This window comes from Rhinoraja longicauda, chromosome 1 (genome assembly GCF_053455715.1).
Source record: "Rhinoraja longicauda isolate Sanriku21f chromosome 1, sRhiLon1.1, whole genome shotgun sequence".
Taxonomy (NCBI): Eukaryota; Metazoa; Chordata; class Chondrichthyes; order Rajiformes; family Arhynchobatidae; genus Rhinoraja; species Rhinoraja longicauda.
Genome location: NC_135953.1, coordinates 138,632,051 through 138,704,139, shown reverse-complemented (window position 1 = coordinate 138,704,139; position 72,089 = coordinate 138,632,051). Strand labels below are relative to the sequence as shown.

General features: G+C 45.8%; 1 protein-coding gene across 1 annotated transcript; it reads left to right on the top strand.

The window, feature by feature from the left end:
- Window positions 1–17,549: 17,549 nt before the first annotated feature.
- Window positions 17,550–62,153, top strand: LOC144593676 (von Willebrand factor A domain-containing protein 2-like). Its single transcript, XM_078399658.1, has 11 exons — window positions 17,550–17,610; window positions 32,994–33,068; window positions 35,122–35,255; window positions 35,881–35,990; window positions 39,725–39,916; window positions 40,010–40,143; window positions 43,413–43,557; window positions 44,667–44,722; window positions 52,986–53,552; window positions 55,778–56,313; window positions 62,061–62,153. The coding sequence occupies exons 1-11, from the start codon at window positions 17,550–17,552 to the stop codon at window positions 62,151–62,153; spliced, it is 2,103 nt and encodes a 700-aa protein (XP_078255784.1).
- Window positions 62,154–72,089: the final 9,936 nt, after the last annotated feature.

Genomic DNA, 72,089 nt, shown 5'->3' with positions numbered 1-72,089 from the left:
GATATTTGGACATTACGACGGTGCAAACGCTCGCTTCCGGCCACGTGATCGGGTGTATTAACAGCATTTTCGACTTACGATATTTTCGGTTTACGATGGGTTTATCGGAACGTAACCCCCATCCATCGTAAGTCGAGGAGCACCTGAATGTGGAATATACCTGTCCCCAGTGTTGTGAAAGATGGGCCTGGCCCCATTGCCACGTAATGCGCCTGTCGGCTGGACGTTGCCGTACGACTGATCGTTCATGGAAAAGTCCATGGAAAAAGGCGGCACGGTGGCGCAGCGGTAGAGTTGTTGCCTTACAGCGAATGCAGCGCCGGAGACTCAGGTTCGATCCTGACCAACGGGCGCCGTCTGTACGTAGTTTGTACGTTCTCCCCGTGACCTGCGTGGGTTTTCTCCGAGATCTTCGGTTTCCTCCCACACTCCAAAGACGTACAGGTATGTAGGTTAATTGACTGGGTAAATGTAAAAATTGTCCCTAGTGTGTGTAGGATAGTGTAAATGTGCGGGGATCGCTGGGCGGCACGGACTCGGTGGGCCGAAGGGGCTGTTTCCTCGCTGTATCTCTAAATCTAAAATCCTTGCAGAGAAACACCTTTGACCACAATTCTAACAGACAGAGGTCAACATAGAACATCCTGCAGACACTGCTGGACAAGGACTCGGTGGATCCTGTGGGATAGTTCTCCGAGCACACTGTCTGAATCCTCTGGCAGAATGTCTCATCACCAGAACTCACCAAATGAGCACCAAGACTTTACTTGGGTGATGGTTTACTGGGGGCCCTCCCTCTCTGGTCAGATCTATGCTGCGTGGTGAGAATATCACTTCCAGTACATGCTGCCATCAGGACGACTGTGGCAGATAATAGACGGCCACTCAGATTTAGGAGGATGTTGCCACGACTTGAAGGGCTGAGCTATAGGGAGAGGTTTAAATTGTTATTTAAATTTTTTTTTTAGAGATACAATAGACAATAGGTGCAGGAGGAGGCCATTCGGCCCTTCGAGCCAGCACCGCCATTCAATGTGATCATGGCTGATCATTCTCAATCAGTACCCCGTTCCTGCCTTCTCCCCATACCCCCTGACTCCGCTATCCTTCAGAGCTCTATCTAGCTCTCTCTTGAATGCATTCAGAGAATTGGCCTCCACTGCCTTCTCAGGCAGAGAATTCCACAGATTCACAACTCTCTGACTGAAAAGGTTTTTTCCTCATCTCCATTCTAAATGGCCTACCCCTTATTCTTAAACTGTGGCCCCTTGTTCTGGACTCCCCCAACATTGGGATACAGCACGGAAACAGGCCCTTCGGCCCACCGAGTCCGCGCCGCCCAGCCCAGCGATCCCTGCACATTAACACTATCCTACACACATTAGGGACAATTTACACATACACCATGCCAATTAACCTACAAACCTGCACGCCTTTGGAGTGTGGGAGGAAACCGAAGGTCTCGGAAGAAGACCCACGCAGGTCACAGGGAGAACGTACAAACTCCATACAGACGGCGCCCGTAGTCGGGATCGAACCCGGGTCTCCGGCGCTGCAAGCGCTGTAAGGCGGCAACTCTACCGCTGCGCCACCGTGACCGCCCAAGCCAGGACAATAGTCCTTGGAGTTCAGGAGGCTGAGAGGTGAATTCATAGAGGTCTATAGAATCATGAGGGGAGTTGTTTGTTGTTCATCCTTCGGGTTTGAAGATGACCATGACTTCACTTTCAGTTGGAGGATTGGTGACTGTGGGTCCGGACGTGACTGGTGAGTCCAATCCGGGCCCGGAAGGCACGTCCATACGTAGGACACAAGTGGATGGGTGCTGCAGTGGAAGTGGAGGTAGCCCGGGCCTTGCGCGCGGTGCGTTTCCTCTGGGCCTCTGCAGTGCGTCTGTTCTCTGCTGCACGGGCTCCTGTGGTGAGCTTGCTACGCCAGGTTGGACGGTCCACAGCAAGAGACTCCCAAGTGCTGAGGTTGATGTCCAAGTCTTTGAGGGACACTTTGAGGCAGTCCTTAAACCGTTTCTTCTGTCCTCCTACTGAGCGCTTGCCCTGACACAGTTCTCAGACAGGGTATGAATGCACAGAGCCTTTTACCCAGGATAGGAGAATCAAAAACATATTTTTGAGGAGAGAGGGGCGAGATTTAATATAAACCTGAAGGGCAATCTATTCCACTCAAGAGGGTGGTTAGTATATGGAATGATTTGCCAGAGGAGGTAGTTGAGGCAGGTACTATAACAGCATTTAAAAAACCCCAAAGATAGGCACAAAATGCTGGAGTAACTGGACAGCTGGACAGGCAGCATCTCTGGAGAGAAGGTAGGAAAGCACTCGCTAATATACTGCACGTGTGGCCTCATTCTATTTTGAATATGAAACTGCCCGGTGAGATTTCTGTGACGTTGACTTTCATTCAGTTGAACGTTCAGTAGAATGATCAGCCACGATCACATTGAATGGCGGTGTTGGCTCGAAGGGCCGAATGGCCTCCTCCTGCATCTATTGTCTATTGTCTATTGTCACCCATCTGCAAAACTGTCAGTAAGGAAACGTATTGGCTGAATCTCATCAGTTCAACATTTCTGACATTGGACACAAAATGCTGGAGTAACTCAGCGGGGCAGGCAGCATCTCTGGAGAGAAGGGGTGGGCGACGTTTCGGGTCGAGACCCTTTCCTTCAGACAAAGATTCAGGGGAGAGGGAGAGAGAGGGAGTCGCAGGGGTATGGAAGGATAAAGTGTGACAACCAGACATCAAAGGGGACGAAGGTCAAGGGAAATGTTGAACAGATCATCGTTAGCAAGGGGAAGGTGACATCAAAGCAAACAAAGATAACATTGAATCAGGAAGACAGTCAGACTGGTCGGAGAACTAGGGTGGGGGAGGGATGGAGAAAGAGGGAAAGCAAGGGTTACTTGAAGTTAGAGAAGTCAGTGTTCATACCGCTGGGGTGTAAGCTGCCCAAGCGAAATATGAGATGCTGTTCCTGTAATTTACGCAGGGCCTCACCCTGACAATGGAGGAGGCCCAGGACAGAAAGATCAGTGTGGGAATGGGAGGGGGAATTAAAGTGTTTAGCCAAAGGGAGATCAGGTAGGTTTGGGTGGACTGAGCGGAGGTGTTCATCGAAACGATTGCCGAGCCTGCGCTTGGTCTCGCCGATATACAGCGGTCGAACATTTCTTCCTTCCTTCTTTCATTGACTGTAAAGTGGTCTGGAACTTCTTGCAGTTGCGTGAGGCACCAGATAATTACAAGTTTATTTGATCATTCACTTGTTGCATTGGATGAGAGAACTTGGTAAATGAATGTTTTCATGTTCTGAATGCTTCTACCTCTGAGATGCAGATCACAGCTCTCTCTTCACTCAGCTATCCTGTTGCTTCTCGTCCAAGAAGCTTACTCGGGAATGCTCACAGGAAGGTGGGGGGGGGAAATACACCGATCAGCCAAAACATTATGACCACCTGCCTAATATGCTGTTGGTCCTCCGTGTGCAGCCCCATACGCAGCAGGGTGCGATGCACTGTGTATTGTGACACATTCCTCCCGTGACCACCATTAGCATTTTCTATGACTTGTGCCACAGTAGACCTTCTGTCGGTTCGGACCAGACGGGATAGCCTTCGTTGCCCTCGCGCATCGATGAGCCTTGGGCGGCCAACACCCTGTCTGTCGCCGGTTTGTGGTTTGTCCCTCCTCGGACCACTGTCGGTAGGTACTCACCACTGCTGACCGGGAGCACCCCACAAGCCTTGCCGTTTCAGAGATGCTCTGACCCAGTCGTCTGGCCATAACAATTTGGCCCTTGTCAAAGTCGCTCAGGTCTTTACTCCTGCCCATTTCTCCTGCATCCAACACGTCAACTTCAAGAACTGACTGTTCACTTGCTGCCTAATATATCCCACCCCTTGACAGGTGCCATTGTAACAAGATAATCAATGTTATTCACTTCGCCTGTCAGTGGTCATAATGTTTTGGCTGATCGTCGTGTGTGGATGAAGTGCCACAGAATTTTGAGCGTGTCTGAATTTCAATTACTGCCTGCATTTTCTTTCTGCTCACTGAGCTCATGGGATTTATCTGTTTCCAGTCACTGGGCTTCACACAGGACGTGTTTCAATCATAATTAGTAGGCTTCGGGACTGCAATCATAATTAGTAGGCTTCAACAGCTGCTGGAATGTGAACCAACACATCCTGGCAAACCAAAAGCAGATGCACCTGGAGTAGTGGAAACATTGGCAAAGAATCCGGATGAACAGTTTTGAGTGCCTGTGGTCTCATGTTGTCTGCATTAACAACAGTAGGAACCTTGCATTAGAAATGGCCAGCTAGTGAGACTGTGGAGGTGGTGATAGTGGAGGTGGCTGATGTGACCAATGTGGAGGACACAAATCTGCTACAGGTGGTGTCGGAAGGAACTGCAGATGCTGGTTTAAACCGACGATAGACACAAAAAGATCACAAAGTGATCTCCCGGTGGCCGAGCACTTCAACTCCCCCTCCCACTCCCAGTCTGACCTTTCTGTCATGGGCCTCCTCCAGTGCCATAGTGAGGCCCACCGGAAATTGGAGGAACAACACCTCATATTTCGCCTGGGCAGCTTGCAGCCCAGTGGTATGAACATTGACATCTCCACCTTTAGATAGTTCCTCTGTCCCTCTTTTTTTCTCCCCCTTCCCAGTTCTCCCTCTATCTTCCTGTCTCCACCTATATCCTTCCTTTGTCCCGCCCCCCCTGACATCAGTCTGAAGAAGGGTCTCGACCCGAAACGTCGTCCATTCCTTCTCTCCCGAGATTCTGCCTGACCTGCTGAGTTACTCCAGCATTTTGTGAATAAATACCTTCGATTTGTACCAGCATCTGCAGTTATTTTCTTATATGACACAAAATGGTGGAGTAACTCAGCGGGACAGGCAGCGTCTCTGGAGGGAAGGAATGGGTGGGTGACGTTTTGGGCCGAGACCTTTCTTCAGACTGTCCTTCTCTCCGGAGTTGCTGCCTGTCCTGCTGAGCGACTCCACCATGTTGTATCTATCCTCTGCACCTACAGGTGGGGCAGGAGATGCCTGACTGGGGTGACCAAGGAGGTGGTGGGACACCCATCATGTTCCTTCCATCATTTGCAATGTGTCCTCCTGAAGAATGGACTCGCGGTTCTTAATGCCAACTCAATTTCTCCGTCTCCGTTGAGAGAAGCCGCCGGGCAGAGATTATCACAAGTCAGTCGGAATATTTCACTTTTAACGGAGCCCCTTCCAGAACCTCCGAGAATCATTCCAACCCTGCACTCGATTACAGGGTTGTCTTCACCAAATGTTTGCTTCAAGAATCTTGTGACTGGCTTCAAAGTGACAAACGACTGCCTAAGGGAGAATCGAGTGTAATTAAGGCAACTCTGGCAGCTGGCTTGCTTGTCTTGGCACTGGTATAAGGAGTGTGTAGGAAGGAATTGCAGGTGCTGGTTTAGGGCGGCACGGTGGCGCAGCGGTAGAGTTGCTGCCTTACAGCGAATGCAGCGCCGGAGACCCGGGTTCCATCCCGACTACGGGCGCCGTCTGTACGGAGTTTGTACGTTCTCCCCGTGACCTGCGTGGGTTTTCTCTGAGATCTTCGGTTTCCTCCCACACTCCAAAGACGTACAGGTTTGTAGGTTAATTGACTGGGTAGTATGTAAAAATTGTGCCTAGTGTGTGTAGGATAGTGTTAATGTGCGGGGATTGCTGGGCAGCGCGGACTCGGTGGGCCGAAGGGCCTGTTTCCGCGCTGTATCTCTAAATCTAAATCTAAATCTAAACCAAAGATAGACACAAAAAGCTGGGAGTAACTCAGCGGGACAGGCAGCATCTCCGGAGAGAAGGAATGGGTGACGTTGCGGGTCGAGACCCTTCTTATAAGGAGTATTTTTAGTAGTGTCACTCCATTGCTTTAGGATGCTTGTTGTTGTATTATCCATATTTCAGAAGGGTACATAGGTACAGGGATTTCACTAGACCATAACCTTTGAGCTGCATTTGTTCAGTTTAGGTTAGTTCATTGTCACGTGTACCGAAGTACAGTGAAAAGCTTTTGGTGCATGCTAACCAGTCAGCGGAAAGGCAATACATGAATTTTGCAATCGAGCTATTCAGAGTGTACATGCTAAGGGAATAAGGTAAAGCCAGCAAAGTCTGATCAAAGATTGTCCGAGGGTCACCAAAGAGGTAGATAGTAGTTCAGGACTGCTCTCTGGTTGTGCAGGAGGAGGCCATTCGGCCCTTCGAGCCAACACCGCCATTCAATGTGATCATGGCTGTTCATTCTTAATCAGTACCCAGTTCCTGCCTTCTCCCCATACCCCCTGACTCCGCTATCCTTAAGAGCTCTATCTAGCTCTCTCTTGAATGCATTCAGAGAATTGGCCCCCACTGCCTTCTGAGGCAGAGAATTCCACAGATTCACAACTCTCTGACTGAAAAAGTTTTTCCTCATCTCCGTTCTAAATGGCCTACCCCTTATTCTTAAACTGTGGCCCCTGGTTCTAGACTCCCCCAACATTGGGAACATGTTTCTTGCCTCTAACGTGTCCAACCCCTTAATAATCTTATATGTTTCGATAAGATCTCCTCTCATCCTTCTAAATTCAAATGTATACAAGCCTAGTCGCTCCAGTCTTTTAACATATGACAGTCCCGCCATTCCGGGAATTAACCTAGTAAACCTACGCTGCACGCCCTCAATAGCAAGAATATACTTCCTCAAATTTGGAGACCAAAACTGCACACAGTATTCCAGGTGCGGTCTCACTAGGGCCCTGTACAACTGCAGATGGACCTCTTTGCTCCTATACTCAACACCTCTTGTTATGAAGGCCAACATTCCATTGGCTTTCTTCACTGCCTGCTGTACCTGCATGCTTCCTTTCAGTGACTGATGCACTAGGACACCCAGATCTCGTTGTACGTCCCTTGTTTCTAACTTGACACCATTCAGACAATAATCTGCCTTCCTATTCTTACCACCAAAGTGGATAACCTCACACTTATCCACATTAAACTGCATCTGCCATGCATCCGCCCACTCACACAACCTGTCCAAGTCACCCTGCAACCTCATAGCATCTTCCTCACAGTTCACACTGCCACCCAGCTTTGTAAATAGATAGTTTATGATTGGCCATGGGTGCCAATTGACTCAATAGGTCAAAGGGCTTGTGTTGTATATCTCTCTATAACTTGAGATATATAAAACCAGAATTGTATTTAAAATGCTTAATGTCTATCTCCTTAAGCTTTCGGGATGACTTGACCAAGTGGACCCGTTAGGCCCAAACCTCTCCTGCATTGGTGCAGCACCCTCTCCTCCCCCCTCCCCCCTCCCCCCCTCCCCCCCCCCCCCACTACATCCCTCTCAACCCCCCTTATCCTCCCTCCCCCCCTCCCCTCCTTCCCCCTCCCTCCCCAGGAGATAGATTTAAACTTTAAAACGTGAATAACTTAAAAAATATAACACCAATTTCAATGAAACTTCTTCCATTAGCACCAATGGTGAGTAAAATGGGCCTAAAATTGTTGCGCTATCGTGTACCATTTTGGCTGTAGTTCAAGAACAAACAAACATACAAACAAGAGTTTTAGTATTATAGATATTAGGCCAGGATCTGGAATAGGAATTGAGGCAGGAACAAGTTGGCACCAAGTATTCAGGACTACAAACTCCAACATTGGATAAAAGCGGGGATGGAGTTATGCAATTTAAGTCAGTTCCTTCCCAGTCCTTCTCTCCAGAGATGCTGCCTGTCCCGCTGAGTTACTCCAGCATTTTGTTGTCTACCTTCGGAGTAAACCAGCATCTACAGTTCCTTCCTACACGTGATGTCAGTTTAGTGCAGTGTCAGGAAAGCCTTGAATGCCGATGGGTTATATTCAAACATCTGCACTCCATCCACACCAGCAGATTATCAACAAAATCACCTCCGAGCAGATCATGGATAGGACAGCTTTGGAGGGATACAGGCCAAAGGCAGGCAAGGGGGACTAGTGGTGAATCTTTGGAATTCTTTGCCACAGAAGGCTGTGGAGGCAAAGTCAGTGGATATATTGAAGGCAGAGATGGATACTGTAGATTGCTGATTAGTACGGGTGTCAGAGGTTATGGGGAGAAGACAGGAGAATGGGGTTAGGAGGGAGAGACACACCGATGAGCCAAAACATTATGACCACCTGCCTAATATGCTGTTGATCCTCCGTGTGCAGCCCCATACGCAGCAGGGTGCGATGCACTGTGTATTGTGACACATTCCTCCCGTGACCACCATTAACATTTTCTGTGCCTTGTGCCACAGTCGACCTTCTGTCGGTTCGGACCAGACGGGATAGCCTTCGTTGCCCTCGAGCATCGATGAGCCTTGGGCGCCCAACACCCTGTCTGTCGCCGGTTTGTGGTTTGTCCCTCCTCGGACCACTGTCGGTAGGTACTCACCACTGCTGACCGGGAGCACCCCACAAGCCTTGCCGTTTCAGGGATGCTCTGACCCAGTCGTCTGGCCATAACAATTTGGCCCTTGTCAAAGTCGCTCAGGTCTTTACTCCTGCCCATTTCCCCTGCATCCAACACATCAACTTCAAGAACTGACTGTTCACTTGCTGCCTAATATATCCCACCCTTGACAGGTGCGATTATAGCAAGATTTTCAATGTTATTCATTTCACCTGTCAGTGGTCATAATGTTTTGGCTGATTGCTGTAGGTCAGCCATGATTGAATGGCAGAGTAGACCTGATGGGCCTAATTCTACTCCTATCACTTATGATCTTATGATCTCAGTGTAGATGGGCCAAATTGGTCGGTGTGGGCAAGTTGGGCTGAAGGGCCTGTTTCCACGCTGGATCACTCTCTGACTCTAGAGCAGGAACCTCCTTCCTTACCTTTTGCTAACCCATTTTTCAGGTCCTGACTACCTTTTTTTTTACGGGGGGGGGGAGGGAATGTCACCATTTGCTTACTACTTTTCCCCATTGTCAATTTGTTTTAACTTTCAGTTATGTTTGAGCTGATGCGATGGTGACAATTCATGCCTCTGTAGAAACCAATGTGAATTGCCTGAGGCTGAAATGTGTCTGACCCAATCTGTGCACATGTTTCAAGTTAATGAGTTGCTGTTTGAGATCCACTGGGGTTTGCAAAATATTTTCCCCTTGGTACCTAATCCCCCGAAGCAGATGGAATTATTGGGATAATTAACTGATCTTGAAGTGTAAAGGTAGTGTAGGAAATAACTGCTAATGCTGGTACAAATCGAAGGTATTTATTTCACAAAATGCTGAAGAAGGGTCTCGACCCGAAACGTCACCCATTCCTTCTCTCCTGAGATGCTGCCTGACCTGCTGAGTTACTCCAGCATTTTGTGAAATAAATACCTTGAAGTGTAAAGGTGTCAGAGATAGATAACACTAAAGGACTTGGAAAGACTGGGCTTGTATTCACTGGAATTCAGAAGGATGAGAGGGGATCTTATAGAAACGTATAAAATTATAAAAGGACTGGACAAGCTAGATGCAGGAAAAATGTTCCCAATGTTGGGGGCAGTCGAGAACCAGGGGCCACAGTCTAAGAATAAAGGGGAGGCCATTTAAAATTGAGGTGAGAAAAAAGTTTTTTCGCCCAGAGTTGTGAATTTGTGGAATTCTCTGCCACAGAGGGCAGTGGAGGACAATTCACTGGATGAATTTAAAAGCGATTTAGATAAAGCTCTAGGGGCTAGCAGAATCAAGGGATATGGGGAGAAGGCAGGCACGGGTTACTGATTGTGGATGATCAGCCATGATCACAATGAATGGTGGTGCTGGCTCGAAGGGCCAAATGGCCTCCTCCTGCACCTATTTTCTATGTTTCTATGTTTCTATGACAGAGGTTTAGGTGAGTGGGAAGGGAATCAGAAGGGACATGATGGGGGGCTTCTTCACCCAGAGATTAGTAAATACCTGGGATGCGCTGCCTGAGAGAGTGGATGAAGCTGGGTTAAGGTTAGTGTTTAGTTTAGAGATACTAAAAGACGTACAGGTTTGTAGGTTAATTGGCTTGGTATAATTGTAAATGTTCCCTATTGTGAGCTCGTGTGCGGGGATCACTGGTCGGCGTGGCCTTGGTGGGCCAAAGAGCCTGATTCTGTGCTGCATCTCTAAATAAACTAAACTAAACTAAATATAGGCTGGAAAAAGAGGCCCTTTGTCCCACTGAGTCCATGCCAACCACCCACCACCTATTCAGAATCAGTTATAATAGATAATAGACAATAGGTGCAGGAGGAGGCCATTCGGCCCTTCGAGCCAGCACCGCCATTCAATGTGATCATGGCTGATCATTCTCAATCAGTACCCCGTTCCTGCCTTCTCCCCATACCCCCTGACTCCACTATCCTTAAGAGCTCTATCCAGCTCTCTCTTGAATGTATTCAGAGAATTGGCCTCCACTGCCTTCTGAGGCAGAGAATTCCACAGATTCACAACTCTCTGACTGAAAAAGTTTTTCCTCATCTCCGTTTCTAAATGGCCTACTCCATATTCTTAAACTGTGGCCCCTGGTTCTGGACTCCCCCAACATTGGGAATATGTTTCCTGCCTCTAACGTGTCCAACCCCTTAATAATCTTATACGTTTCGATAAGACCCCCTCTCATCCTTCTAAATTCCAGTGTATACAAGCCTAGTCGCTCCAGTCTTTCAACATATGACAGTCCCGCCATTCCGGGAATTAACCTAGTAAACCTACGCTGCACGCCCTCAATAGCAAGAATATCCTTCCTCAAATTTGGAGACCAAAACTCCAGGTGCGGTCTCACAGTACTCCAGGTGCGGTCTCACTAGGGCCCTGTACAACTGCATCTCCTCCAACCTCATTTACTGTATCCGCTGTTCCAGGTGTGGACTCCCATATATCGACGAGACCAAGCGCAGGCTCGGCGATCATTTTGCTGAACACCTTCGCTCAGTCTGCTTAAACCTACCTGACTCCCGGTTGCTAAACACTTTAACTCCTCTCCCATTCCCACACTGACCTTTCTGTCCTGGGCCTCCTCCATTGTCAGAGTGAGGCCCAGCGCAAATTGGAGGAACCGCACCTCATATTTTGCTTGGACAGCTTACACCCCAGTGGTAGAAAATATTGACTTCTCTGACTTCAAGTAAGCCTTGCTTTCCCTCTCTCTCCATCCCTCACCCTTCCCAGTTCTCAGACCAATCTGACTGTTCCCCTGATTACATGTTACCTCTCATTGCTTTGTTGTCACCTTCTCCTAGCTAACAAGGATCTCCATTCTATAGACAATAGACAATAGACAATAGGTGCAGGAGGAGGCCATTCTGCCCTTCGAGCCAGCACCGCCATTCAATGTGATCATGGCTGATCATTCTCAATCAGTACCCCGTTCCTGCCTTCTCCCCATACCCCCTGACTCCGCTATCCTTAAGAGCTCTATCTAGCTCTCTCTTGAATGCATTCAGAGAATTGGCCTCCACTGCCCTCTGAGGCAGAGAATTCCACAGATTCACAACTCTCTGACTGAAAAAGTTTTTCTTCATCTCTGTTCTAAATGGCCTACCCCTTATTCTTAAACTGTGGCCCCTGGTTCTGGACTCCCCCAACATTGGGAACATGTTTCCTGCCTCTAACGTGTCCAACCCCTTAATAATCTTATACGTTTCGATAAGATCCCCTCTACATTTTCCTTGAACTACATCTCTTTTGATTTCGTGCACTTCCTTATCTATGTATCTCCCTCAGTCCGAAGAAGGGTCTCGACCCGAAACGTCACCCATTATTCCTTCTCTCCAGAGATGCTGCCTGTCCCGCTGAGTTGCTCCAGCATTTTGTGTCTATCTTCGGTGTAAACCGGCATCTGCAGTTCCTTCCTACTCTCGACAATAGTAAATCAGCAGGGAAAAAAAACCTGCAGATGCTGGCTTAAATCGAACTTGTTAATTATTAGATTGGGGAGAAGATACTCCAGATAATTTTTTCCTGGATTGCGATATTCCTCATTTCTTCATTGATGGCGAGACAAGGAAAGTTTTGCGGTTTTATTCACATTCAGGGCAGATGAAGCCTTCAACATTCACAAAAAATATGCTCAGTGACCCATCATGTGGCAATCGAAAGCATTCCCATACCAAACAATGCCCAGAGCAGTAGTTTAGTCAGATGTCAAGCCTTGTTCATACTTGCAAAGAATTCCATGCACAGGTGCATTCTTTTATGAAGATATGTAAACCCAAAATGAAAGACTTTTTTGACGAGACACATAATTATAATTCTTTCCAATTCATTTTAATTACTTTGATATTCCTGCAGGTGTAAATAGTCTCGATAAAAGATTATTATTGTTGTTTTCAAAATGCAGTCGCAGTGAGTAATTCTGTTCTGTGATTATATATACATTTATATAAAACGGTCCACAGAGAGCCAACTTATATCTCCTCAAGTTTTATTTCTGATCATTTCAATGGGAAGTGAAATCAAAGTGAAGGTCAAACAGAAAGCTGATTTACTATTGAAAGTAGACACAAAATGCTGGAGTAACTCAGCGGGTCAGGCAGCATCTCGGGATAGAAGGAATGGGTGACGTTTCGGGGCGAGACCCTTCTTCAGTCTGAAGAAGGGTCTCGACCCGAAACGTCACCCATTCCTTCTCCTCCGAGATGCTGCCTGACCTGCTGAGTTACTCCAGCATTTTGTGTCCACCTTTGATTTAAACCAGCATCTGCAGTTTTTTTTCCTATATGAGTACATTTAGTTTCTATATAAGAAAATAACTGCAGATGCTGGTACAAATCAAAGGTTTTTATTCACAAAATGCTGGAGTAACTCAGCAGGTCAGGCAGCATCTCGGGAGAGAAGGAATGGGTGACGTTTCGGGTCGAGACCCTTCTTCAGACTGATGTCAGGGGGGCCGGACAAAGGAAGGATATAGGTGGAGACAGGAATATAGAGGGGGATCTGGTAAGGGGGAGGGGAAGAGAGGGACAGAGGAACTATCTAAAGTTGGAGAAGTCGATGTTCATACCACTGGGCTGCAAGCTGCCCAGGCAAAATATGAGGTGCTGTTCCTCCAATTTCCGGTGGGCCTCACTATGGCACTGGAGGAGGCCCATGACAGAAAGGTCAGACTGGGAATGGGAGGGGGAGTTGAAGTGCTCAGCCACCGGGAGATCAGTTTGGTCAATGCGGACTGAGCGCAGGTGTTGAGCGAAGCGATCGCCGAGTCTGCGCTTGGTTTCGCCGATAGGTATAGGCTTCAGGTATTGCTGAGGTTGAAAAGGTTATAATACACCTTATCAAAACTTCTTGATTGATTGCCACTAATTGACATAAACCACAACTATGCTATGGAAAGGAAAATCTTCTTATTTCCTGGACAGTCCTTTGGGATTCCCTTCCATTCTATTTCTGTGAGTTCATTGGTGGCTGACGAGGCTAATGTGGGATCTGAAAATATTGCATTGGAATCAAGGTGCGTAGAAAAGAACTACAGGTACTGGTTTGTGCTGAAGGGAGACACAAAGTGCTGGAGTAACTCAGCATGTCAGGCAGCAACTCTGGAGAAAAAGGACGGGTGACATTTCAGGTCGGAACCCTTCTTCAGATTGGCAAACTTGTGCAGTCCCCCTCCCACCCGAAACGTCACCGATTCCTTCTCTCCCGAGATGCTGTCTGTCCCGCTGAGTTACTCCAGCACTTCGGTTTAAACCAGCATCTGCAGTTCCTTCCTACACAGGCTAAACCTTTCTGTGCTGGGCCTCTTCCACTGCCAGAGTGAGGCCAGACACAAATTGGAGGAACAGCACCTCACATTTTGCAACCCAGGAGTATGAACGTTGATTTCTATAACCCCTGCACCCCCCCCTCTGCTCCTCTCCCACCCTAGTTCCATTGTTCACATCCCTGTATCCTTTGTTTATCACCTCAGCCTCAGGCAACGATGAGGCATTATGGGGTCCATCCTTCCTCAGTCATCTGTTCATCGGCCATGATTTGTTCTGGCTTTTTCCTACCTCTAGTCCCCCCCCCCCCACCCACCTCTCTACTTTCAGTCTGAAGATGGGTTCTGACCCAAAACTTCATCTGTCGTTTTTCGCCAGAAACGTTGCCTGACCCGCTGAGTGACTCCAGCACTGAGTTACCTAACTGGATTCAAGATTCCTAGTGTCATCCTTCTCCTTCTCCAAGTTGATTGGTTTTGAGATTCGTAGGAGTCAGTGGGGATTTTGCTTTATTTTCCGAAAGGTTTTGAAGACATTTTTGGGGCCATTTCCACTGTTTACCTGCGAAGCTCCTGCCATAACAGAGCTCAGCATACAGTGATTGTTTTGGCACTCTGGTGTTGAGCGTGCTAACCATGGGGCCTGTCCAATAGAGCCAAATGCGTGTCACTCATTGGATTTGCTATATATATAAATAGTGTGTGTATGTGTGTGTTTGTGTGTGTATTAAAACGTTCTGTATATATACACCGATCACCCAAAACATTATGACCTGACGAGCTAAAACATTATGACCACCTGCCTAAAATGCTGTTGGTCCTCCGTGTGCAGCCCCATACGCAGCAGGGTGCGATGCACTGTGTATTGTGACACATTCCTCCCGTGACCACCATTAACATTTTCTGTGACTTGTGCCACAGTAGACCTGTCGGTTCGGACCAGACGGGATAGCCTTCGTTGCCCTCGCGCATCGATGAGCCTTGGGCGCCCAACACCCTGTCTGTCGCCGGTTTGTGGTTTGTCTCTCCTCGGACCACTGTCAGTAGGTACTCACCACTGCTGACCGGGAGCACCCCACAAGCCTTGCCGTTTCAGAGATGCTCTGACCCAGTCGTCTGGCCATAACAATTTGGCCCTTGTCAAAGTCGCTCAGGTCTTTACTCCTGGCCATTTCTCCTGCATCCAACACATCAACTTCAAGAACTGACTGTTCACTTGCTGCCTAATATATCCCACCCCTTGATAGGTGCCATTGTAACAAGACAATCAATGTTATTCACTTCGCCTGTCAGTGGTCATAATGTTTCGGCTCATCGGTGTATACACATGTGTGTTTGTGTGTGTATATTAAAAAGTTCTGTGTATATGTATATGTACACTTTTGTTTTCCATTGATGAAATCATTTACAGAGTATTACGTTTAAATATTCTGTTGTGCTGCTACACAGTGTTCTGCGTGGGACATATGACAATAAAACACCCTTGACTCGCTTGACTCTTGATTTGCTTATCCTGTCATTGGTTTTGCAATCCTTTAAAGAAGTCGCCCTGCTAGCTTCTTCCTAGTGCTTTGAGGTGCCTGCCTTACAAATCCTGCTGTCAGATGCATTTCAGATGGAGGTTAAGGATCATTACCATCTAATAGTCTAACCTCGGCAAGGCCAGCAGCATAATCAAGGACCAGTCGCACCCTGGCCACTCCCTCTTCTCCCCTCTCCCATCAGGCAAAAGGTACAGAAGTGTGAAAACGCACACCTCCAGATTCAGGGACAGTTTCTTCCCAGCTGTTATCACACAACTGAATCATCCTACCACAACTAAAGAGCAGTGCTGAACTACTGTCTACCTCTTTGGTGACCCTCGGACTATCCTTGATCGGACTTTGCTGGCTTTACCTCGTACTAAGTTATTCCGTTATCATGTATTTATACACTGTGAATGGAGCGATTGTAATCATGTATTGTCTTTCTGCTGACTGGTTAGTACACAACAAAAGCATTTCACTACACAAGACAATAAACTAAATTGAACTAATAGACTTTGTGACAGACTGAGGTCTTGACCCTTAAATACCTGTTTCTTCATACGTCCTAAGACTATGTTGACACAATGAAGAGGAAGGTGAACTTCATCAGCAACGTTTGGCTTTGTTGGGATATGGGAAGTGGTCCATGTTTTACAGGTCTTGCTGTGGTTGTTTGTAAGAGGATGCTGTTGTATACTGGGAGTAGGTTGACTGAGGACCTTAGTACTGTGGATATTTCAAGGTTTCAAGGTCAGTTTATTGTCACATGTACCAGTTAAGGTACAGTGAAATTTGAGCTATCATACAGCCATACTAAGTGAAAAGCAACAAGACACACAGCCGCATAAAATAAAAGTTTACATAAACATCCAAATTTCCATCTGCTTCAGTGAATGAATGGACAATGACTTGAAGCTCAGACTCTGAACATGGGCATTGGCATGCTGCAATGACTGGTGTTGGGATGACCTTTGTTCTGGAATGGATCACTTGAGTCAAACAGTTTCCCATTAGTCCTGCAGATTGGAGTTTACTTTAGTTTATGTTTAGTGATTCAGCGCGGGAACAGGCCCTTCGGCCAACCGAGTCCGCACTGACCAGCGATCCCCGCACATTAACACTATCCTACGCACACCAGGGATAATTTACATTTACAGCAAGCCAATAAACCTACAAACCTGCAAGTCTTTGGAGTGTGGGAGGAAACCGAAGATCTCGGGGAAAACCCACGCAGGTCACGGGGAGAACGTACAAACTCCGTACAGACAGCACCCGTAGTCGGGATGGAACCTGGGTCTCCGGCGCTGCGATCGCTGTAAGGCAGCAACTCTACCGCTGCGCCACCGTGACCGCCAACTAAACTAAACTAAACTAAACTAAACTGAACTAAACTAAACTAAACATTTCAGATTGGGAACCTTTATTAGAATGATTGTAGCAGGGAGAAAGAAGACTGAGGGGGGGGGGGGGGGGGGGAAGGGGGAGAAAGGCAGATGCTGGCAAGACAAAGACTGGCAAATGATGGATGTGGGGTGGGGGGAGGGTTGATTGGAAGATGGGTGGAGTAAGTGACAGAGGATCAGGATGAAAATGAGACTACAGGGTGTACGATGAGGAAAGAAGAGGGATGAAATGTATAGGGAGGAATGTAGGTGGAAGGGGGGATGTGGGGGGGGGTGGTGGAGGTAGGAAAGGGGGGGAGGTAGAAAAGGAGGGGAGGGATTAAAGTGAAATGATGGACTGGGGATGGGAGATTAATATATTTTCATATTTTTTTTTCATATTTCAGATACAGCGCGGAAACAGGCCTTTTCGGCCCACCAAGTCCGCACCGCCCAGCGATCCCCGCACATTAACACTATCCTACACACACTAGGGACAATTTAAAAAAAAACATTTTACCCAGTCAATTAACCTACAAACCTGTACGTCTTTGGAGTGTGGGAGGAAACCGAAGATCTCGGAGAAAACCCACGCAGGTCACGGGGAGAACGTACAAACTCCTTACAGTACAGCACCCGTCGTCAGGATCGAACCTGAGTCTCCGGCGCTGCATTCGCTGTAAGGCAGGAACTCTACCGCTGCGCCACCGTGCCGAGGAAAGAGGGGAAAGGAGCAGGACAATTGGGATGGGGTGTGTGCCAGGGTGTGCACAGGGAAGAGAGAGAGGGGGGGTAGGGGGATTATTTACCATTGGATTATTTACCACCTTGTTCATATCTTCGGGTTGTAAGCTACCCAAACAGATTGTGAGATTCCTTGTGCCTCCAACATTGCCACAATGCTACCTTACCCAACGCAACAAATGGACTTCCAAATCATGGACAACAGCGTCAACAATGGTAAAGACTGGTTTGAGTACTTTAATAGTTCAACATATCTCAGAGGACCTCCTGTGCATTGCAACTGAATCATCCTACCACAACCAGAGAGCAGTGCTGAACTACTATCTACCTCCTTGATGATCCTCAGACTCTCCTTGATTGGACTTTGTTGGCTTTACCTTTGCACTAAATGCTATTCCCTTATCATGTATCTATACACTGTAAATGGATCTATTGTCATCATGCATTGTCTTTCTGCTGACTGGTTAGCGCGCAACAAAAGCTTTTCAATGTACCTCGATACAGGTGACAATAAACTAAACTCTGCTAAACTAAGCTTACATCAATCAATAAATCAATCAATCAATCAATCAATCAATCAATCAATTAATTAATTACAATCATTGAAAACATTAGCGACGCAGTTGTGCTGGTTTCTGACAGATGCACCACACATCTTCGTCCTACACAGCTGGCAAGCTCCTCTTTTGTCTCTACGTACGCGTCTTCCATCAACATCTCCAGCATGGTCTTGTTTGGTGGTCCCGGGGTTCCGTCTTCCATGGGTGGGTTCCCACAGCACAGCCTTGTTTGCTGGTATCTCTGGATGGCGGTGGCAACGACCAGCGAGCCTTGCCCTTCTCCACCTGACCTTCTCGGTCAGAGGTGGAATCTCCCCATAGAGCTGGGCGTTGGCGGTGCGCTCCCTCCGACTGACATTTTGAACTTTTCTGAGCATTCGGGTGCAGACGCCATCGAGAGTCTCGGACGGTGCTCGAGTGAGAGTCCATGCTTCACGCCCGTACAATAATATTGTCTCCACAGTTGCATGGAGGAATCTCAGTTTGAGACCCTTAGACATCCGAGACATCCATATTTCCCCCATGTTATCGAGGGCTTTCCATGCGAGCGCTTTCCGGACCTTGATGTCATTCCCCGAGCTCCCAGCTACTTGAAGTCTTCCACTTTCTTGAGAGATGCATCACCACTGGTCTTAAGAGGCTCATGGTCACCACCATTGGATGCCATGTACTCCGTCTTCTTGGCATTGAGATGGAGGCCCACTTTCTCGCACTCTGTCTCGACCTTACCGGAATCACACAATCAGTAAAATGCAGCTCTGGTTGTATCGTTTTAAGATGGCAAAGTCTTATTGTTCTTTGAACTGTTTTTTAATCTATATTTACTATGCAAACCGGGAATGTGTATGTTGGAAATGTGGACGCATTGACCATTGCTACTGTCTAGTATAAGAAAATAACTGCAGATGCTGGTACAAATCGAAGGTGTTTATTCACAAAATGCTGGAGTAACTCAGCGGGTCAGGCAGCATCTCGGGAGAGAAGGAATGGGTGACATTTCGGGTCGAGACCCTTCTTCAGTCTGAAGACCCTTCTTCAGTAACTCAGCAGGTCAGGCAGCATCTCAGGAGAGAAGGAATGGGTGACGTTTTGGGTCGAGACCCTTCTTCAGACTGAAGAAGGGTCTCGACCCGAAACGTCACCCATTCCTTCTCTCCTGAGATGCTGCCTGACCTGCTGAGTTACTCCAGCATTTTGTGAATAAATACCTACGGTCTAGTACGGTGGTTCCAGTGGAATGGGCTAGGAAGGGTCTGCAGAGGCTGGTTTACACCGAAGATAGACACACAATGCTGGAGTTACTCAGCGGGACAGGCAGCATCTCTGGAGAGAAGGGAGCGGGTGACGTTTCGGGTCGAGACCCTTCTTGGCCCTCTCCCCTGCCCCTCAGTCCGAAGAAGAGTCTCGACATTGCGGGTGTCTGGGGTAATGGGGAGAAGGCAGGAGAATGGGGTTAGGAGGAGGGAGAGACAGATCAGCCAGGGTTGGATGGCGGGGTAGACTCGATGGGCCGATTGGCCTAATTCTGCCCCTATCACTTGTGACCTTTTGAATTCAAGACCCTCAAACATCACTTATTTCTTCTGCCTGGCCCACTGAGTTACTTCCATCTCCAGCGGAATAGGGGGGGGGGGGGTGGATTTTTTGTTTTATCACTCTCCTCGAATTTTCTTTTTCTCAGTGCATGTAATCTCTGGGCGTGGTTAAAGGACACACGTGTGTACCTGGGGAAAGACTGACAGTGATAAAGGTGTGAACCGTGGGATCTGAGCAGTGGATTACGCCGGATCGTGCAAGATCTCCTTAATAAACCTGCGTGCTCGAGATCAGAATTGGTCTTTTCTTTCTCCAGCACCTGGAGAATCCGTCTCTCCCCCCCCCCCCACCCCCCGAACGAGAGAGGTAAGCTTTATCCCTTAACCCCTTAACGTTTCCAGGGACATAAATGCCCAATCAAGCGCAGGAGTGGGACTGCAGATGCTAGTTTACAAAGAAGGTAGACACAAAATGCTGGAGTGACTCAGAGGGACAAGGCAGCACCTCTGGAGGGAAGGACATTTCAAGTGGAGACCCTCGTTCAGAATCCACCCATTCCTTCCACCCAGAGATGCTGAGTTACTCCAGCATTTTGTGTCTCCGTTCAGTCTCATTGCGCTTTGCAAAGTTTCCAAATCACGTTGCTCTTCAGTTATAATGAATGAAACATCCTGAGTCAGCGACGCATGTTTAGCAATGGTCTGAATTGTGACAACAGTTCACAATTGAACGCGTGTGTTCTTATTTCATGTGTAGGAAGGAACTGCAGATGCTGGTTTAAATTGAGGATAGACACACCAAATTGCCGGAGGAGCTCAGCGGGACTTTCTTTCTCCCAGTTCTTATTTCATTCTGATTTTACCCGTCTCACAAAATACATCACAATCTGTCTGAAGAAGGGTCTCGACCCGAAATGTCACCCATTCCCTTCTCTCCTGAGATGCTGCCTGACCTGCTGAGTTACTCCAGCATTTTGTGAAATAAATCACAGTCTGTTATCTTGGCAGGCGGTTTCCTAAACCTTGCTGTAGTTTAAAAATGACAAAGAGCGTTCGTTGAAGGTCTGAAGTCCATTTAAATCTGCGGCGTCTCGATTCCCATCTGAAGACCAGACTTTCAGTCTAAAGAAGGGTCGCCATATTCCTTCTCTCCAGAGATGCTGCCTTGTCCCGCTGAGTTACTCCAGCTTTTTGGATGAGAGGAGATCTTATCGAAAAGAAGGATGAGAGGAGATCTTATTGAAACGTGTAAGATTATTAAGGGGTTGGACACGTTAGAGGCAGGAAACATGTTCCCAATGTTGGGGGAGTCCAGAACAAGGGGCCACACAGTTTAAGAATAAGGGGTAGGCCATTTAGAACAGAGATGAGGAAAAACCTTTTCAGTCAGAGAGTTGTGAATCTGTGGAATTCTCTGCCTCAGAAGGCAGTGGAGGCCAATTCTCTGAATGCATTCAAGACAGAGCTAGATAGAGCTCTTAAGGATAGTGGAGTCAGGGGGTATGGGGAGAAGGCAGGAATAGGGTACTGATTGAGAATGATCAGCCATGATCACATTGAATGGCGGTGCTGGCTCGAAGGGCCGAATGGCCTCCTCCTGCACCTATTGTCTATTGTGTCTCGTCTATCTTCTAGTTCCTTCCTTTGGTGTCCTGAGCATGCGAGGTTTGTTTTGTTTTTGCCACTCAAAAGTTTATCTTTCGAAATATTGGCATCAGAAATTATTCACAACGGGCACTCTCTCTGATAGATTGTGTGGGAAGGAACTGCAGATGCTGGTTTAAACCGAAGGTAGACACAAAGTGCTGGAGTAACTCAGCGGGCAGGCAATGAAGCAAATGTGGTTGCATCGTTTAAGAGGCATTCAGACAGGCACACGAACAGACTGGGATTGGAGTGATACAGACAACAAGTAGTCAGATGGGACCAGATTAATTTGGCATCATGGTCGGCACAGATATGGTTGGCTGTACAGTCTGTTCCTGTGCTGAAGAGAGACACAAAATGCTGGAGTAACTCAGCGGGACAGGCAGCATCTCTGGAGAGAATAGACAATAGACAACAGACAATAGGTGCAGGAGGAGGCCATTCGGCCCTTCGAGCCAGCACCGCCATTCAATGTGATCATGGCTGATCATTCTCAATCAGTACCCCGTTCATGCCTTCTCCCCATACCCCCTGATTCCGCTATCCTTAAGAGCTCTATCTAGCTCTCTCTTGAATGCATTCAGAGAATTGGCCTCCACTGCCTTCTGAGGCAGAGAATTCCACAGATTCACAACTCTCTGACTGAAAAAGTTTTTCCTCATGTCCATTCTAAATGGCCTACCCCTTATTCTTAAACTGTGGCCCCTGGTTCTGGACTCCCCCCAACGTTGGGAACATGTTTCCTGCCTCTAACGTGTCCAACCCCTTAATAATCTTATACGTTTCGAAGGAATGGGTGATGTTTCGGGGTCGAAACCCTTCTTCAGAATCCACCCATTCCTTCTCTCCGGAGATGCTGCCTGTCCCGCTGAATTACTCCAGCTTTTTGTGTCATTGGAAGTGTTTTACAGGGTTTTTTAGTTGTTCTTGTAAGAAGTCCCTGGAAACTGCCGCGGAGTTGTTTACCCTCTGGACCCGAACAACATTCAAACCAAGAGGAGGCGGAGATACGTGTATTTAAATGTAACATCTCCAAGTTTGCGGATGACACAAAGCTGGGGGGCAGTGTGAGCTGTGAGGAGGATGCTGTGAGGCTGCAGGGTGACTTGGATAGGTTGGGTGAGTGGGCAGATGCATGGCAGATGCAGTTTAATGTGGGTAAATGTGAGGTTGCAAGAACAGGAAGGCAGATGAATGGTGTCAGAAAAGGGGAGGTGCATCGAGACCTGGGTATGCTTGTACATCAGTCACTGAAAGTAAGCATGCAGGTACAGCAGGCAGTGAAGAAAGCTCATAGCATGTTGGCCTTCATTGCAAGAGGATTTGAGTATAGGAGCAAGGAGTTGTACTGCAGTTGTACAATAGACAATAGGCAGGAGGAGGCCATTCGGCCCTTTGAGCCACCACCGCCATTCAATGTGATCATGGCTGATCATTCACAATCAGTACCCCGTTCCTGCCTTCTCCCCATACCCCCTGACTCCACTATCGTTAAGAGTTCTATCTAACTCTCTCTTGAAAGCATCCAGAGAATTGGCCTCCACTGCCTTCTGAGGCAGAGAGTTCCACAGATTTACAACTCTCTGACTGAAAAGGTTTTCCTCATCTCCGTTCAAAATGGCCTACCCCTTATTCTTAAACTGTGGCCCCTTGTTCTGGACTCCCCCAACATTGGGAACATGTTTCCTGCCTCTAACGTGTCCAACCCCTTAATCTTATATGTTTCAATACGATCCCCTCTCATCCTTCTAAATTCCAGCGTATACAAGCTCAGTCGCTCCAGTCTTTCAACATACGACAATGAAGGCCAACATGCCATATTCAGGGCTCTGGTGAGACTGCACCTGGAGTATTGTGTGCAATTTTGGTCTCCTAATTTAAGGACATTATTGCTGTTGAAGGAGCACAGTGCAGGTTCAATAGAAAGTATTTATTCACAAAATGCTGGAGTAACTCAGCAGGTCAGGCAGCATCTCAGGAGAGAAGGAATGGGTGACGTTTCGGATCAAGACCCTTCTTCAGACTACACAGTGCAGGTTCACCAGGTTAATTCCCGGGATGGCGGGGTGATGAAAGAATGGGTCGACTGGGCTTGTATTCACTGAAATTTAGAAGGATGAGAGGGGATCTCATAAAAACATATAAAATTCTTAAAGTATTGGACAGGCTAGAATGCAGGAAAATTGTTCCTGATCTTGGGGGAGTCCAGAGTCAGGGGTCACGATTTAAGAATAAGGGGTAGGCCATTTAGGACTGAGATGAGGAAAATCTTTTTCACCCGGAGAGTTGTGAATCTGTGGAATTCTCTGCCACAGAAGGCAGTGGAGGCCAATTCACTGGATGTTTTCAAGAGGGAGTTAGATTTAGTTCTTAGGGCTAGCGGAATCAAGGGATATGGGGAGAAAGCAGGAATGGGGTACTGATTTTAGAAGATCAGCCATGATCGTATTGAATGGCAGTGCTGGCTTGAAGGGCCAAATGGCCTGCTTCTGCACCTATTTTCTATGTTTTCTATGTTCAATGGACCTGTTGTGGCGTTAGGCGAACTGCAGTGGGTCAAGGCCGCTGGGTAGACTGGATTTAATGCCCTCCATAACCAGCCTCTCAAAACATTTCATGATGGTGGATGTCAAGGCCAAAGGACGGTAGTCATTAAGGCATGAGCTTTTATTCCTTTGTCACGGCACGGTGGCACAGCGGTTGAGTTGCTGCCTTACATGGCTTGCGGCGCCAGAGGCCCAGGTTCGATCCCGACTACGGATGCTGTCTGTACGGAGTTTGTACCTTCTCCCCGTGACCTGCTTGGGTTTTCTCTGAGGTCTTCGGTTTCCTCCCACACTCCAAAGACGTACAGGTTTGTAGGATAATTGGCTTGGTATAAGTGTAAATTGTCCCTAGTGTGTGTAGGATAGTGTCAATGCGCGGACCCGGTGGGCTGAAGGGCCTGTTTCCGCGCTGTATCTCTAAACTAAACCAGCGTATAGAAAAGACAGACAGGTGGGCAGAGGGGGTGGGGTTGCTCTGATGGTAAGGAATGATATTCCCTTGCAAGGGGTGACATAGAATCAGGAGATGTTGAATCAGTATGGATAGAAATGAGGAATTGTAAGGGTAAAAAGATCCTAATGGGAGTTATCTATAGGCCCCCAAACAGTAGCCTCGACATAGGGTGCAAGTTGAATCAGGAGATAAAATTGGCGTGTCACAAATGTAATGCTACGGTGGTTATGGGAGATTTCAACATGCAGGTAGACTGGGAAAATCAGGTTGGAAATGGACCCCAGGAAAGAGAGTTTGTAGAGTGCCTTCGAGATGGATTCTTAGAACAGCTTGTACTGGAGCCTACCAGGGAGAAGGCAATTCTGGATTTAGTGTTGTGTAATGATCCTGATCTGATAAGGGGACTAGAGGTAAAAGAGCCATTAGGAGGCAGTGATCACAACATGATAAGTTTTACTCTGCAAATGGAAAGGCAGAAGGGAAAATCGGAAGTGTCAGTATTACAGTATAGCAAAGGGGATTACAGAGGCATGAGGCAGGAGCTGGCCAAAATTGACTGGAAGGAGGCCCTAGCAGGGAAGACGGTAGAACAGCAATGGCAGGTATTCCTGGGAATAATGCAGAGGTTGCAGGATCAATTTATCCCAAAGAGGCAGAAAGACTCTAAGGGGAGTAAAAGACACCTGTGGCTGACAAGGGAAGTCAGGGACAGCATAAAAATTAAGGAGAGGAAGTATAACATAGCAAAGAAGAGTGGGAAGACAGAGGATTGGGACTCTTTTAAAGAGCAACAAAAGTTAACTAAAAAGGCAATACGGGGAGAAAAGATGAGGTACGAGGGTAAACTAGCCAATAATATAAAGGAGGATGGCAAAAGTTTTTTTAGGTACGTGAAGAGAAAAAAAATAGTCAAGGCAAATGTGGGTCCCTTGAAGACAGAAGCAGGGGAATTTATTATGGGGAACAAAGAAATGGCAGACGAGTTAAACCGTTACTTTGGATCTGTCTTCACTGAGGAAGATACACACAATCTCCCAAATGTCCTAGGGTGACGGAGGAACTGAAGGAAATCCACATTAGGCAGGAAATGGTGTTGGGTAGACTGATGGGACTGAAGGCTGATAAATTCCCAGGGCCTGATGGTCTGCATCCCAGAGTACTTAAGGAGGTGGCTCTAGAAATAGTGGAAGCATTGGAGATAATTTTTCAATGTTCTATAGATTCAGGATCAGTTCCTGTGGATTGGAGGATAGCAAATGTTATCCCACTTTTTAAGAAAGGAGGGAGAGAGAAAACGGGTAATTATAGACCAGTTAGTCTGACATCAGTGGTGGGGAAGATGCTGGAGTCAATTATAAAAGACGAAACTGCTGAGCATTTGGATAGCAGTAACAGGATCATTCCGAGTCAGCATGGATTTACGAAGGGGAAATCATGCTTGACAAATCTACTGGAATTTTTTGAGGATGTAACTAGGAAAATTGACAGGGGAGAGTCAGTGGATGTGGTGTACCTCGACTTTCAGAAAGCCTTCGACAAGGTCCCACATAGGAGATTAGTGGGCAAAATTAGAGCACATGGTATTGGAGGTAGGGTACTGACATGGATAGAAAATTGGTTGACAGACAGAAAGCAAAGAGTGGGGATAAATGGGTCCCTTTCGGAATGGCAGGCAGTGACCAGTGGGGTACCGCAAGGTTCGGTGCTGGGACCCCAGCTATTTACGATATACATTAATGACTTAGATGAAGGGATTAAAAGTACCATTAGCAAATTTGCAGATGATACTAAGCTGGGGGGTAGTGTGAATTGTGAGGAAGATGCAATAAGGCTGCAAGGTGACTTGGACAGGTTGTGTGAGTGGGCGGATACATGGCAGATGCAGTTTAATGTAGATAAGTGTGAGATTATTCACTTTGGAAGTAAGAATGGAAAGGCAGATTATTATCTGAATGGTGTCAAGTTAGGAAGAGGGGATGTTCAACGAGATCTGGGTGTCCTAGTGCATCAGTCACTGAAAGGAAGCATGCAGGTACAGCAGGCAGTGAAGAAAGCCAATGGAATGTTGGCCTTCATAACAAGAGGAGTTGAGTATAGGAGCAAAGAGGTCCTTCTACAGTTGTACCGGGCCCTGGTGAGACTGCACCTGGAGTACTGTGTGCAGTTTTGGTCTCCAAATTTGAGGAAGGATATTCTTGCTATTGAGGGCGTGCAGCATAGGTTCACTAGGTTAATTCCCGGAATGGCGGGACTGTCGTATGTTGAAAGGCTGGAGCAATTAGGCTTGTATACACTGGAATTTAGAAGGATGAGGGGGGATCTTATTGAAACATATAAGATAATTAGGGGATTGGACACATTAGAGGCAGGAAACATGTTCCCAATGTTGGGGGAGTCCAGAACAAGGGGCCACAGTTTAAGAATAAGGGGTAGGCCATTTAGAACGGAGATGAGGAAGAACTTTTTCAGTCAGAGAGTGGTGAAGGTGTGGAATTCTCTGCCTCAGAAGGCAGTGGAGGCCTGTTCGTTGGATGCTTTCAAGAGAGAGCTGGATAGAGCTCTTAAGGATAGCGGAGTGAGGGGGTATGGGGAGAAGGCAGGAACGGGGTACTGATTGAGAGAGTGATCAGCCATGATCGCATTGAATGGCGGTGCTGGCTCGAAGGGCTGAATGGCCTACTCCTGCACCTATTGTCTATTGTCTATTGTCAAACTAAAACCAGTAGGCTCCACTCCAGGCAAGTCGATTACCAAGGTCCCTGCAATAACGCTGCATGTGGTGCAGTCTTGGACTCCTCCAATATCAAAACTGCCTGAATTGGAGGATTTTAGTAATAAGGAGAGACTGGAAAGGCTACAGTAGTTTTGATTTCCCTAGGGTGAAGGATGCTGAAGAGAGACATGCTGGAGTGTATAACATACGAGAGGCCTAGATTGGAGAAATCGTCAAAATTATTTCCCATGGTGGGAACATAGAAACATAGAAAATAGGTGCAGGAGTAGGCCATTCAGCCCTTCGAGCCTGTACGCACCGCCATTCAATATGATCATGGCTGATCATCCAACTCAGTATCCCGTACCTGCCTTCTCTCCATACCCCCTGATCCCTTTAGCCACAAGGGCCACATCTAACTCCCTCTTAAATATAGCCAATGAACTGGCCTCAACTACCTTCTGTGGCAGAGAATTCCACAGGCTCACCACTCTCTGTGTGAAGAAATGTTTTCTCATCTCGGTCCTAAAAGACTTCCCCCTTATCCTTAAGCTGTGACCCCTGGTTCTGGACTTCCCCAACATCGGGAACAAGATGGTAAAAGTTTAATGTAAAAGAGACCAGACAAAAGTTGGGCCCATTCCCCCCCCCCCCCCATTCTCTCCTCCTCCAGCCCCACTCTTACTCTCCCTCACCCCCCTTTCCCCAGGACCCCCCTTTCCCCCACTCTCTCTTCCCCCCACCACCACCCCCCCTGCCCCCCACCCCCGCTGCCCCCCTCCCCAGTCGCACACTCCCCCCCACCCCCAATCTCTCCTCCTCCCACCCTCACTCTTCCGGAGCGGTGGACTACTGGTGGGAACATCACTGTAAAGATGAACCCAGTAAAAAAGTTCAAAATGACAGTTCTACCATTTAGAATGGAATAATTGCTTTGAACATTAATTTATGTTGCTCTGCCTTCTGATTAAACTTTCCCTTTGTTTCTCCTTTTTAGGTCACCTCAGGATGAGATCCATAAATGCAGACTTTTATTTTTTCCTTTTCCTTGTGATTTTCGGTAAGAAGTTCTCTCCATACTTTCTTTATTAAAAACGTAAACCCGTGTTTTTGTTCAGATGAAAGTTGGCAGTTATAGTTTAGTTTAGTTTAGTTTAGAGATACAGCGCGGAAACAGGCCCTTCGGCCCACCGGGTCCGCGCCGGCCAGCCGATCCCCGCACATTAACCCTATCCTACACGAACCTAGGGCAATTTCCACTTATACCAAGTCAATTAGCCTACAAACCTGTACATCTTTGGAGTGTGGGAGGAAACCGAAGATCTCGAAGAAAATCACGGGGAGAACGTACAAACTCACGTACAGACAGCACCCATGGTTGGGTTTAAACCTGGGTCTCTGTGCCTCAGACAGTTACGTTTTAGGTTTTCGACATGTTTTTTAAAAAATGCCACAGTTCAAGAAAAAACGTTTCATATGCATTTCATATGATAATTTCATGCTACAGTAGTGTTATTCTGTTATCACAATCAATCCCAATCCCAATCACAATAATCAATCACAATCACAATAATACTTTATTAGCCAAGTATGTTTTGCAACATCATCATATCATATCATATATATACAGCCGGAAACAGGTCTTTTCGGCCCTCCAAGTCCGTGCCGCCCAGCGATCCCCGTACATTAACACTATCCTACACCCACTAGGGACAATTTTTAAAAAAACATTTACCCAGCCAATTAACCTACATACCTGTACGTCTTTGGAGTGTGGGAGGAAACCGAAGATCTCGGAGAAAACCCACACAGGTCACGGGGAGAACGTACAAACTCCTTACAGTGCAGCACCCGTAGTCAGGATCGAACCTGAGTCTCCGGCGCTGCATTCGCTGTAAAGCAGCAACTCTACCGCTGCGCTACCGTGCCGCCATACGAGGAACTTCATTATTCCAATATTTTGGGAATATTATGAAATACACTTTTTACAAAAATCCATTTAACCACTTTAAAATATATATTTTTTAATACAGCTATTAGTAAACTGGAAGTAAATCTAGTTTATGCCTTGTTACCGTGAAGCTTGGTTTTTAAGTAACCCGGGCAAAATGTTATTCTAACCCGGGCTTGGCACCAAATTACAAGGATCTCTCTCTCCTTTCTGTACTTCTGTACTTCGTCTTGTCATTATTCGATGGTGGTGTCGTCTGCAAGCTTGTAGAATTATATTTGGAGTCATAGAGTCATACAGCGTGGGAACAGGCCCAACTACATGCTCAACATGCCCCATCTATACTAGTCCCACCTGCCTGCATTTGGCCTGTATCTCCCTAAATGTATCCTATCCACGTACCAATCCAAATATATTTTAAACATTGTGATACTACCTGCCTCAACTATCTCCTCAGGTAACTCGTTCCATACACCCACCACCATTTGTGTAAAAATAGTTCTCTCTCAGGTTTCTATTAAATCTTTCCCTCCTCAACTTAAACCTATGTCCTCTTGATTCCCCTACTCTGGGTAAAAGATCTCTGTGCATTTACCCCTATCTATTCCCCTCATGATCTTATACATCTCTATCAGATCATCCCTCATCCTCCTGCACTCCGAGTATTAAAGTCCTAGCCTGCTCAACCTCTCCCTATTGCTCAGGCCTTCAAGTGCTGGCAACATCCTCGTAAATGTTCTCTGCATCCTTTTCAGTTTAACAACATCTTTCCTATAACAGGGTGACTAAAGCTGAACACTATACTCCAAATGTGGCCTCACCAATGTCTATAACATAACATCCCAACTTCTATACTCGATACTCTGACTGATGAAGGCCAAGGTGCCGAAAGCCTTCTTGACCATTTTATCTACCTGTGACGCCACTTTCAAGGAACTATGTAGTTGTGTGTCTTGTTGCTTTTTTAAAAATATGGCCGTGTGGTAAATTGAGTTTCACTGTACCTTAATTGGTACACGTGACAATAAAAGACCTTTGAAACTTTTGAAGCCTTTGAGATCTCCCTGAATCCCACATGACCTAACCATCCAGAGCAGCCTACCATGCGGAACCTTAACAATGCGTTGCTGAAGACCATATAGACAAGGTCTATGGCTTTGCCCTTGTCAACCTTTTTATGGTTAAAAATACTCAGATTGGTGAGACGCGATCTGACTATTCCAACACTATTGCCAACTGTCCCTAATCACCCCCTGCCTATCCCAATGCATTTATATCTTATCCCTCAGAATATTCTCCAGTAACTTGCCCACCACTGGCTCATTGGTCTCTAGTTCCCAGGCTTTTGCTTGCAAACTTTCTTCAGTAGAGGCACAACATTAGCCATCCTCCAGTTTAGTTTAGTTTAGTTTGGAGATACAGCGCGGAAACAGGCCCTTTTGGCCCACCGGGTCCGCACCGACCAGCGATCCCTGCACATTAACACTATCCTACACACTCTAAGGACAATTTTTACATTTAGTAAGCCAACTAACCTACATACCTGCACGTCTTTGGAGTGTGGGAGGAAACCGAAGATCTCGGAGAAAACCCACGCAGGTCACTGGGAGAATGTACAAACTCCATACAGACGGCGCCCGCAGTCAGGATCGAACTTGGGTCTCCGGCGCTGCATTCGCTGTAAGGCAGCAACTCTACCGCTGCGCCACCGTGCCGCCCCTTAAGTGGAGGCACAACATTAGCCACGCTCCAGTCTTCCGGCACCTCACCTGAATCTAATGATGATTCATGCATCTCAGCCAGGGTGCCTGCAATCTAATTCTCCAGCTTCCCGCAGTGCCCTCGGATATACCTGATCAGCCCCGGGAGACTTATCCACCTTCAAACGCCCTAAGGCATTCGGTACCTCCTCGATTGTCAAGTCAAGTCAAGTCAATTTTATTTGTATAGCACATTTAAAAAAACCCCACGTTGACCAAAGTGCTGTACATCTGATTAGGTACTAAGGAAAAAATGAAACATACAGTAGCACGCAAACAGTTCACAGCGCCTCCTCAATGAGCTTCAAACGCTAGGGAGTAGAAATAGGTTTTGAGCCTGGACTTAAAGGAGTCGATGGAGGGGGCAGTTCTGATGGGGAGAGGGATGCTGTTCCACAGTCTAGGAGCTGCAACCGCAAAAGCGCGGTCACCCCTGAGCTTAAGCCTGGACCGCGGGATAGTGAGTAGCCCCAAGTCGGCCGACCTGATGGACCTGGAGTTAGAGAGGTGGGTTAGAAGATTTTTGATGTAGGGGGTGAATGTCTAGGCGGGAGGAAATGAAAGCGTGAATGATTTTTTCTGTGTCGTCGAATTGGAGGAAAGGTTTGATTTTAACTACGGTTCGAAGTTGGAAGAAGCTGGCTTTTACCACAGCGTTGACTTGCTTATCAAATTTTAATGCAGAGTCAAATATCATGCCGAGGTTTTTAACATGCGGTTGTGATAATGACTATCCTCAAGACATGTCCTTTCACTGTGCCAAGACCCCCAGCCTTTGCATCTTTCTCCACAGTAAACACAGAGAGAGGAATATTCATTGAGCACCTTGCCCATCTGCTTCTGCTCTGCACAGAGATGATTGCTTTGGTTTCTAAGAGGTCCTATTCTCTCTCTAGTCCCCCCTCTTTCCCTGAATATACATAACATCTTTTTTTCCATGAGCAGTAGCTCTACTCAACAACCAAAAGTCCGTAGCCCCCTTTTGCTCTGGTATTTTATTTAATTCTTCACTTGTTTAAATTATAATGTTTCCTTCTTAATTATTTACTGTGTGTCGTGTTGTTACTTGCGAGCAAAGCACCAAGGCACATTCCTTGTATGTGTACACAGAATGCTGGAGTAACTCAGCATGTCAGGCAGCATCTCAGGAGAGAAGGAATGGGTGACGTTTCGGGTCGAGACCCCAAACGTCACCCATTCCTCCTCTCCAGAGATGCTGCCCGTTCCGCTGAGTTATCCAGCATTTTATGTCTACCTTCCAAAGATCAGATTCAGTTTTGCCCTCTCCCGCATAAAGTGCCTGTCCCAGTTAGGCGATTTTTTAGGCGACTGCCGGCGACTGTCAAAGTCGTAGCAGATCGCCAAAATTTTCTTTTACCCCACGACAATGCTGAGTCAGGTCGATACAAGTTACTTTTTTTGTGAAACTAGCACCTGGCTAAGAGATTACACCGTCTTCGGAAACATCGCAAAATTCCCACGCTCACCTGACCGTCAAACTGTCGCCTCCAATCTACCCGTCAAATGTCCTGACGGTAAATAAATTGGTTAAACAAAACTATCTTCTGGTATCTTCAAATGGCTTTTCTTAATTTAATATTACGTGCTTCTAAACGCATCTGTGACAACCTAGCAAACCTGGGGACAGCGTGCGACAGACAGCGCCCGCAATAAGCTACCATACCTGGCGACAAGCCAGCTGTCGCCCAGAAATTTCTAGCGGGTAAATTTTTCCGCGACGCGCCGAGATCCGCTACGATTCATTGGAGACTCCTCACGATCATGCCCGTGACACCCCGGCAAACGTTCAGCGTCGGCGAAACCGAGCGCAGGCTCGGCGATCGCTTCGCTCAACACCTGCGCTCGGTCCGCGTTGGCCAAACTGATCTCCCGGTGGCCGAGCACTTCAACTCCCCCTCCCATTCCCAATCTGACCTTTCTGTCATGGGCCTCCTCCAGTGCCATACTGAGGCCCACCGGAAAGTGGAGGAACAGCACCTCATATTTCGCCTGGGCAGCTTGCTGCCCAGTGGTATGAACATCGACTTCTCCAACTTTAGACAGTTCCTCTGTCCCTCTCTTCCCCTCCCCCTTCCCAGTTCTCCCACTGTCTTCCTGTCTCCACCTATATCCTTCCTTTGTCCCGCCCCCCTGACATCAGTCTGAAGAAGAGTCTCGACCCGAAACGTCACCCATTCCTTCTCTCCTGAGATGCTGCCTGACCTGCTGAGTTACTCCAGCATTTTGTGAAATAAATACCTTCGATTTGTACCAGCATCTTCAGTTATTATCTTATACTGTCTAGGCCCTTAAGGCTCTCTACATATTGCCTGAGGAAACTTTCCTCAACACATTTCACAAATTCAACCCCATCTAAGTTTAATTGTGTTTAATTACAATGGAACTAAACCCTTCCATTGATTTCTTTTTAAGGGTCCCAAGGAAGTGGCTTGCAACAGCTTATGGCAGACAAGGAAACAATAGAGAAGATTTTGTCTTCAGGAAAGTGTAAGTTGCGTTTATCAAACTTAAACCTTAAATACTTAATTTTGCATCACGCTCAAACGAAATATACAAATTACGTAAAAATTGCACCCCGACTTCGAATAATTTAGTGAATATACTCAGATTGGTTCTGTTGCTTCCCATTCATGAATATCAGCATAACTTGTGAGAACAGTTAAGAACAATTGTGGAAACCATCTAAGTCAATATCAAGCAATTTAAGGACTTAACATTGTTTTTTCCTGTGTGTATTTTTGTTTATTTTAATCACATACAAAATCTTCGAAGTACAACTACTACTGTACCCATGGTAGACACAAAATGCTGGAGTAACTCAAAATGCTGGAGAGAAGGAATGGGTGACGTTTTGGGTCGAGACCCTTCTTCAGACTAATCAGGGGAGAGGGAAACGAGAGACAGTGATGTAGAGAGATATAGAACAAATGAATGAAAGATTTGGACAGATATCTTGACCCGAGAGGTTTGAAGTTAAGGGTCTCAACCCGAAAAGTCACCCATTCCTTCGCTCCAGAGATGCTGCCCGTCCCGCTGAGTAACTCCAGCATTTTGTGTCCATCATAGTACAGTAGAGGTTGTATTTGTAAGATAGTGTAAATGAATAAAAACAAAAATACACATGTTAAGATATGAAACCATTTCTTCCCCACACATTTCAAAGAGATGAGTGGGACAAGTTTTTTAACGAAGAGGTTGATAATGGAGGCAGGTAACAATAATGGCATTGGAGGTTTTTAGAGAGGCGCATGGAAGTGCTGGGAATTGCTAGCATTGCAGAATGTGAGAAAGGCTGTCGCAGGCATATGAGATTAGTTTAGCTTGGAATCATGTCTAGATTTAGATTTAGATTTAGAGATACAGCGCGGAAACAGGCCCTTCGACCCACCGGGTCCGCGCCGCCCAGCGATCCCCGCACATTAACACTTACACACTAGGGACAATTATTTACATGTGCCCAGCCAATTAACCTACAAACCTGCACGTCTTTGGAGTGTGGGAGGAAACCGAAGATCTCGGCGAAAACCCACGCAGGTCACGGGGAGAACGTACAAACTCCGTACAGACGGCGCCCGTAGTCAGGATGGAACCTGAGTCTCCAGCGCTGCATTCGCTGTAAGGCAGCAACTCTACCGCTGCGCCACCGTGCCACCGTTCGGCACAGTCATTGTGGACTGAAGGGCCTGTCCCTCTGCTGTGCTTATCCATGTTCTATTTTCATGGGGGCAAGGGGGCAGGATTCATTGGAGGTGGTCTTAGAGTGGAGGATGCTCCTCAAACTGCGGAGCATCCTGGACAATACAGCTCACCCCCTCTCAATGACACACTGGTCAACCTGAGGAGCACCTTCAGCAACAGACTGGTTCCACCAAGAGGCGGCACAGAACGAACGCCACAGGAGATCCTTCTTCCCTGTGGCTATCAAACTGTACAACTCCTCCCCCTTCTGTCATGGGTCAAAGATCCCTACATTAACCATATAACCTCTTAATCTGTCTCTCTCCTCCCTAACAGTGAGATTTTGTTGAGAGCTTTATGTCAAACCCTTTATGGCATCCTGATGTCACAACATGCATTGATAAAATGAGTGTGCTCAGTTTTAGTTTTGTTTACTTTAGAGATACAGCGCGGAAACAGGCCCTTCTGCCCACCTAGTCCGCACCGACCAACGATCCCCACACATTAAAGCTGCCCAACACACACGAGGAACAATTTTTACATTTCATACCCAAGCCAATTAAGCTACAAACCTGGATGTCTTTGGAGTGTGGGAAGAAACCGAAGATCTCGGAGAAAACCCACGCAGGTTACGGGGAGAACGTACAAACTCCATACAGACAGCACCCATAGTCGGGATCGAACCAGGGTCTCTGGCGCTGTAAGGCGGTAGCTCTACCGCTAGGCCACCGGGTCACCCTTGAAATGTGTTCTTTACACTTTGATTTTTGAGCAATGCTGACTTCTGTGTGGCCATGTGTAAAAACTGTGTGTGGATTCAAAAGACTGCTAATTGTGTTTGATCCCCGTTCTGTTTCCCCAGTAATTCAGTGTTCTTCCTCTATTGATGTTTTGTTGTTGATGGATGGATCTTATAGCATTGGGAAAGGGAGCTTTGAAAGATCAAAACACTTTGCTGCCAAACTGTGTGATATTCTTGACATTAATCCTGACAGAGTAAGTGAAAATTAGTATAATAACATTGGATGGAAATTAGGAACATGAAGCTTATTCTAAAATAGAATAGATAATATTTTTGCTGTGAAAGTAACATTTGCACTTTTCTGATGGTTTAATTTGCCTGCTCTGATCCACAATCAGTGAAAATGACTTAATTATCAAGACTTCCATTTTGTACAGACAGTTCAGTCAAATTTATGAAGATAGACACAAAATGATGGAGTAACTCAATGGGACAGGCAGCATCTCTGAAGAGAAGGAATGGGTGACGTTTCAGGTCGAGACCCTTCTTCAGTCTCGTCAGGGGAAATGAGAGATATAGACAGTGATGTAGAGAGATATCAAACAAATGAATGAAAGATATAGATCGATGCCTCGACCCGAAACATCACCCATTCCTTCTCTCCACCCATTCAGTATCGAGTCAATTATCAAAAGACAACATTTGTCTTGATTTTAAATTTTTATTTCTTATGAGTCAGTTTCTTCTGAAATTTTTTGCATGCTTTCAAACTTAAATTTTACACAATGCATGCAAAAAACGTGTCTATAAATATTACATCCGTCAAATGTTCAAATCTAAATTGGCCCACTGTTAAAGATATTATTTTCCTTTAAATAGGTTCGCATTGGAGTAATCCAATTCAGTTCAAAACCTGAGATGGAATTTGGCTTGGAAACTTACCCTACAAGAAAAGAAGCCAAAGAAGCCATCAAAAAGATTACTTTCAGGCATGGATGGTCACTGCGTGACTCGTGGAGAGTAATAGTTCATATAAAACAACTGATAGGAGATGCATTAGAACGTAAAATGTGCAACAATACAGCACAGGAACAGTGTAGGAAGGAACTGCAGGTGCTGGTTTAAAGCAAAGATAGACACAAGTTGGTGGAGTAACTCAGGCAGCATCTCTGGAGAGAAGGATTGGGTGACGTTTTGGGTTGAGACTGAAGAAGGGTCTTGACCTGAAACGGCATCTATTCCTTCTCTCCAGAGATGCTGCCTGTTCCGCTGAGTTTCTCTAGCATTTTGTGTCTCTCTTCAGCACAGGAACAGCCAACTATGTCTGTGCCGACCATGATGCCAAATTAATCTGATCCCATCTGACTACTTGTTGTCTGTATCACTCCAATCCCAGTCTGTTCGTGTGCCTGCCTGAATACCTCGTTAATGAGGCAACCACACTTGCTTCCCCCGAAACTCCATCAGCATGTTCCAAACACCTACCGCTTTCTGTATAAAATAACCTGCCTTATAAATCTTCATTAAACTTTCCCTCACTCTCTAATATTTCATTTTTGTACCTTAGGAGAAATACTCCTGACTATGGACTCTAACCACGTCTCCCATAATTTTATATACTTTTAGCAGGTTGTTTCACAGCTTCTGAAGCTCCAAAGAAAACAATCCAAGCTTGTCTAATCTCTCCTCACAGCTAATATGGTCCAATCCAGGCAACATGCTGGTGAACATGTACATGGAGGTGGCATGGTGTCGCAGTGGTAGAGTTGCTGCCTTACAGCGCCAGAGACCCGGGTTCAATCCTGACTATGAGTGCTTGTCTGTACGGAGTTTGTACGTTCTCCCTGTGACCTGCGTGGGTTTTCTCCGAGGTCTTCGGTTTCCTCCCACACTCCAAAGACGTACAGGTTTGTAGGTTAATTGGCTTGCTTATAAATGTAATATTGTCCTTAGTGTTTGTAGGGTAGCGTTAATGTGCGGGGATCGCTGGTCGGTGCGGACTCGGTGGGCCGAAAGGCTGTATTTCTAAAAATTAAAAAACTACTTAGTTATTTGGAAGTGGCAACACTGGTAGATAAGATGGTGAAGAAAACATGTGGCTTGCTTGCCTTCGTAAGCCAAGACACTGAGTGCATTAGTTGCAACACCATGTTGCACAAAATGTTGGTGAGGCACCATTTGGAATAAAGTGTGCAATTCTGGTCCCACACTGCAGGAGCGATGTAATTAAACTAGAGAAGGTGCAGAAATGATTCTCAAGGATTTTGCCTGAATTAGAGGGCCTGAGTTTATTTTATTTTTGGTTAATAGATACAGTTTGGAAACAGGCCCTTCGGCCCAACGAGTCAGCGCCGACCAGCGATCCTCGCGCACTAACGCTGTCCTACACACACTGGGGACAATTTACATTGATACCAAGCCCATTAACCTACAATCCTGTGCGTCTTTGGAATGCGGGAAGTAACCGGAGATCTCGGAGAAAACCCACGCGGTCACGGGGAGAACGTACAAACTCCGTACAGACGGCGCCCGCAGTGGGGATTGAACCCGGGTTTCTGGCGCTGTAAGGCAGCAACTCTACCGCTGCGCCACCGTGCTGCCCCATTAGTCCAGCCTTCCAGATACTAATCCAGTAACTTAACCATTATACCACTGTTGCCCTATAATATATAATATAATATAATGTAATATTATGTTATATAATTGCCCAGAGTAATAATTGAGATAAGGAGAGATTGGAAAGACTAGAGCAAATGAGGATGAGAGATGACATGATAGAACTATATGAAATTATGAGCAGCATCGATATGGTGGACAGTCAGGTAGGGCATCTAAAACTAAAGAACATTGGTTGTGAGAGGGAGGAGGTATTGGTATTGGTAGTGGTTTATTATTGCCACGTGTACCATCATCATCGGCGGTCACTGGAAGCGAGTGTGACTGTCCTCTCCATAGGGTCGGACGCCTGTGCGTGACTTTGTTTAACGTAGGGAGACTGGTGCACAGACAGCCACCACACGGTCCTTGACAGATCTGGGTCAGGATCCAGTGGCACGGAGTCCAAGACGACCGGGGACCCTTTTCTGCTGCAGCCTTCATCCATCCGCCTTCCCAGCCGTTGTGACGCTTCACTAAAGTCAGCCGTCATCCTCCCTCCGCCTGTTCCACCATTGAGGTCTTGGTTGGATTGCTCTTTGTCATGGACCTCCCCCCCCCACTCGACCTTACCGCCATGGGTGACCCTACCAGGAGTGTAGCTCCAGACGGCATCGCTCTCAGGATCTCAGGACCACACAAGCCTCTCCACCGCGACAAGGTGACAATCCATGTGTGCCAAGACACAGTGAAAAGCTTTGCTTGTGTGCTATCCAGTTAAATCATACTAATCATGAGTACAATCAAGCCATACGCAAGTACAACAGGTAGCGCAAAGAGAAATGAATGAATGAATGAATGAATGAATGAATGAATGAATGAATGAATAAGTTTATTGGCCAAGTATGCCACAGAAGGTAGTTGAGGCCAGTTCATTGGCTATATTTAAGAGGGAGTTAGATGTGGCCCTTGTGGCTAAAGGGATCAGGGGGTATGGAGAGAAGGCAGGTACGGGATACTGAAGTTGGATGATCAGCCATGATCATATTGAATGGCGGTGCAGGCTCGAAGGGCCGAATGGCCTACTCCTGCACCTATTTTCTATGTTTCTATGTTTCTATGTCCATTTACAAGGAATGTGCCTTGGTGCTCCACTCACAAATGACAACACAAACATACAGTTAACAATTAAGAATAAAGCATAAACACATCAAAACAATAAGGATACAACATTACGGTCTAAACATGTGGGTGAAAATAAACCAGAGCAAAAAGGGACAACAGACTTTGGTTATTGAGTAGAACTGTCACTCGTGGAAAAAAGCTGTGTTTATGTCTGAAATTATACCAGAGTGCAACATATTGGATTGTAATCATGCATTGTCTTTCTGCTGACTGGCTGGCATGCAACAAAAGCTTTTCACTGTACCTCGGTGATAATAAACTAAATTAAACTAGTGTTGACACCATTGCAGTTACAGTGAAAGTACAGATAGGAAAAATGCAAGATCTGCAACGATGTGGGTTTGAATATTGGGTTTACACTCAGGTTTATGGGAGGGCCATTCAGAAATCCTGATTACAGCAGTGAAGAAACGCACTGAATTTGGTAATGTGCGGTCTCAAGCTTTTGTATCTTCTGTTTTTAATGGGGTTCTGAAGGGTAGATTTTTCACACGAGGAGTAGTTGGTATTTGGATTGAGATTGCAGAAGGAGGCAGGCACACTACAAAATTTAAGAGGCATCCGGACTGGTCCTTGATTGAACAGGACAATGATGCTGGCAAGTAGGATTAAAATAGGTCGGGGTGATGGTTAGACAATAGACAATAGGTGCAGGAGTAGGCCCTTCGAGCCAGCGCCGCCATTCACCGTGATCATGGCTGATCATCCACAATCAGTACCCCGTTCCTGCCTTCTCCCCATACCCCCTGACTCCGCTATCATTAAGAGCTCTATCTAACTCTCTCTTGAAAGCATCCAGAGAATTAGCCTCCACTGCCTTCTGAGGCAGAGATTCACAACTTAGCATAGATCCGACGGGCCGAAGGGCCTATTTCCATGCTATCCAACTCCGCAAATTCTCTCAAAGGATTAACCCGCTGTGTTCTCTCTCTATGCCGTTCAGGGGTGGGAGCACAGAGATTGGTAAAGCAGTCAAATCTGCGCTGGACAAAGGGTTTCGAGGAGGACGGGAAGATGCTCTGAAAATCATCGTGATCCTCTCCGATGGTAAATCCCAAGACGATGCCACGATGCCACTGATGCTTGCGAGGGACAGTGGAGTGACAATATTTGCGGTCGGAATCAGGCACCCAGCGTAAGGGACATGCCGCTGAGCGGCCGTGATGCCAATTCAGCTATTGAGCAGCAGAATGTGCATTCGGCTCACACTCTCTATGCCCATTTATAGGTGGAACGAACTGGACACTCTCGCTAACCACCCCAGCGACAAGCATGTGTTCTATGCAGGGCATTATGACGATGCAGTCAACGGTCTGTACACCGCCCTGACGCAAGCCGCAGTCTGTTCCGATGTCCATCCAGGTAGGTCATTTCGACTCTGTATCCTCTGTCATAGAGTCGTAGAGTCATGGAGTGATACAGCGTGGAAACAGGCCCTTCGGCCTAACTTGCCCATGCCGGCCAACATGACCCAGCTACACTAGTCCCACCTGCCTGCGTTCATCTCTGCTACAGCCAACTGCAGTAACTTTCAGTATCTACTCACAAAAATCAATCTGCTGGAAGAACATCTGCGGGTTAAGCAGCAACTGCGGTCGGAAAGGGATAGCTGACGTTACAATAGACAATAGGTGCAGGAGGTGGCCATTCGGCCCTTCGGGCCAGCACCGCCATTCAATGTGATCATGGCTGATCATTCTCAATCAGTACCCCGTTCCTGCCTTCTCCCCATACCCCCTGACTCCGCTATCCTTAAGAGCTCTATCTAGCTCTCTCTAGAATGCATTCAGAGAATTGGCCTCCACTGCCTTCTGAGGCAGAGAATTCCACAGATTCACAACTCTCTGACTGAAAATGTTTTTCCTCATCTCAGTTCTAAATGGCCTACCCCTTATTCTTAAACTGTGGCCCCTTGTTCTGGACTCCCCCAACATTGGGAAAATGTTTCCTGCCTCTAACGTGTCCAACCCCTTAATAATCTTATACGTTTCGATAAGATCTCCTCTCATCCTTCTAAATTCCAGTCTATACAAGCCTAGTCGCTCCAGTCTTTCAACATACGACAGTCCCGCCATTCCGGGAATTAACCTAGTAAACCTACGCTGCACGCCCTCAATAGCAAGAATATCCTTCCTCAAATTTGGAGACCAAAACTGCACACAGTACTCCAGGTGCGGCCTCACTAGGGCCCTGTACAACTGCAGAAGGGCCTCTTTGCTCCTATACTCAACTCCTCTTGTTATGAAGGCCAACATTCCATTGGCTTTCTTCACTGCCTGCTGTACCTGCATGCTTCCTTTCAGTGACTGATGCACTTGGACACCCAGATCTCGTTGTACGTCCCCTTTTCCTAACTTGACACCATTCAGATAATAATCTGCCTTCCTATTCTTACCACCAAAGTGGATAACCTCACACTTATCCACATTAAACTGAATCTGCCATGCATCCGCCCACTCACACAACCTGTCCAAGTCACCCTGCAACCTCATAGCATCTTCCTCACAGTTCACACTACCACCCAGCTTTGTATCATCTGCAAATTTGCTAATGGTACTTTTAATCCCTTCATCCAAGTCATGTCACTCCATTTCGCAGTGGAGCGGACAAAATGTGTAGGAAAGAACTAGAAAAGCTGCTTATCACAGAGGGGGAGCAGTGAGTCTGAAGAAGAGTCTCGACCCGAAACGTCACCCATTCCTTCTCCCCGGAGTTACTCCAGCATTTTGTGTCTACCATCTGTAGTTCCTTATTCCTACTGGATAATTTAGAGTCTGTTTATCAACAGAAGTTTTTTTTCACTTACAATTTTGTCTCATGCTCGAAATAATCCATTGCTCAGAGGTCTGGACTGTTTTATTCCTTATCTACTTTTAAAAGCCATACTCTGTGATCTTCCGCAGCTTTGCCTTACAGGGGATAATTTTTCTGTGAAGATTTTGTTTACTCTACAGTAATATAGCTGCCATTATATTGTTAATGAACTGTAATCATTTTGTTAGCTTATGACTGACCTATTTATCATTTTTTCACTGGTTTACTATGCTTTTTACTTTGGATATTTTGAAATATTAACGCGTTAAAATCTGTCTCCCAAAATATGCAACAACTAATCTTACAGTTAAAAATTATCTTGAGATTTGCATAGTTTAAATTTTGAGAAGAAACTTCCCAAGCTCAACATATTCCCTTTTACAGAAAATAAAAATTGTATAGAAATGTGATCAAAATTTCAATGCAGGAATGAAAAGGCTTTGGTGTAAAGGTTTAAATTTATAACTGACATATTAAATGAGCTGCGAAGTTAGAATAAGCTTTTTGTCCCAAAAGAGCAAAAGTGGATCAGATTTTAAACCATAACCGTTAAGACTCACCTCATAAATAGACTGGGTTGTCTTCTCTGTGGCATTTAAACAGCTCGTGCCTTCTATACAATAGACAATAGGTGCAGGAGTAGGCCATTCAGCCCTTCGAGCCAGCACCGCCATTCAATGCGATCATGGCTGATCACTCTCATATAAAACTGGCACCTTGGTTAAAACTGATTCTTGGTGCAATTAGGATCAGATCAGTGCCGTACTTTCGTGGAGGCATCTAATACCAGCGTGAACATACAAATCATCTATTTTCTTGATCAATCAGTTTGAACGGTCATCACTAAGCAATGCTGGGCTCCAATCATGATACCTTAGTTACACTATCGTACGCAATGTCAAATCAGGTATAGAAAGTAAAATAAAGTCAAAAAAGAAAGACTGAATTAAAGGGGAAAAGAGAGAAAGAAAAACAATAGAAAGTAAACACAAAATTTTTTTTTTGACATAAGACACTTTAACATAGAACATATAACATATAAGATCAGAGAATGTTGCACATTCTATACAATACAATACAAGTCTATCAACTTCTCCTTGACCATTAAATCCAGGCATCATTCTTGTAAACCTCTTTTGTACCCTTTCCAAAGCCTCTACATCCTTCCTGTATTAACAAAAAATAGGTGCAGGAGGAGGCTATTTGGCCCTTCGAGCCAGCACCGCCATTCAATGTGATCATGGCTGATCATCCCCAATCAGTAACCCGTGCCTGCCTTCTCCCCATATCCCTTGATTCCGCTAGCCCCCAGAGCTCTAACTGGAGAGACCAGAACTGCATGGAATAGTCCAAATGCAAAACGGCATCATGCTGTTCTGAGCATTATACTCTCGTATTGGTTCTTATACTCATTAGCAAACGTTTTCAGTGCCAATTAGACATTTAGGAACTGAGTAAGGCTTATCACCCTTTAAACGTGCCTGGATTGGAGTGGACAGAGACTAGCTTTTTTCTGCCCTGCTCTGAGCATTCTTTTTAGTCAACTCCATCCTTAATAGATTGGGCAATATCTGTGGGATAGGCAGGATCTCGGGAGGACATGGATGGGCGATGTTTCGGGTCAGAGCCTTCTTAAGACCTCTGCACTTACTTCAACATCTGCAGTTACCTGTGTCTCCATCCTTCAATGAAGCACTTGTGATGAAGCAAATGAATAACCTTTTCAGCGCCGAAGCTCTCTCGTATTTGCTTGTCTTTAAGTTTCGCTGTCGGATGTGCAAAGTTTTAGTCCGTCTTATTTTCCCTTGACTTCACAGCCTGCAGAGTGGTGTCACATTTTTGCCAAAGAACAACAGTCAACACCGAGAAGAAGTACCTTGGAAACCATCTTTGCTGGAAAAGCAAACGGATTGGTGCAAAACAACATGGAAAGCCCTTTGCTACCTTCTGTCCTTTCTACACGTCAGTTTGAGTGCTTGGCACGGGAGACACATAATGAGAGTTTAAATATTTTATCTGCCATTGCTTCACCCATTGTCACGGCTCCTGCCTTATATTCTGGATACCTTGTGGGATAAAATGATGCCTGGGAAACAAAGATTCCTCCCATCGGGCATCTTTGTATGGAGAGAAAGGAATAGGTGACGTTCTGAAGAAGGGTCTCGACCCAAATCGTCACACATTCCTTTTCTTCAGAGGTGCTGCCGGACCTGCTGAGTTACTCCAGCTTTTTTGTGCCTGTCTTCAGCTTAAACCAGCATCTTTTGCTTTAACTCCCCCTCCCATTCGCTCAGTCCGCCTCTACCTACGTGATCTCCCGGTTGCCAAACACTTTAACTCCCCCTCCCATTCCCACATTGATCTTTCTGTCCTGGGCCTCCTCCATTGTCAGAGTGAGGCCCTGCGCAAATTAGAGGAACAGCACCTCATATTTCGCTTGGGCGGCTTACACCCCAGCGATATGAACATTGACTTCTCTAACTTCAAGTAACCCTTGCTTTCCCTCTCTCTCCATCCCCTCCCCCTTCCCAGTTCTCCGACCAGTCTTACTGTCTCCGACTACATTTCATCTCTGTTTGCTTTGATGTCACCTTCCCCTAGCTTCTTATCGAGTCCACAACACAAGATTAGAAATTGATCAGCCGGAGCTGAACGCACTTCTCGCTCGGCATCTGCACACAATGGCATCTGCACACAATGGCGCCTTGCGCTTCTTGTGTTTCTTGCGCGCAGTGGTGGAAAGTTTGGTGGAAACAGGGCCGCAACGTGAAACGCACTTTCCTTGACCCCTTCTCCTAGCTAACAATGATCTATTCTACATTTTCCTTGATTTTATGTGTAAGAACACTGTAAGTGTGTTCTTCAGCAACGGGTTCACAGCGTGGGATTTTATGCTGTTTCTGCCATGATAGTTGGAGATGCAATTTCACCACAAAATTGTTAAACACGTTGATTTGAAGAGCCAATGAAGTGATGGCAAACAGGTACCAACGCGTTATCAGCTTTGCAAAAATAAATGCATGATTATGTGTTTGCTGAGTATTAACGGTTGGAATTTTTGATCCATTTAGCTGGAAACGGACGTACAGTCGGGTTCAAAGACGCTGCTTCCGAACTCTCTGTCCAGGTAATTACGTTCACCTCAACATCTTTGGAGTCTGCCAATCTTCAACCCAAGTCCCAGCAGGAAATTAGAGAATCTGTATGGAAATACAATACAATACAATACAATACAATACAATACGATATATCTTTATTGTCATTGTACAGGGGGTACAACGAGATTGGGAATGCGTCTCCCATACGATGCAATAAATTAATTAGCGAGTCAGTATTAATTTAAGGAACCCAACGAAACAAATTGGAACAGGTTTAAAACAGAATAAAGTGCAAGTAGGTCTGTGCCGGTTCACTGTGCGATGTGACCATCCGGCTCAGCAGGACCGGTTCATAGCAGCTATGGCCCTGGGGATGAAGCTGTTCCTGAGTCTGGAGGTGCGGGCGTAGAAGGCCTTGTATCGTCTGCCTGATGGTAGAAGTTCGAACAGACTGTTGCAGGGGTGTGAAGAGTCTTTGTGGATGCTGATGGCTTTTCGGAGGCATCGTGTGTTGTAGATGCCCTCCAAGGCTGGTAGCTGTGTTCCGATGGTCCTCTGAGCTCTATGGACTACCCGCTGAAGAGCTTAGGAAATGTTTAGGAAGGAGCAGCAGATGCTGGTTTAAACCAAAGATAGACACAAAATGCTGGAGCAACTCAGCGGGACAGGCAGCATCTCCGGAGAGAAGGAATGGGTGATGTTTCGGGGGGCAAGACCTGAAACGTCACCCATTCCTTCCCTCCAGAGATGCTGCCTGTCCTGCTGAGTTACTCCAGCATTTTGTGCTATATATATGGAAATGTTATTGTCTGCTACCAGCATTATTCTCCTGCTACTTTATACTTTTTTCAATCATTTTTTCATCACTTTACTTTGTAAAGCTCATTATGACAGTCTTTCCCAATATTTTTATTTCTGTAAGTATCTGTTAGATATTACCTGTCTGTTCTAAAATACTCGTCTTATAGACAATAGACAATAGACAATAGGTGCAGGAGGAGGCCATTCGGCTCTTTGAGCCATTCAATGTGATCATGGCTGATCATCCACAATCAGTACCCCATTCCTGCCTTCTCCCCATACCCCTTGACACTGCTATCCTTAAGAGCTTAATCTAACTCTCTCTTGAAAGCATCCAGAGAATTGGCCTCCACTGCCTTCTGAGGCAGAGAATTCCACAGATTTACAAGTGAAAAAGTTTTTCCTCATCTCCGTTCTAAATGGCCTACCCCTTATTCTTAAACTGTGGCCCCTGGTTCTGGACTCCCCCAACATCGGGAACATGTTTCCTGCCTCGAGCGTGTCTTCAGTCTTTCCTTTCATTCCACAAGGTAAGTGTGTACTATCTGCCCAATGAGCTCTTACAGCAATTGAGTTCAGATGAGAATGAGGAAGATGCTGCAAGATTACAGAAGATAATACTGATAAAACTAAATGTTTGGTTATTGCCATCAACATGTGCAAACACTAACTTTGCCTACTTTCCTCTTCTAATCCAAATTTCCAATTAAATATGAAATAGAGGATAGGAAGTTCAATACTTGTGTGTTACCCTGACAATGTTTAATTTATGAGTAGACTCAAAAAATGAAGAAAATATCTTGATTGTGGATTCGTTTTTTGAAAAATTACAAGCGTTATCGCGATAAATTTTCAGTTGTCTGAGGACAGTAATTATTTTGAAAAACTATTATCTTTGAAACAACGAAGTGTGTTGTCTTTGGAAAGAGCATAACTTATGGAAAATAATGATGAAACTGGAACTTAAAAGATATGCGGATAAAAGATTTGATTAATTTTTCAATTATATGAAGGGGAACTGGTGGAGTAGATGCAAAGAAACGTATGTGTAGGAAGGAACTGCAGATGCTGGTTTAAACCGAAGATAGACACAAAATGCTGGAGTAACTCGGTGGGCTGGAGGGAAGGAGTGGGTGACGTTTCTGGTCGAGTCTGAAGATGGGTTTCGACCTGAAACGTCACCCATTCCTTCTCTCCAGAGCCGCTGCCTGCCCTATAAAGAAACAAGAGAGGCCCATTGGCATTGAAGTCAAAAAGCACTTTTGCAGACATAAATATTTTGTAAGCAGCAGTTGTTTTAGGTCAGTTGTACAGTGGACAACTTGACCAAGCAGAGATGTCTTTCAGATCCAGAGGGAGGAGAAAAGAAATAGGTGACATTCGGGTTGAGACTCTCGACCTGAAATGTCACCTGTTCCTTTACTCCAGAGATGCTGTCTGACCCGCTGAGTTTAATTTAGTTTAGAGATCTCGGCCCTTCGGCCCACCGGGTCCGCGCCGACCAGCGATCCCCGCACATTAACACCATCCTACACACACTAGGAACACTTTTTACATTTACCAGGCCAATTAACCTACAAACCTGTACGTCTTTGGAGTGTGGGAGGAAACCGAAGATCTCGGAGAAAACCCACGCAGGCCACGGGGAGAACGTACAAACTCCGTACAGACGGCGCCCGTAGTCGGGATGGAACCTGAGTCTCCGGCGCTGCATTCGCTGTCAGGCAGCAACTCTACCGCTGCGCCACCGTGCCGCCAAGTTACTCCAGCTTTTTAGTGTCTCTCTTTTGTTTTATTATATGCTTTCTCCAAATTTCTTCTTCCAGTGGTTTTGGATTTTTAAGTCTTAATTATTAATGTTTGTTTTGAAATATTTGTTTTATTTTTAGAGGTTCTGATAAATTTTTTAAAAAAATTTAAAAACTCTGACAATGTTGACTGATCGCAGTGCCCTATGGGAGGGTCAAGGTTTCAGAGATGTGGATGGGGTTAGTTTAGTCCCCTCCTTGTCACTTTCTGAGGCTGGTCACTGCCTTGGCATCCGGATCAGCAGGAGATTAAACTCCAGGTCCGGGAATGTAACTAAGCAGAGGGAATGTGTCAGCCTCCGGATCAGCAGGAGATTAAACTCCAGGTCCGGGAATGTAACTAAGCAGAGGGAATGTGTGGGAAGGAAGTCCTTGCTATTGAGGCAGTGCAGCGTGGGTTCACCAGGTTAATCCCCAGGATTGCGGGACTGTCATATGAGGAAAGATTGGAAAGACTGGGCTTGTATTCACTGGAGTTTAGAAGGATGAGAGGGGACCTTATAGAGACGTATAAAATTATAAAAGGACCGGACAAGCTGGATGCAGGAAAAATGTTCCCAATGTTGGGGGAGTCCAGAATCAGGGGCCACACAGTCTAAGAATAAAGGGGAGGCCATTTAAAACTGAGCTGAGAAGAAACTTTTTCATCCAGAGAGTTGTGAATTTGTGGAATTCTCTGCCACAGAGGGCAGTGGAGGCCAATACACTGGATGAATTTAAAAGAGAGTTAGATAGAGCTCTAGGGGCTAGCGGAATCAAGGGATATGGGGAGAAGGCAGGCACGGGTTACTGATTGTGGATGATCAGCCATGATCACAATGAATGGCGGTGCTGGCTCGAAGGGCCAAATGGCCTCCTCCTGCACCTATTTTCTATGTTTCTATGCTTCTCAGGAACTGCAGATGCTGGCTTACATGGAAGATAAAAACAAAATGCTGGAGTACCTCAGCGGGACAGGCAGCATCTCCGGAGAGAAGGAATGGGCGATGTTTCGGGTCGAGACCCTTCTTCAGACTGAGAGTTAGGGCAAAGGGAAGCGAGAGATATAGATGGCGATGTAGAGAGATACAGAACAAAGAAATGAAAGATATGCAAAAAAGTAACGATGATCAAGGAAGCGGACATTGTTGGCTGTGGGCTAGGTGAAAACGAGTTACAGACAATGAAACAACAGTGAAACTAGTACAATGACTAGGGTGGGGGAGGGACGGAGAGAGAGGGGATGCAAGGGTCACTTGAAGTTAGCGATATCAATATTCATACTGCTGCCCAAGTGAAATATGAGGTGGTGTTCCTCCAATTTGCACTGGGCCTCACTCTGACAATGGAGGAGGCCCAGGACAGAAAGGTCAGTGTGGGAATGGGAAGGGGAGTTAAAGTGTTTAGCAACCCGGAGATCACGTAGGCCTAGGCGGACTGAACAGACGTGTTCTACCGAGGGAACGTGGAATGGGCAATGCTGGGCAATGGGTAACATTCAGGACAGCCTGAGCCTTAGAATTAGGCAACAGATAAGAACCTATGGTCTAAGAAAATAACTGCAGATGCTGGTACAAATCGATTTATTCACAAAATGCTGGAGTAACTCAGCAGGTCAGGCAGCATCTCAGGAGAGAAGGAATGGGTGACGTTTCGGGTCGAGACCCTTCTTCAGACTGATCACGTTTCGGGTCGAGACCCTTCTTCAGACTGAAGAAAGGTCTCGACCCGAAACGTCACCCATTCCTTCTCTCCCGAGATGCTGCCTGACCTGCTGAGTTACTCCAGCATTTTGTGAATAGAAACTATGGTCTAGCAGACAGGTTCCAGGCTAAATGGTCAACTCCATTCCCACATTCAGATTGACTGTCATTGGTCCATTAGAGAGTCAGAGTGGACAGCTATGTGCTGAGCCGGAAGAAATGGGGGAGATATTAAACAATTTCTTTTCTTCGGTATTTACCGAGGAGAAGGATATTGAATTATGTGAGGTAAGCGAAACAAGTAGAGTAGTGATGGAAATTAGGAGGATTAAAGAAGAGGAGGTACGGACACTTTTGAAGAATATAAAAGTGGATAAGTCTCCAGGTCCTGATAGGATATTCCCTAGGACATTGAGGGAAGTTAGTGCAGAAATAGCAGGGGCTATGACGGAAATATTTCAAACGTCATTAGAAACAGGGATGGTGCCGGAAGATTGGCGCATTGCGCATGTTGTGCCTTTGTTTAAAAAAGGTTCTAAAAGTAAACCTAGCAATTATAGACCTATTAGTTTGACGTCTGGGGTGGGAAAATTAATGGAAAAGATACTTAGGGACAATATATATAATTATTTGGATAATCAAGGCCTGATTAGAAACAGTCAACATGGATTTGTGCCTGGAAGGTCATGTTTGACTAATCTTCTTGAATTTTTTGAAGAGGTTACAAAGGAAATTGATAAGGGCAAGGCTGTGGATGTTGTCTATATGGACTTCAGTAAGGCATTTGACAAGGTTCCACATGGAAGGTTGATTAAGAAGGTTAAATCGTTGGGTATTAATAGTGAGGTTGCAAGATGGATTCAACAATGGCTGAATGGGAGATACCAGAGGGTAACGGTTGACAATTGTATGTCAGGTTGGAGGCCAGTGTCTAGTGGAGTGCCCCAAGGATCTGTGTTGGGTCCACTGTTGTTTGTCATTTACATTAATGATCTGGATGATGGTGTGGCAAATTGGATTAGTAAATATGCAGATGATACTAAGATAGGTGGAGTAGTTGATAGTGAGGTAGATTTTCAAAGTCTACAGAGAGACTTGGGCCTTTTGGAAGGGTGGGCTGAAAGATGGCAGATGGAGTTTAATGCTGATAAGTGTGAGGTGCTGCATTTTGGTAGGACAAATCAAAATAGGACGTACAGGGTAAATGGTAGGGAATTGAGGAATGCAGTGGAACAGAGGGATCTGGGAATAACTGTGCATTGTTCCCTGAAGGTGGAATCTCATGTGGATAGGGTGGTGAAGAAGGCGTTTGGTATGCTTGCCTTTATAAATCAGAGCATCGAGTATAGAAGTTGGGATGTAATGTTGAAATTGTACAGGGCATTGGTGAGGCCAAATCTGGAGTATGGTGTGCAGTTCTGGTCGCCAAATTATAGGAAGGATGTCGACAAAATGGAGAGGGTACAGAGGAGATTTACTAGAATGTTGCCTGGGTTTCAGCACTTAGGCTACAGAGAGAGGTTGAACAGGTTGGGTCTTTATTCTTTGGAGCGTAGAAGGTTGAGGGGGGACTTGATAGAGGTTTTTTAAATTTTGAGAGGGACGGACAGAGTTGACGTGGGTAGGCTTTTCCCTTTGAGAGTGGGGAAGATTCCAACAAGGGGACATAGCTTCAGAATTGAGGGACAAAGGTTTAGGGGTAACATGAGGGGGAACTTCTTTACTCAGAGGGTTGTGGCTGTATGGAATGGGCTTCCGGTGGAAGTGGTGGAGGCTGGCTCGATTTTATTATTTAAGAGTAAATTGGATAGGTATATGGATAGGAGGGGATTGGAGGGTTATGGTCTGAGTGCAGGTAGATGAGACTAGGTCAGGGAGAATGGTCGGCGTGGACTGGTAGGGCCGGACAGGCCTGTTTCCATGCTGTAGTTGTTATATGTTATATATGTTATATGTTATGTGTGATATTGGCCGTGGCAATGCTAATCCATACTTCTTGTTTCTCTAACTGGTAAAATTACCACACATACATAGATCCATGTGATTCAGGTCCATGTCACAATGGGGGGACTTGTGTTGCAGAGACTGTGGATGAGTATAGCTGTCTCTGTCCCCTTGGCTTTGGTGGGGACAAACACTGCAGTAAGTATCTATACACTAAAACTGTTTGTTTGTTTGTTTGTTTGTTTGTTTGTTCCTGAACTACAACCAAAACGGTACACGATAGCGCGACAATTTTAGGCCCATCTTACTCACCGTCGTCCCTTTGGTGCTAATGGAAGAAGTTTCATTGAAATTGGTGTTATATTTTTTAAGTTATTCACATTTTATAGTTTAAATCTAGGGAGGGAGGGAGAGGGGAGGGGAGGAGGGAGGAGGGGGGAGGGGGGAGAGGGGAGGGGGAGAGAGGAGGGGAGGGGGAGAGGGGAGGGGTGAGGGGGGAAGAGGGGAGCGGTGAGGGGGGAAGAGGGGAGGGGGGTAGGGGGTAAGAGGGGAGGGGAAGAGGGGAGGGTGGGAGTGGGGGAGGGGAGGGGGAAGCGGGGAGGGGGGAGAAGGGAGGGGGGTAAGAGGGGAGGGGGAGGGGGGGAGGGGAGGGTGCTGCACCAATGCAGGAGAGGTTTGGGCCCAACGGGTCCACTTGTTCTAATTTATTATAAAATGTCAAACTAAGGGCCAACAGTTCACTTTCAGATGAGAGATGTTTCATTTGGAATAGGAAATAGGATATCTCATAACCATATCAGTAGAACTCTAAAAAGGTTCTGGAGGCAATTGGACATATCAGAAGGGAATATGGATCAATAGATACAGTGATGAACTCTATTCTCCAGAAAATCTTCATAAGGTCATACGTGATAGGAGCAGAATTAGGCCATTCGGCCCATCAAGTCTACTCTGCCACTCAATCATGGCTGATCTATCTCTCCCTCCTAACCCCATTCTCCTGCCTTTTCCCCATAACCCCTGACACCCGTACTAATCAGGAATCTATCCATCTCTGCCTTAAAAATATCCATTGACTTGACCTCCACTTGCCTCTTCTGTGGCAAAGAATCCCACAGATTCACCACCCTCTGACTAAATAAATTCCTCCTCATCTTCCTAAAGGTACGTTCTTTAATTCTGAGGCTGTGACCTCTGGTCCGAGACTCTCCCACTTGTTTGAAACCTCTTCTCTTAGGTGAACTGATGGTTAGGATGTTAGTCAAATAAACAAAAACAGAACTGAACAAAAACTGTGGCTTGTAGCTGAGAATCTCAACTTCTGAAATCTGTGCTGATCGATTAAGTCACTATTATTTTCAGATTTACAGTACATAAAAACAATTGTTTCAATTGTAATAAATATCTTCATTTAAAAAAATTATTATTTTACTACACAGGTGGACACCGATACACGAGTGAGTATCAAACCAACACAGTTTACTCGTTACGACATCTGGTTTCCAAGCCCATGTAATTGTGCTGAACATATGAATCGATGTTCAGTCTGAAGAAGGGTCTCGACCTGAAACGTCACCCATTCCTTCTCTCCCGAGATGCTGCCTGACCTGATGAGTTACTCCAGCATTTTGTGAATAAATACCTTCGATTTGTACCTTCAACATGTTCCCAATGTTGGGGGAGTCGAGAACAAGGGGCCACAGTTTAAGAATAAGGGGTAGTCCATTTAGAACTGAGATGAGGAAAAACTTTTTCAGTCAAAGAGTTGTGAATCTGTGGAATTCTCTGCCTCAGAAGGCAGTGGAGGCCAATTCTCTGAATGCATTCAAGAGAGAGCTAGATAGAGCTCTTAAGGATAGCGGAGTCAGGAGGTATGGGGAGAAGGCAGGAACGGGGTACTGATTGAGAATGATCAGCCATGATCACATTGAATGGCGGTGCTGGCTCGAAGGGCCGAATGACCTCCTCCTGCACCCATTGTCTATTGTCTATTGTACCAGCATCTGCAGTTATTTTCTTATACTATATGAATCGATGTATATATGTTTCCACTGCAGGTTTCACTGGCATCATCGATTGTTCCGTTGACATACTCTTTCTGGTGGATGGGTCATGGAGGGTGGGTCCAAAAGGGTTCCTTCAAGCTAAAGCCTTCGTCAAAAGACTTCTTCAAATTGTCACCCCTTCTTCAGCCGGAGTACAAGTGGGATTCATTCAGTATAGCGACAAAGCCAATGTTGAGATCGGACGGGGGCCGCACAGTAACATTGGCGACTTGCTGAAATTAATAGACAACATACCCTTCCGTGGGGGTAAGACCCTGACCGGAAAGGCCCTGCAGTATATCGTTGAGAGCGGTTTCATGATCAATGGAGAATCCGGAGCGGATGTTCCCCAGTTTCTTGTGCTCCTCACCAGTTCTGAATCTCTAGACTCTGTGACGGTCCCTGCACAGTATGCCAAAGGCAGGGAGATATTTGTCCTGCCTGTCAGTGGAAAGCACGCGGTTAATCAGTCGAACCACGTTGCTGGGGACGATCAGCTGGGATTGACATATAGTGAACCCCAGGAGCTCTACATTAGGATCTTGGAGCTCAGCATGAAGAAATGTGGACGCAGCAGCAGTAAGTCATTTCATTATTTTATTGTAATAGTCTGCCTTCCTGTTCTTGCCACCAAAAGTGGATAACCTCACATTTATCCACGTTACATCTGCCTTGCACCTGCCCACTCACCCAACCTATCCAAGTCACCCTGCAGCCTCATAGCATCCTCCTCGGAGCTCACACTGCCACCCAGCCTTGTGTCATAGACACATAGAAAATAGGTGCAGGAGGAGGCCATTCGGCCCTTCGAGCTAGCACCGCCATTCATTGTGATCATGGCTGATCATCCACAATCAGTAACCCGTGCCTGCCTTCTCCCCATACCCCTTGATTCCGCTAGCCCCCAGAGCTCTATCTAACTCTCTCTTAAATTAATCCAGTGATTTGGCCTCCACTGCCCTCTGTAGCAGAGAATTCAACAAATTTGTTATATTCGTCATCCGCAAACTCGTTATATTCCAATAACGAGGCCTAGCCACTAATTATAACTCTGAGTGAGGTTTAGCTGGTCAGATTGCTGGACTGACTAGAATTAGAAACAGCCTTCCTGCAGTCAAAAGGAAATCATCTTAATTAGACATAAGTCCACAACCACAAAGAGCTTTAGAATTCAGTAAGATGTCATAAATTCAGCATAGTATGGTCCCATAATGTAAAATTATTAATACCCAAATCAGAAAATTCACAGGTTCATGCATTTTCTTCAATTTCTTGCAGTCTAACAATTGGGTTGTGTCTTTTAGATTTTTACCCTGAATTAGCCAATGTTTCTGGGTGAAATGATCCAAATCAGTCTTTGGAATTCGCTAGTTCGAGAGCAGTGGAGGCTGAATTATTAAGCATGCAGGGCTGAGGTGAATTTTTGAACCACAGGCGGATGAGGATTATAAGGACAAGACAAGAAAATAATTTTGGGCGATAAGATAATTCTATTGAATAGCAAGCTCAAAAACGATGTGTTGCCTCCACCTTTCTCTCATGGTACTGTATTGCGTTTTTCCATCAGTTAAACTCATTTAATGGTAATTTGGAACAATGCTTATGAATCGAGTTCCTCTCCTCAGTTGCGTTGGAAGGTTAGCCGTTACAAGTTTATATTAGGGGGCAATGAATTTCAGAAGGAATTAACTGATCGATTGCCATAACTTTGCCATACCCTGAGTCAAGAGTTGGATGCTTCTCCAGCAGTGACACTGGCCTACTCTTAGTTTGTGAAGAGTTTAGAGACCAGCTTGTCCCCTCTGGCAGACCAAATCTCCACTATGCTCTGCTCAATGTTCAACAGAGTTGAGGAGGGTGGGCCAAGTGACTTGGCAGAGCTTAAATAAGAGATGGGGAAATATCAGCCTTGATAAAATGAAAGAATGTTTGCAGACTCATTGAATTGTTGTCAGGGAGTAATAGTCACTGTGAAAAATGCTGTGGAAAAGCACATTTTCAAATATAATGGACTATAATTTAGAGAATACTAGTAAATACAGTGAATGGTAGGGCCTCTGGGGATGTGTTGTGGAGCAGAGGGATCTAGGAGTGCAGGTGCATGGTTCCTTGAAGGTGGAGTCACAGGTAGATCGGGTGATCAAAAAGGGCTTTTGCCACATTGGCCTTCATCAGTCAGAGTATCGAGTATAGAAGTTGGAAGGTCATGTTGCAGTTGTATAAGACGTTGGTGAGGCTGCATTTAGAGTATTGTGTTCAGTTCTGGGGCACAATGTTACAAGAAAGATGTCAAGCTGGAAAGAGTACGGAGAAGATTTACGAGGATGTTGCCAGGACTGGAGGGTCTGAGCCAAAGGGAGAGGTTGAGTAGGTTGGGATTCTATTCATTGGAGCGCAGGAGGATGAGGGGTGATCTTTTAGAGGTGTGTACAATCATGAGAGGAATAGACCGGGTAGATGCACAGAATTTCTTGCCCAGAGTAGGTGAATTGAGGACCAGGGGACATAGGTTTAAGGGGAAAAAGATTTAATAGGAATCCAAGGGTAACTTTTTCACACAAAGGGTGGTGGGTGTATAGAACAAGCTGCCAGAGGAGATAGTTGAGACAGGGACTATCCCAACATTTAAGAAACAGTTAGATAGTTGCATGGATAGGATAGGTTTAGAGGGATATGGACCAAACATTGGCAGGTGGGACTAGTATCCTTGGGACATGTTGGCCCGTGTGGGCAAGTTGGGCCGAAGGGCCTGTTTCCACACTGTATCACTCTCTGACTAGTACTATATGTCTGCTATTTTGCAGGTTGTTTTTCCACATCCTTGGATTTAGTGTTTGCCTTGGATGCGTCTGGTGACATTGGAAGAGGAAATTTCCGACAGATAAAAGGATTTGTGAGGAATGCTGTTTCCCGGTTTGTCATCGACCGAGACCGCACGCAGGTTGCCGTGGTGATCTTCAGCAACAGACCTCGAACCCTCTTCAACCTGGATTCCCTTGACAGCGAAGGGAAAATTAAACGGGCGGTCAGTTCAGGCCCCTTCCTGGGTGGGCAGGCTCACACTGGGAAAGCACTCCAGCATGTTCTGAAGGATACTCTGAGCACGGGGAAGGGAGCGAGACCGGGCACCCAGAAGGTCATTGTGGTCATTGCCAACGGTCGGAGTGCAGATGATGTTGCTGCCGCTGCTGCGGAAGATCTGAGACGCGCTGGGACCACCATCATAGCATTGGGATTGGACGATGATCAAGGAACATCGATGCTAAGGATCGCAGGAAGCCACGAGTTCACGGTTCCTGTTCACTCGTACGAAGACCTCAAATATTATGAGAACACCTTGGTGCAAAAAATATGTGGGGGTAAATTGCACAAAACAATCGTATTATAAATCGTATTTTGTTGTGCTGCTGGAAGTAACAATCTCATTGTTCGATCTGGGACACATATGGCAGTAAAACACTCCCATTCCCAGTCTGACCTTTCTGTCATGGGCCTCCTCCAGTGCCACAGTGAGCCCCACCGGAAATTGGAGGAACAGCACCTCATATTTCGCCTGGGCAGCCTGCAGCCCGGTGGTATGAACATCGACTTCTCCAACTTTAGATAGCTCCTCTGTCCCTCCCTTCCCCTCCCCCTTCCCAGATCTCCCTCTATCTTCCTGTCTCCACCTATATCCTTCCTTTGTCCCGGACCCCCTGACATCAGTCTGAAGAAGGGTCTCGACCCGAAACGTCACCCATTCCTTCTCTCCCGAGATGCTGCCTGACCTGCTGAGTTACTCCAGCATATTGTGAATAAATGGCAGTAAAACACACTTGACTCAGTTTAAGTAACTTATCAGAGCAGGAAGGGTCAGGGGACAGACACAAAAATGCTGGAGTAACTCAGCAGGTCAGGCAGCATCTCTGGATAGAAGGAATGGGTGACGTTTTGGGTCGAGACCCTTCTTCAGTCTCGAACCAAAACATCACCCCTTCCTTCTGTCCAGGGGTGTTCCCTGTCCCACTGAGTTACTCCAGCATTTTGTGTCTATCTTCGGTGTAAGCCAGCATCTGCAGTTCCTTCCTACGCACAGGGTCAGGGGATTACAAGCTGCTGCTGCAGTGGTTATTTATATGAAAGACCCCAGCCAACCAACAGGGCCTTTAGAGACTGTAAGATAGAGACTATATTGGGCCCTATAACTTCTCACATCCTTGCCACAAATATTCAGTCGGTTCCATTTTGAAAGAAAATATTTACTGCTTCAACAACCGCACTGAAAACGTCCTCTTAAATTTCCTTGACATTTCTCTTTGTTATGAATGTACGATTCATGTACTTACTGAATGTACTGAAGAAGGGTCTCGATCCGAAACGTCACCCATTTAGAAGGATGAGAGGAGATCTTATCGAAACATATAAGATTATTAAGGGGTTGGACACGTTAGAGGCAGGAAACATGTTCCCAATGTTGGGGGAGTCCAGAACCAGGGGCCACAGTTTAAGAATAAGGGGTAGGCCATTTAGAACTGAGACGAGGAAAAACCTTTTCAGTCAGAGAGTTGTGAATCTGTGGAATTCTCTGCCTCAGAAGGCAGTGGAGGCCAGTTCGTTGGATGCTTTCAAGAGAGAGCTGGATAGAGCTCTTAAGGATAGCGGAGTGAGGGGGTATGGGGAGAAGGCAGGAACGGGGTACTGATTGAGAATGATCAGCCATGATCACATTGAATGGCGGTGCTGGCTCGAAGGGCCGAATGGCCTCCTCCTGCACCTATTGTCTATTGTCTATTGTCTATTGCCATTCCTTCTCTCCCGAGATGCTGCCTGACCCGCTGAGTTTACTCCAGCATTTTGTGTCTACCTTCGATTCAAACCAGCATCTGCTGGGTTTTTATCCCTGTTCATGGCACTTTCACCAATAGTACCATACATGTCTGAAGAAGTTGGCCTAATAAATTCCTAGATGAATAGAGGCTCAGGTTTTCTGGAATAGGCAGTAATATTTCTGTACTGTTCAATGGAATCATTGTCCATGAACAGATAGTGCAGGTGATGTCAGGCAAATCTACATTAAGTATGGTTTAGTACCTTCCAATGGAAAGTAGTAACTGATGACTCTTATGTGTCCAACACGAGTGAGAAGTCTCTGTGTAATCAAGTATCATGATAGAAGGTATAAAATAAACCACTCGTTCAACAAAGGGAGAAAAATAGGAAACTACAGGCCCAGCTACTGTATTTGCAAAATTCTGCATCTGGTAATATCCTGTAAACTAGCAGATTGGATATTGGGAAGAAGTACAGTATATGAATTTTTGGAAATGTATTATACAAAAACTCATTGTACAAAATGCAGCGTCGAAACAAGTCCTTCGGCCAAACCTGCGAGTTTACATGGGAGCAAAGTGATGGGTAGGGAGGGAGGATTATGAAACACAGCGGTCAGAGTGTGAATGGAATAGGGGATTAACATGGGAGACAACAGGAACTCTGTTTCATCGTTTTAACATGTACCCATTTGTCAGGATTTTATTAGTGCTGTTCAGTTTTTGCACCACTGATGGAATATCTTTCTTTGCAGTTTCAAACCAGTAGATTTTCAATTAATTTTTGAAAAACAAGAAGATAGATTTCAAAGTCTTTGCTCAGGTAAATTTATTTTCATTTGGACGTTTAAAAGGAGGCTTTTGCGCGTGAGTGTGTGAATGTGTGAAAATAAACCACTTTGCATTTGCTAAAGATTGTGCCCTTATAAACTAGAGTAAATTAGGAGAGAGTTGAACGCGGGAGCCAACTAATGCATCATCACTTAAACCTCTTAAATATGATCAGTTGCAATCGCTAATACCAATGAAAATTGTGGTTCGTTATCGGGAAAAGAGGGGGACACAAAGAACGATGAAAATCATTTCCCTCGGTTTCCATTTTACTCCTGTGTTGGAACAAAAATGCCAATTTTGAACGAGCAAAATCTCTGAGGGAAAGAGATGGGACGGGAGAGGAGAAAGACAATTGCAATAATAGGATGGTTTCTGCTTATGCAGAAAAGGGGATGAGAAATCAAAGCCGAGGCGACTGACTGGAGGGATGGCAAGGCAAGGCAAGACAGGACGGATGAAGCAAAGCATGAACGGATTGTTCAACAGATGGGAATACATTGGTTAGATGGTAAAATAATAGAACATTTGGAACTAGATGCATTTAAGAGGGGACTCTCAGCGTGGTGGACAACCTACATAGATTGATGCAAAAATGGCAGGCATTGTAAAGCAGCAGAAAGAGTCGGAGCCAAAAAGGAAAACTAGCAACACAGTGGTTCTGTAAGATTACTGTTGCCTGTTTTAGTTTAGTTCGAGTCAAGTCAAGTCAAGTTTATTTGTCACAAACATATACAAGATGTGCAGTGAAATGAAAGTGGCAACGCCTGCGGATTGTGCTAAAACTACAAAACACAAACAATAAATTAATACAGTAAATTAAATTAGTCCCTGGTGATATGGGAGTTAACAGTCCTGATGGCCTGTGGGAAGAAACTCCGTCTCATCCTCTAAGTTATCACAGCGTGACAGCGGAGGCGTTTGCCTGACCGTAGCAGCTGGAACAGTCTGTTGCTGGGGTGGTAGGGGTCCCCCATAATGTTGCTGGCTCTGGATCTGCACCTCCTGATGTATAGGTCCTGCAGAGACACAGCGGGGCAACAGGCCCTCTCAGCACACTGGGTCCGCACCGACCAGCGATCCCCGCACACATTATTCTACACCCACTTCAATAGCCAATAGTCAATTTATTTGTCACATACACATAAATGTGCAGTGAAATGAAACATTACCCGCAGTTCAACAATAAGACCAATAAGAATAATCAATAAAAATGCAATAACACATACAATCATAAACTAACACCAAACAAAAGAAACATCCATCACAGTGAGTCTCCTCCAGTCCCTCCTCACTGTGATGGAAGGCCAGAATGTCTTTTTCTCTTCCCCTGCCGTCTTCTCCCGTGGTCAGGCTGTTGGAGTTGCCACGTCGGGGCGGTCGTGGCTCCCGACATTGAAGCCCCCGCCATGCGGAGAAAATCCCGCGGCTTATTTCAGGCCGCGCCGGACGGTGAAATGTCCGTGGCGGGTCAACCCAAGCCCCGCGATTCGGGGACAATTTTTACATTTACCAAGTCAATTAACCTACAAATCTGCACATCTTTGGAGTGTGGGAGGAAACCGAAGATCTCGGAGAAAACCCACGCGGGTCACGGGGAGAAAGTACAAACTCCGTACAGACGGCGCCCGCAGTCGGGATCTAACCCGGGTCTCCGGCGCTGCATTCACTGTGAGGCAGCAACTCTATCGCCGCGCCACCGTGGCGGCCTTCTGCTGTTTTCTGCTGATTATTAATGCCCACGGTATCAGCGAGTATAAATGGTGAAAAAGGAAGAGTTAGCAAAATTTAAAATGTTTGGTCACTGTGATATATTGTGTGTGGGGAATTCCAGCTTTACATTGGTGATTACAGGATGGACTGCACCAAGCATGGTCATCATTGATCTGAAGTCAGGGCCTGGATTGCCTTCATCTGAAAGAGGATATTTTTTATGCATTAAATTTAATGGGCCCAATAGACAATAGGTGCAGGAGTAGGCCATTCGGCCCTTCGAGCCAGCACCACCATTCAATGTGATCATGGCTGATCATTCTCAATCAGTACCCCGTTCCTGCCTTCTCCCCATACCCCCTGACTCCGCTATCCTTAAGAGCTCAATCTAGCTCTCACTTGAATGCATTCAGAGAATTGGCCTCCACTGCCTTCTGAGGCAGAGAATTCCACAGATTTACAACTCTCTGACTGAAAAAGTTTTTCCTCATCTCCGTTCTAAATGGCCTACCCCTTATTCTTAAACTGTGGCCCCTTGTTCTGGACTCCCCCAACATTGGGAACATGTTTCCTACCTTTAACGTGTCCAACCCCTTAATAATCTTATATGTTTCGATAAGATCCCCTCTCATCCTTCTAAATTCCAGTGTATAAAAGCCTAGTCGATCCAGTCTTTCAACATACGACAGTCCCGCCATTCCGGGAATTAACCTAGTAAACCTACGCTGCACGCCCTCAATTGCAAGAATATCCTTCCTCAAATTTGGAGACCAAAACTGCACACAGTACTCCAGGTGCGGTCTCACTAGGGCCCTGTACAACTGCAGAAGGACCTCTGCTCCTATACTCAACTCCTCTTGTTATGAAGGCCAACATGCCATTGGCTTTCTTCACTGCCTGCTGTACCTGCATGCTTCCTTTCAGTGACTGATGCACTAGGACACCCAGATCTCGTTGTACGTCCCCTTTTCCTAACTTGACACCATTCAGATAATAATCTGCCTTCCTATTCTTACCACCAAAGTGGATAACCTCACACTTATCCACATTAAACTGCATCTGCCATGCATCCGCCCACTCACACAAGGCAGTGCAATGGTCGAGTTTCCCTTTGTTGAATGGCCAGGAGGTGGGAGGAATTGTAATCTAATAATTCCAAGGGCCGCCGTGCAGCAGAAAGAGACGAGGGCTCAACTACCCAGCTCAGCTCTGCTGGGATTTGGTCTGAAGAAGGGTCTCGACCCGAAACATCATCCATTCCATCTCTCCAGAGATGCTGCCTGTCCTGCTGAGTTACTCCAGCATTTTGTGCTTATCTTCAGCTCTGCTAGACTGCCTATAACATTTAAGATGGGGGTCAACTGAGGCTTTTGACAAACTATTAAGCCACTGGAAACGTGGCTTAATACTTTTATTAAGGTAAATAGTTTACCTTAATAAAGTAAGGTAATTACTTTATTACTTTATTAAATAATAAGGTAATTTAGTAATTACCTAAATTACTAGATTTATTACTAAATTTACTAAATTTTGTAATTTAGTAATAGTAAATTACTATTTACTATTAGTAGTAAATAGTTTACTATTACTAGCAATAGTTTGCGTTCTGTGTCTCCCAACCTTTCGTCAAGTTAGGGGTGTTGGCATTTAGCAGTGAAAATCCTGCCAGTGATGATTTAAATCTGTGTTGCGCTTTGAATCGTATTCAATCTGATGTGTTTTGTTTATTTAACAGGGCCACTCTGCAGACTCCATACTTCATTACCAAAGTTTGCTCAGCTGGCAAATTGGAATCGGATCAATATTTGAGCTTTGTGTTAACAACTAGTGGAAGACCTGCCTCTGCTGTTCGACATGGGAAATCTTTAAATGACAAAACAATAAATGTGACCCTTTGGAAAACCTCGAAAGAAAGCACTTTTCTTTTCAAATCCAAAATTATTTCGCAAGTCAGAATGTTCACTGGTAGCTTCTTTCCCAGTCGTATGTTTCATTGATCTTACATAGAAACATAGAAAATAGGTGCAGGAGTAGGCCATTCGGCCCTTCGAGCCTGCACTGCCATTCAATATGATCATGGCTGATCATCCAACTCAGTATCCCGTACCTGCCTTCTCTCCATACCCCCTGATCCCTTTAGCCACAAGGGCCACATCTAACTCCCTCTTAAATATAGCCAATGAACTGGCCTCAACTACCTTCTGTGGCAGAGAATTCCATAGATTCACCACTCTCTGTGTGAAAAAAAACGTTCTCATCTCGGTCCTAAAACACTTCCCCCTTATCCTTAAACTGTGACCCCTTGTTCTGGACTTCCCCAACATCGGGAACAATCTTCCTGCATCTAGCCTGTCCAACCCCTTAAGAATTTTGTAAGTTTCTATAAGATCCCCCCTCAATCTTCTAAATTCCAGCGAGTACAAGCCGAGTCTATCCAGTCTTTCTTCATATGGAAGTCCTGCCATCCCAGGAATCAATCTGGTGAACCTTCTCTGTACTCCCTCTATGGCAAGAATGTCTTTCCTCAGATTAGGAGACCAAAACTATACGCAATACTCCAGGTGTGGTCTCACCAATGCCCTGTACAACTGCAGCAGAACCTCCCTGCTCCTATACTCAAATCCCCTCGCTATGAATGCCAACATACCATTCGCTTTCTTCACTGCCTGCTGCACCTGCATGCCTACTTTCAATGACTGGTGTACCACGACACCCAGGTCTCGTTGCATCTCCCCTTTTCCTAATCGGCCACCATTCAGGTAATAGTCTGCTTTCCTGTTCTTGCCACCAAAGTGGATAATCTCACATTTATCCACATTATACTGCATCTGCCATGCCTTTGCCCACTCACCTAACCTATCCAAGTCACGTTGCAGCCTCCTAGCATCCTCCTCACAGCTAACACTGCCCCCCAGCTTCGTGTCATCCGCAAACTTGGAGATGTTGCATTCAATTCCCTCGTCCAAATCATTAATATATATTGTAAATAGCTGGGGTCCCAGCACTGAGCCTTGCGGTACCCCACTAGTCACTGCCAGCCATTCTGAAAAGGACCCGTTTATTCCTACTCTTTGCTTCCTGTCTGCCAACCAGTTCTCTATCCACATCAATACTGAACCCACAATACCGTGTGCTTTAAGTTTGCATACTAATCTCTTATGTAGGACCTTGTCGAAAGCCTTCTGGAAGTCCAGATATAACACATCCACTGGTTCTCCCTTATCTACTCTACTAGTTACATCCTCGAAAAATTCTATAAGATTTGTCAGACATGATTTACCGTTGTATTTATTTACCAAGCCCTCAATCTGGATCGTTAGCCCCTTCAGTACACGTGGTTGTTTGTTCCAGGCATGAGCAGCTCCAGAATCAACACAAATATTTGCTTCTTTACAAAATGGCAGACGATAAAATATTACACATTTCATTTAACGTGAAACCACAACCCAAACTTGATTATCATTGAATTTGTAATTTGATTTTCGTACTATGATTTATAAATAAATCATTCCAAAATATAAATCGTACACTGAATTATATTAGACAATAGACAATAGACAATAGACAATAGGTGCAGGAGGAGGCCATTGGGCCCTTCGAGCCATTCAATGTGATCATGGCTGATCATTTTCAATCAGTACCCCGTTCCTGCCTTCTCCCCATAACCCCGGACTCCGCTATCCTTAAGAGCTCTATCTAGCTCCCTCTTGAATGCATTCAGAAAATTGGCCTCCACTGCCTTCTGAGGCAGAGAATTCCACAGATTCACAACTCTCTGACTGAAAAAGGTTATCCTCATCTCAGTTCTAAATGGCCTACCCCTTATTCTTAAACTGTGGCCCCTTGTTCTGGACTCCCCCAACATTGGGAACATGTTTCCTGCCTCTAACGTGTCCAACCCCTTAATAATCTTATACATTTCGATAAGATATTGAGAGCCTTAATAATATTAAGCGGACAATAACTACGCTTAGAATCTTAACAAATACCTTTAATAGTTTTTGATGTAACAAATGAGAAATGTACTTTCTCCAGCACTTTTACTTATTAATGTTTTTGCTGGATATTTTAGTTAACATTTTGCCCCATTAAAGATATTCATTTGAATGAACGAATACTTTATTGTAACACGTGACAAGTCATGGTGGAATTCTTTGCTTGGATGTCCAAGGTATCCAAATAGTCGCCACACAAGGGGCGCTGACAGAGTTACAAAGTGTGCACAGTGTACACAGTGACCGCACCAGGTCCCCCTTAGTTCTCCCTCTCCCCCACCCACTCCCTCACGGCAGCCCCCCTCTCCATTGTTCATTGTTCTCCCTCTCCCCCACAGCTGAAATTTTGGCACAGTAATTGCAAAATGACTTTCCAATAGACAATAATTGACAAATGACAATAGGCAATAGGTGCAGGAGTAGGCCGTTCAGCCCTTCGAGCCACTCAATGTGATCATGGCTGATCATCCACAATCAGTAACCCTTTCCTGCCTTCTCCCCATTCCCCCTGACTCCGCTATCCTTAAGAGCTCTATCTAACTCTCTCCTGAAAGCATCTAGAGAATCGGTCTCCTCTGCCTTTTGAGGCAGTGAATTCCACAGATTCGCAACTGTCCGGGTGAATAAGTTTTTCCTCATCTCTGTTCTAAATGGCCTACCCCTTATTCTTAAACTTAGGGCCCCTTGTTCTGGACTCCCCCAACATTGGGAACATGTTTCCTGCCTCTAACGTGTCCAACCCCTTAATAATCTTATACGTTTCGATAAGATCCCCTCTCATCCTTCTAAATTCCAGTGTATACAAGCCTAGTCGCTCCAGTCTTTCAACATATGACAGTCCCGCCATTCCGGGAATTAACCTAGTAAACCTATGCTGCACGCCCTCAATAGCAAGAAGTGCTGCTGCATCAGTTACTTGCGATGGCAGCGTTCCTGAAGCAATGCTCATTTTGGTGCACTCTGATGGAAAATAGACTCCTCATAACGTCACATAATTACACAGCATAGAATCGACCCACCACGTCCATGCCAATGTTTTTGCCCATTAAGTTAATCCCATTTGCCTTCATTATAGATAGAACTGTGCAGGACAGGAACAGGCTCTTTGATCCATGATGTCTGTGCCAAACATGATGCCAAGATGAACTAATCTGCTGTGCCTACACAAGATCCATACCCCGCCATTCCCTGCACATCCATGTGCCTATCTTCACGGCTCTTATTTGCCATTAGGGCGGCACGATGGCGCAGCGGTAGAGTTGCTGCCTTACAGTGAATGCAGCGCCGGAGACTCAGGTTCGATCCTGACTACAGGCGCCGTCTGTACGGAGTTTGTACGTTCTCCCCGTGACCTGCGTGGGTTTTCTCCGAGATCTTCGGTTTCCTCCCACACTCCAAAGACGTACAGGTATGTAGGTTAATTGGCTGGGCAATGTAAAAATTGTCCCTAGTGTGCAGGATAGTGTTAATGGGCGGCGCGGGCCCGGTGGGCCGAAGGGCCTGTTTCCGCGCTGTATCTCTAAATTCTAAAAAAAAAAGATCACATCGGCCTCTAACACCAACGAGTATATAAGTTGGGAGGTCATGTTGCAATCATATAAGACGTAGGCGAGGCCACATTTAGTGTATTGTGTTCAGTTCTGGGCACCGTGTTATAGGAAAGTTGGAAAGGGTACAGAGAAGATTTACAAGGATGTTGCCTGGACTAGGGGGTGTGAGCTCTAGGGAGAGGTTGAGTAGGCTGGGTCTCTATTCCCTGGAGCGCAGGAGGATGAGGGGCTGATCTTATAGAGGTATATAAAATCATGAGAGGAATAGCTTGGGTCGATGTGCAGAGTCTCTTGCCCAGAGTAGGGTAATCGAGGAGCAGAGGACAAAGGTTTAAGTTGAAGAAGAAAAGATTTAATAGTAAACTTAAGAGGTAACTTTTTCACACAAAGGGTGGAACGAGCTGCTAGAGGAGGTAGTTGAGGCAGGGACTATCCCAACGTTTAAGGAACAGTTAGACCAGTACATGGTTAGAACCGGTTTGGAGGGATATGAACCAAATGCGGGCAGGTGGGACGGGTGTATCTGGGACATGTTGGCTGGTGTGGGCAAGTTGGGCCGAAGGGCCTGTTTCCACACTGAGAGTGGGAGGAAACTGAAGTTCTCGGAGAAAACCCACGCAGGTCACGGGGAGAACGTACAAACTCCGTCCAGACAGCCCCCTTAGTCGGGATCGAACCAGGGTCTCTGGCGTTGTGAGCGCTGTAAGGCAGCAACTCTACCGCTGCGCCCCAATGAATCTCTACTATGAATGCTAAGATATTTACTGAGAAACCGTGTAAGAAAGAAAAGAAATTGTTGCATCCATCCGGAATGGAACCACAGAACCAGGTTTCATGAGTCAAGAGTGTTTAATTGTCATATGTACCAGCAACAGAACAACAAAACTCTTACTTGCTGCAGTTCCACAGGCTCATTAATGCAAAACATATAAATAAAGGGCAGCACAGTAGAGTTGCTGCCTTACAGTGCTTGCAGTGAGGGAGACATGGGTTCGATCCTGACCACGGGTGCTGTCTGTACGGAGTTTTTCCCTTCTCCCCGTGACTGGTGGGTTTTCTCCGAGATCTTTGTTTTTTCCCACACTCCAAATACGTACAGGTTTGTTGGTTAATTGATTTGGTACGAATGTAAAATTGTCCCTAGTATGTTGTGTACGATGGTGTTAATGTGCGGGGATCGCTGGCCGGTGCTAGGTGAGCCAAAGGGCCCGTTTCAGCCCTGCATCTTTAAACTAAAACTCAACTAAATGTACAATAATACATTCAGTTAATAATCAGTAATACTGTGCAATTAGACCGCAATAGTGAAAAACTGAAATACAAATGCAACTAAACCAAAGTCCACACTAGAGCACAGCTGCTGAGTTAGGGGTTAGTGTTGTGCTGTGTTCAATGTTGAGGCTCTATAAGGCGCTGGTCAGGCCACATTTGGAATATGGTGAGCAATTTTGGCACCATATCTGAGGAAGGATGTGCTGGCTCTGGAGAGGGTCTAGAGGAGGCTTACAAGACTGATGCCAGGATTGAGTGGGTTAACATATGATGAGCATTTGATGGCACTGGGCCTGCACTCGCTGGAGTTTAGAAGAATGAGGGGGGACCTCATTACGTGAATTGTAGCCATTGGAGACAGATGGGGGCTCCAGGTAGTCTGGAGGTAGATCTTGAGATCGCTGTAAGGCGTTGTGAGCGCTGTGAGGCAGCAACTCTACCGCTGCGCCCGATGAATCTCTACTATGAATGCTGAGATATTTACTGAGAAAGAGTTTCATGAGTCAAGAGTGTTTAATTGTCATATGTACCAGCAACAGAACAACAAAACTCTTACTTGCTGCAGTTCCACAGGCTCATTAATGCAAAACACATAAATAAAAGGCGGCACGATGGCGCAGCGGTAGAGTTGCTGCCTTACAGTGCTTGCAGTGAGGGAGACCTGGGTTCGATCCCCACTACAGGTGCTGTCTGTACAGAGTTTGTCCCTTCTCCCTTGATGGTGGGTTTTCGCCGAGATATTCGTTTTTCTCCCACACTTCAAATATGTACATAGAGCTTTTGATGGCACTGGGTCTGTACTTGCTGGAGATTAGAAGAATGAGGGGGGACGGACCTCATTGAAGCATACGGAATAGTGAAAGGATCAGATAGAGTGGATTTGGAGAGGATGTTTCCACTAGTGGGAGAGTCCAATACTAGAGGTCGTAGCCTCAGAATTAAATGACGTTCTTTTAGGAAGGAGATGAGAAGAAATTTCTTTATTCAGAGGGTGGTGAATCTGTGGAATTATTTGGCACAGAAGGCTGTGGAGGCCAAGTCAGTGGATATTTTTAAGGCAGAGATAGATGGATTCTTGATTAGTGCGGGTGTCAGAGGTTACGGGGAGAAGGCAGGAGAATGGGGTTAGGAGGGAGTGATAGATCAGCCATGATTGAATGGCGGAGTAGACGATGGGATGAATGGCCTAATTATACTCCTATCCCTTATGACCTTCAAGAGCTTGATGGTTGCTGGAAAGAAGCTGTTCCTGATCCTGAAGGTCACGGCTTTCAGGCTCCTGTACCTTCTTCCTGATGGTAGCAGCGAGATGAGAGCGTGGCCAGGATGCTGTGTGACTTCAATAATATTACTATATCCCGAACAACGTACATTGAGTGGACTGTCTGTACGGAGTCTATACGTTCTCCCCGTGACATGCGTGGGTTTTCCCCGGGTGCTCCCGTTTCTTCCGACAGTCCAAAGACGTACAGCTAATTGGCTTGGTAAAATTGTAAATTGTCCCGTGTGTGTGGGATAGTGCGAGTGTATGGGGTGATTGCAGGTCAGCACAGACTCGGTGGGCTGAAGGGCCTATTTCTGCGCTGTATCTCTAAACTAAACTCATCCCCAAACTAATGAGCTGCATTTTTGAGCCCATGCCTCCTGTTGGTGATCTCTCCAGGGAGTTCAGTACTCGTGATGGACCAGGCCGTGTCTTCCTCTTCCTGGCAGCCCCGTTCGTTCGTGGGTGTTCGAGTCACACAACCGTGCCGTGATGCGCCCACCGTTCAGTTTTGTTTTCCACTGTGCATCTATAAAAGTCCGATCGAGCATTCAGCGGCATCCCAGAGAACAGGAGTGTCATGTTCACGTGCCTATCCAAAGTTCTCTTAAATGCCTCTATCACACCTGCCTCCACCACCACTCCTGGCAGCACACAGTGGGCACACTCGACTCTGGGCGTAAAGAAAAATATATATTCCTCTCGCAGTGTAACGTCAGTGGGTGACAGCTGCTGTTGAGGCCGGATTACGCTGGAAAGAGTCTGGGAAACTGTCACATCTCTTTCTTATTTGACTTGTCCGTCAGCCCCATCATTTTGGACATCAGTCCCCAGACATTTGTGAGGCATGTTTACAAGGTCAGCTGTGCTGGGAGCATCTTCGCCATTGTTGAATTTGCTGCCTGCGTACATCCTCAGAAGGCAGTGGAGGCCAATTCTCTGAATGCATTCAAGAGAGAGCTGGATAGAGCTCTCAAGGATAGCGGAGTCAGGGGGCATGGGGAGAAGGCAGGAACGGGGTACTGATTGAGAATGATCAGCCATGATCACATTGAATGGCGGTGCTGGCTCGAAGGGCCGAATGGCCTCCTCCTGCACCTATTGTCTATATCTACATTTGCATACAATGTCACATTTCCTCCCTTCAAACCAAAGATACTAGAGGAACAAGATGGACCACTCCGTTGAAAATCTGAAGTGTAGTACGCAAAGGAGCCATTTTAGTAGGCAAAACCCACCATTAGTTATGCCTCTCGCAGTGTAATCATGTGTTTTGGGGGAACAATATGTGTGATGATACCATTAAAATGCAGAATACATCTCATCTATCAATTCGCACATTTTTGTTATTTTTCTTTTTAAATGTTTCTGCAAGTTTCTGCCTACTAAAATGGCTCCGTGACCTACTACGGTTTTCAGGGTCGAGTGGTTTATCTTGTTCCTCTAGTATCTTTGCCTCAAACAGCTTTGTGAACTGTATGGTTTTTAAACACCAATTTGATGTATTTGAAATGACCAAAACATAAACATATTAGTATTAAGTGAATATCTGATTATATGTTCCACAAGATGGTATTCGAGCTCTCATATCTAGATCAAACTTAACTCCTCTGGTAACTCATGTGTGGGAAGAACTGCAGATGCTGGTTCAAAACCGAAGATAGACACAAAAATCTGGAGTAACTCAAGATTTCAAGATCAACTTATTGTCACATGTACCAATCAAGGTACATGTGAAAATCTCAGCGGGTCAGGCAGCATCTCTGGAGAGAAGGAATGAGTGACATTTCCGGTCGAGGCCCTTCTTCAGACTTCGAGTCGGGGGAAATTAGAGATATGGAAGGGTAGGGTGTGAAAATGACAGATCAAAGCAGACAATGTTGAAGGAAATGTGGAATGGTTCTGAGAGGGTGAAAGGTGAGGACTAGGGGTCCCACTGAGTTACTCCAGCATTTTGTGTCGACTTTCTGGTAACTCATATGTTGGCGATGGGTTGCGACAGGAAGTAAAATAAAGCAATTAGCCAATAAATGTAAACTTTCATTACCATAGGTGGCAAAGACTGTTAGCTGCTGACATTTTGCACAGAATTGCATCACTTTTCAGGCCATTATAAGTGTCACTGGTCTATCTTCTGTTCTAATGTTGTAAAATTAAAAATGGAGGAGTTTAAGAACACAAGAAAGAAGACAATGACCAGATTCCTGTAACCTTGGTATATTCAAGTAATATTTTAGATTCAGAACAGTGGCGAAACAGACATTTTACATTTAATTCCAAACAACTACTCCGTATCTCGACAGTGAACACTATAATTACACCCCAAACCTTTAATTTTGAGAAATCTTCTTTTGTCTCTATCATCAGCATCCAAAATATCACTTACTTATGATCAACTTTTGTTTGCATCATTGCTTGTCGATGCAGGCACACACGTGCTGTCTCGCATCTTATCCAGGCACGTTTTTGGCGCCTTTCAAATTCCGTCAGCAATTGCCCTCGTTTTGACTTGAATATGGTTATTCACCTATGCTCGTTACAGCAGGAATCGCGCTGTGGTAAGACAGTCAAATGTCTTGTTCCTCAGATAATGGATGGACTTTTCAGCACGAGTTGCTCACATTCCATTGTGCCTTAGTAGGGAGTGGCAGAGGGAGGTGGGGGCGGGGGATTTCTGCTACGTTCTCCATGTTCCGCTGTGTCCTCAATAAAGGCTTCCTACAATTCTTATCAATAAAACACGGTGCCATATTCCATACTCATCTACTCTGGAACAGTGCACCGTGTTTCTGAAAGGGTAGGGCGTGGGTAAGGCTTCCCACCCCCGGATCAGAGGCTTTCATCGTAAAACATTTCTCCAAGTGACTTGATCAAAAACTTACCTTCCTACTCTTTCTGACATTTGCAATGGATACCTAGTAATGGGGGAGAGGGGGGGGAAGAAATCATGGAAACAAGGTGGATTGTGCGGGAAGTTGGATTTATAGGGAAATTCCTTAAAAACGCACATCTAGTAGTGAATCTAAAACAAAAGGGAAAAATGCAGCCCCTTTAATTTGCTCTAATAATTGATCAGTGACCTATATTACCAACAGATATTGGTCAACATTTATAATTACGTGGAAGGTACTTACTTTGTGATAAAGGTTTATAACAAACAACTTAGCTATTCCCAAACAGCTTTTCTTGTGTAGATTCCTCCCCCCCCCATAAATTTACATGCTTTAAACTCTAGGTTAAATGCTTTACCTTTTACCGTTTACATGCTTTAATCCCCTGTCTATATGTATTGTATTGCACTGTCTAATTGTATTGTACTGTATCGTATTGTACTGCACTGTCATCCCCTGTCTATATGTTTTGTATTGCACTGTCTAATTGTATTGTACTGTATCGTATTGTACTGCACTGCCATCCCGTCTGTATGTATTGTATTGCACTGTCTAATTGTACTGTACTGTATCGTATTGTACTGCACTGTCATGCCCTGTCTGTATGTTTTGCATTTGTCTTGCACTTTGGAGGCACTCTGTTTCGTCCCATTCGTTGCATGATCTGTGAGGACTGGGATGACAAATAAACTAAACTATCGTTAAATGCAATGATTCTAAGCACTGCTCAGGAATGAACGACAACCAACCATACAATTGGCAATGAAGCATCTGCCACTTTGATGCCTCCAC

What these genes read in the sequence shown, in the direction of transcription:
- LOC144593676 (XM_078399658.1), top strand. Translation starts at nt 17,550, where the DNA reads ATGCTACCTTACCCAACGCAACAAATGGACTTCCAAATCATGGACAAC. An exon ending in TTGACATTAATCCTGACAGA is followed by an intron (nt 35,256 to 35,880) that starts GTAAGTGAAAAT and finishes TCCTTTAAATAG; the next exon opens with GTTCGCATTGGAGTAATCCA. An exon ending in AATATTATGAGAACACCTTG is followed by an intron (nt 56,314 to 62,060) that starts GTGCAAAAAATA and finishes TTTATTTAACAG; the next exon opens with GGCCACTCTGCAGACTCCAT.